This window comes from Piliocolobus tephrosceles, chromosome 4 (assembly GCF_002776525.5).
Source record: "Piliocolobus tephrosceles isolate RC106 chromosome 4, ASM277652v3, whole genome shotgun sequence".
Taxonomy (NCBI): domain Eukaryota; kingdom Metazoa; phylum Chordata; class Mammalia; order Primates; family Cercopithecidae; genus Piliocolobus; species Piliocolobus tephrosceles.
Genome location: NC_045437.1, coordinates 49,435,169 through 49,495,984, shown reverse-complemented (window position 1 = coordinate 49,495,984; position 60,816 = coordinate 49,435,169). Strand labels below are relative to the sequence as shown.

The following is a 60,816-nucleotide window of genomic DNA, read 5'->3' as shown; positions in this document are numbered from 1 at the left end:
CCATGTCTGGCTAATTTTTTTTTGTATTTTTAGTAGAGATGAGGTTTCTCCATGTTGCCTAGGCTGGTCTTGAACTCCTGACCTCAGGTGATCTGCCCACCTCAGCCTCCCAAAGTGCTGGGATTAGAGGTGTCAGCCACTGTGCCCAGCCTATAATTTTTGATAGATGATTTTGAATTATTTTCCGGAGATAAAATTTTAAATGTTTCCATTATATCACTGATTTATTTCTGCAAATTGAATAAATTCTTAATTTTCTGCATGCTGCACATAATACAAAAGGTATTTTCATAGTTTTTGGATTTATACCAAATGAAAAGGACTCTCGAGCACCTTTAACTGGTTTTTCTGTGTTAAATTTTTAACAATTTGTTCTTGGAAGTCAGTGTACTTAATTCATGAAGGCAAGTTTGTCAGTATTTTCACAAAACAAAACTATTCAGCTGAATCCAGAAAGTGAAATAGCAAGAATTTGCATTGTAAAATTGTGTTATAAAATTGGACTTTGAAATTTTAAAAATAAGAAAAATTTTCACGTGTATTTATATTAAATACCATTTTAGGAAACCAGGATCAGAGTGTTTTTGTTGGTGTTGGCATTAACTAGCTGGATGTAAATTTGGAAAGCCACTCAGAAAGTTTTCTAGTCTAGAAAGTCAGAGGTTTAGATTAGATTTCCGCCCTCCCTTCCATTTCTGACCTGTGGTTCTTGTCTGGAATTCTGCTTTGTTATAAACTATTGTTCTAAGGAGTTCGTTGTGATAGCACATAGTTCATTTTGTGAAGATTCCCTGTATATAAAGTGATACCCTACATGTGTGACTTTGTATTAAAAGTATATAGGATCATATTTTATTTTGAAAATTTTAAATACAGAAAAGTATAAAAGATAAGTACCATCCACCCAGAAATAACATGTGTTAATGTTTTGTCATATGTGCTTCATAGTTTTTGAAATAAAGTGAAGTCAACTAGTATTTATAGTAAATAAGTTATATACACATAAGTACATATATGATATTTAATCCTCACAATGATCTTTTGATATGTGACCATTTCTTATTCTTGTTTTATAGAGAAGGAACTAATGATACGATAGATTAACTGGCCATTGTCACACTAGCAAGTGGCAAAACAAGGGATTAGGATCTTGGTCTCTTGGACTGTTAGATTCTATACTTCCATCCTATGTTGACTTTGTTAATGGATTGGATAATGTGAGATCACTCTGATGTAAATAAAGTATTCTATATTAATTTTGAGTGTATTTTAAGTACTTGTAACATAAATGCTTCCTGTGAAATATCTGTAAAGACCTGAATGGGTACATATGTGTAAAGAAGAATCAGGGCAGAAGAGTGCTTTTATCATGGCTCCAGGGACCTTACCTTCAGTTGGTGTTGTGAGAATTCCTCACACAAGGACATTCTCCTTGCTTCAGCATCAGGATGGAAGTGTTTCCCATCTGGACTTTTTCAAAGACTCAGCTGAAGGAATACAGAATTCATAATTTCCTGGCAGCTTATGATTCTGCTACACTACACCATGCCATCTCGTGTGTGAAAGGACAAAAATGATGGAGGACTACGTCATCCCTCATGCATTTCTTATTGTCTATATTTATTCTAATGGGAAGAAGTGAGCAAAAACACCTCAATAATTTGGGTAGTTTTTAGAAAACGTTGTGTTTGTAAATTAGAATAGTGCCACTTTGGCATTATGAGAAAGAAGCATGGATACATAACTAGGTTTGTGTATGACTACAACAAAATGCAGAATGGTGTCTCCAAAAGGTTTCCAGTTGCTGCCACAAGACCTGCTTGGTGTTGCCTACATATGCTGTTCTTTTTGCTTTGCCCTTCTGCAGTTACTTGCTGTGGGACCTTGGAGAAATTAACTTAGCCTCTCTCTACTTCAGTTTTTTGTATCTGTAAAATATATTTGTAATAATCTCATAGTTAAGAAGGTAGTGAATGTGTGACTCAGTCCTTGTCTAAAAGTAAATATGCCTAGCTACTCCTATCTTTCAAAGCCAGAAGGTAAAACTTTACCAAGTTTTCTAAAAGCAAACTGTGGGGTTTTTTTTTTGTTTTGAGACGGAGTCTCTCTCTGTTGCCCAGGCTGGAGTGCAGTGGCGCGATCTCGGCTCACTGCAAGCTCCGCCTCCCTGGTTCACGCCATTCTCCTGCCTCAGCCTCCCGAGTAGTGGGGACTATAGGCGTCTGCCACCACGATTGGCGCTTTTTTTTTTTTTTTTTGTATTTTTTAGTAGAGATGGGGTTTCACCATGTTAGCCAGGATGGTCTCGATCTCCTGACCTCGTGATCCAACCCGCCTCGGCCTCCCAAAGTGCTGGGATTACAGGCCTGAGCCACCGCACTGGGCTGCAAATTGTGAATTCTGCTGCAGAATTCTTTTGAATTCTAGGCAGAGAATGCAGGATTGGCATTCTAAATATTTGTACATGATAAACAAATGCTTCTTTAGGTTAGAGCAAATAGTTACATATCAAGATCAAGATTGTTTGATACTATTGTCAATTACAGAGGTTTTAGATGAGGCTTTCTGGAATGATTCAGTTTCCCTGTAAGGGAATCAGCCCTCCCAGTCTTTCAAGTTGCATGCTTTTTATATCTGTTTGATTCCATTAGCTGAGCTGATCGTGAATGTCCTAACCCTGTTGATTGTGTCTGGCCACTCATGAGCAAAGAGCAGATTTATTCCATTCTTTATAGTTGTCTTTTAGTTTTACAAGTTGAAAAAACATCTGAGTAGGTTGGATAATTTATTCTACCACTTGTACATGATTAGAATATGTCAGTCACAATCACGCCAAGAGATTATGGATTTATGCATATTTTGTTTTGCTTTAGTACCATTCCTAGTTGAATCTTAACATCCATGTCTAAAATCTATACAGAGCAAATATTACAGTTAGGAAAACTGTTTTAGTCTCCTCTCTGCAAATATGCTTTACATTTATTGGGGAATCCTCTATCCTTTTCCTGGTTTTCCTTAAAGTCTTCCCAGGCTGATGGATAACAAACATATGCAAGAAACTTGGGGCTTGGGATTCCTCTAGACTGTTTGTCCTAGAGGAATGCATCCCATCTTGCAAATAGGATGGTCAGTTAAGATGGAAGGAAGCAGAAGTGTGGATAGGAAGGAAGGGCACAAACGGAAAAGTGTGGAGTTTGGGTGTGAGTCCTTTAATGAGGTCAAAGGTGGGAGGGAGGCAAGCATGGAAGCTTCCTGGCACTGTGATACTAATTTCCCCTCCTCTCCCTTTTAAAATCGTGTTCATGCAAAGCCAACACAAATAACTAAATAAAATCTTGTCTCCTGGGAGGAAATAAGACTGATTACAGAGCTGCCACTTAAGTCCTGTAGGGTTGGTGGAGACAACCCCATTTTACACATTAGTTCATAGAGTTGGTGTGACTTGCTTGAGGTCACCCAGCCACTATGTCAGAACCTGATTTTAAATCCAGGGCTGTTCTTCCCACTGCTATGCAAGATACCTTCTGTTTATATTTTTGAGGGAGACAACAGAGGTGGGAAGAATTTTTAACAATAAAGGCAACGGAGGGGATGAATATGCTGATGGAGAAGGAAAGAGGCCCCAGCTTCTGCAGTTGCTTTCTGTTATTCCTAATCCTCTTCTCATCTGGGGGTGCACTGCCTCTCCATTTCTCAAGTATGGGAAATGCCAATAATTCTACTTGTGTTAATTGGCAGTCAGACAACTTGTCCAAAATTGAATTGCTCTTACCCACCCCACCAACATTTCAATAATTGCGACCCCAACCTTTCAGTTGCTCAGCTAAAGACTTTGGAGGTATCCTTGATTCTTTTCTCATTAACACACATCCAGTGTATCACTAAGATTTAGAATTGAGTCACTTCTCACCAGCTGCTGGTCCAAGCCATCACAATCCCCCCAAAGTTCTTAACAATGCTCACAACCTCTCCTCCCCACCTTACCTTTCTGATTGCAGCTGCTATCACTCATCCCCTGCTCACTCCTGCAGTCGTCAAAGACCCCAATGCACTTCTAACTTGGGGCCTTTGCACTTGCAGCTGTCTTTGAAGAGCTTTTCCCCTAGGTATCAGGAGGGTTAACACCCTTCCTCATTCAGGTCATGGCTTAACTGTCTTCTCAGCAAGGACTCCTCTGGCCACCCTATTTTATGTTTTTGAGACGGAGTCTCTGTCACCCAGGCTGGAGTGCAAGGTGCGACCTTGGCTCGCTGCAACCTCTGCCTCCTGGATTCAAGCGATTCTCCTGCCTCAGCCTCCCGAGTAGCTGGGATCACAGGCGCTTGCCAGCACGCCCGGCTAAATTTTTTTGTATTTTTAGTAGAGACGGAATTCACCATGTTGGCCAGGCTGGTCTCAAACTCCTGCCCTCCGGTGATCCATCCCCGCTCGACCTCCCAAATCACCATGCCTGGGATTACAGGCGTGAACCATCGCACCCGGTCTAGCCACCCTATTTTAAACTGCCAACTTTTCCCCTTCAATGCTTAGTTTTTCTCCACAGCACTATCACCATTTCATATAGTATATGTTTTTCTTCATACTTACTCCCTTGGAGAAAAAAAACTCCACAAGAGTAAGGATTTTTGTCAGTTTTTCACTGCTATTTCCTCAGTACTTAGACATGCATCAGGCTCAAAGTAGATGCTCAGTTTGCTGAATGAACAGCAAGAGCAACGGAGGAGTCCTGAAATACACAGCAAGAAGCAAGGATAACCCTGGCCTTACTTCCGTAGCCAGGGTCCTTCATCCCAACTTTTTAGAGGTAGAAAAACAAGATCGAGCTCCTCAGAACCCAGGTCGACAGCTGCAGATCCTTCGACCTTCCGAGAGCGAATGGCGATCACTGTTTCCCGGTTCTCTGCGAAGTCCAGCTGGAAGACAGTCCCTTTCCGCGCCCCAACTCAGCGGCGGGCATGCCCTGCACCAGAGCGCCCCGCTCCGGCAGCGGCCGCCTGCACCATCCGGAACGTTTCGGCGTGGCCGCAGCTCGAGGCGGAATGACTTCCGGGGCGCCCCTAAAGCAGCGGGGCGGAGTTTCCGGCTGAGAGTCCTAGCCGGGCCGGTGAGTTCGCGGATGGGAGTCTGTGAGGCGCAGAGGTGGGGCAGGCCGCTTGGCTAGGTAGGCGGCTGGGAGGGTTTTCGTGGCGGGGAACGGAGGCCGAACTGCCCTGCCTGTGCTCATAGGGAAGGAGGATGTGAAGGAGCTTGTGAAGGCAGAGGAAGGTAACTTTCGTGTGGTGGGGAGCCGCAGAGTAGGGAGGGAGGCTGCAGGCCGTCCCTCCCTAAGTAAAAGCGCGACTTTTAGAAATGATGGTTCAGGGTTCGAGTTTGTGACCCGCTTGAGAAAGTGACCAACCTCGGAGCCTGAATCCCATACCTGAAAAACAAGGACAGTAATCAGCCTTGCCAGTTTCACATAGCTTGGTAGGGTAAGGTGTGAAGAAAAGCTTCTTAAATTGGGATGTTTGGTGCTCTCATTTGTTTCCAGATAGCATTCCGAGCTCATGTAACGGGAATCACACCAGTAGACTTATGCTGAGAAATGTGGATTGTTTGGGGTTGGATTCCAGGAAACAGGTCACTTAATTTTTTTTTTTCCCCCGAGACGGAGTCTCGCTCTGTCGCCAGCCTGGAGTGCAGCGGTGCGATCTAGGCTTACTGCAACCTCCACCTCCTGGGTTCAAGCGATTCTCCTGCCTCAGCCTACCGAGTAGCTGGAACTACAGGCGCGCGCCACCACGCCCAGCTAATTTTTGTATTTTCAGTACAGGCGGGGTTTCACCATGTTGGCCAGGATGGTCTCGATCTCTTGACCTCGTGATCCTCCCGCCTCTGCCTCCCAAAGTGCTGGGATTACAGGTGTGAGCCACCCGCCCGGCCTCACTGATATTTTTAAGAAGAAAATGGACTGTTGGGAAATGATAGGCCATTGGAGATCTTTACAAAGTCCATCTTCAAGATGCATGAGTCCTTTAAACAGCATGCATGTTTACAGTCAGACTTCCCATTGAACGTCTGCAGTTTTAGGGACCTTAATACCTCCTGTCCAGTCTCTGATTTCCCATTGCAGGCAGCTCTAATTAAGAAGTCCTTTTAGCCGGGCGTGGTGACTCAGGCCTCTAGTCCCAACACTTTGGAGGGCCGAGGTGGGAGGACCAGTTGTAGTTAGGAATTCGAGACCAGGCCTGGCCATCAGGCTGGTGAAACCCCGTCTCTACTAAAAAAAAGTTAGCTGTGGTGGTGTGCGCCTTAATCTGAGCTATGCCGGAGACAGAAGAGGCAGTGGAATCGCTTGAACCCTGAGGTGGAAGTTGCAGTGAGCTGAGATCGTGTCACTACACTCCAAGCTTAGGCGACAGAGCAAGACTGTCTCAGAAAAAAAAAAAGAAAGAAAGAAAATAAAGAAGTCCTTTGATACGATCATCCAAAAGTCTCTCAGTTGCTATTTATTTTTATATTTACAATATATATTATATATTTATAATTATTTATTTTGAGACAGGGTCTCACTCTGTCACCCAGTCTGGAGTACAGTAGTGAACATGACACACTGTAGCCTTGACTTGCCTGGGCTCAAGCCATCCTCCCACTTTAGCTTCCCAAGTAGCTGGGACTCAAGTACTCGCCACTTCGCCCAGCTAATTTTGTGATGTTTTGTAGAGACGAGGTTATTGCCCAGGCTGATCTGAGCTCCTGAACTCAAGCGATCCTTTTGCCGTGGCCCCCCAAAGTGCTGGGATTACAGGTTTGAGCCACTGTGCCCTGCCAAGAATTTGAGTTTAAAAACATTGAGAACGTTATGTGAGTTTTTCATTTTTGAAGTTCGCAATACGTAACAGAAAACAGGGAAAAGCAAAATGTTCAGTTTAGGCTGGGTGCGGTGACTCACGCCTGTAATCCCAGCACTTTCAGAGGTCGAGGTAAGTGGATCACCTGAGGTCAGGAGTTCGAGACCAGCCTGGCCACCATGGCGAAACCCCATTTCTACTAGAAACACAAAAATTAGCCAGGTGTGGTGGTAGGCTCTTATAATCCCAGCTACTTGGGAGGCTGAGGCAGGAGGATCACTTGAACCCGGAGGCAGAGGTTGCAGTGAGCCGAGATAGCGCCATTGCACTCCAGCCTGTGTGGTGAGTGAAACTGTCTCAAAACAAAAAACAAAGAAACAAAAATGTTCCATTTATGGGCAGATCACTTGAGGTCAGGAGTTCGAGATCAGCCTGACAAGTCAGGCGAAACCCTGGCTCTACAAAAATACAAAACATGGCGAAACCCTGACTGTACTAAAAATACAAAAATTAGCTGGGCATGGTGACATGCACCTGCAATCCCAGCTACTCGGGAGGCTGAGGCAGGAGAATCACTTGAACCCGGGAGGCGGAGGTTGCAGTGAGCCAGGAGGTGGTGGAATGGAGAGGGAGATTGCATTGGGGAGGGTGGAGGTATGATGAGGATATTTATTTATGAATGAATGAATGAATGACAGAGTCTTGCTCTTTCGCCTAGGCTGGAGTGCAGTGGCACGACCTGGGCTCACTGCAGTGTCTACCTCCTAGGTTCAAGCGATTCTCGTACCTCAGCCTCCCGAGTAGCTAGGATTATAGGTGTGTACCACCATGCCCTGCTAATTTTTGTATTTCTAGTAGAGATGGGGTTTCACTATGTTGGCCAGCCTGGTCTCGAACTCCTGACCTCAAATGATCTGCTGGCCTCGGCCTCCCAACGTGCTGGGATTACAAGCGTGAGCCACCGTGCCTGTTTCTCTCTCTCTCTCTTTCCTTTCTTTTCTTTCTTTTTGAGGCAGGGTCTCACTCTGTTGCCCAGGCTGGAATGCAGTGACATGATCTTGGCTCACTGCAGCCTCTGTGCCTCCTGGGTTCAAGCAGTCCTGTCTCAGCCTCCCCAGTAGCTGGGATTACAGGTGCCTGCCCCCACCAACCTCCTAGCTAATTTTTGAATTCCTGACCTCAAGTGATCACCTGCCTCAGTCTCCCAAAGTGTTGGAATTACAGGTATGAGCCAGCATACCCGGCCTGGTTTTGTTTTTGTTTTTGTTTTTTGTGACTCACTGCAACTTCTGCCCTCCAGGTTCAAGCAATTCTCCTGCCTCAGCCTCCCTAGTAGCTGGGATTACAGGTACCCGCCACCATGCCCAACTAATTTATGTATTTTTAGTAGAGATGGGTATCGCCATGTTGGCCTGGCTGGTCTTGAACTCCTGACCTCAGATGATCCGCACCTTGGCCTCTCAAAGTGCAGGGATTACAGGGATGGAGCCACCGCACCTGGGCCTGGCCTGTGTTTGTTTGTTGTTTTGTTTTGTTTTCAACTTTTATTTTCAGGGAGTACGTGTGCATGTTTGTTACATGGATAAATTGCTTGTTGTTGAGGTTTGGTGTACAAATGATCCCGTCTCCCTGGTAGTAAACATAGTACTTAATAGGCAGTTTTTCAACCCTCACTCTCTCCCATTCTTCCTCGTCTAGTAGTCTCCAATGTCTGTTCTCATCGTTATGTCCATGTGTACTCAGTGTTTTGCTCCCACTCGTAAATGAGAACATGCTGTATTTGGTTTTCTGTTCCTGTTTTTTTTTTAGGCCAGAGTGCAGTGGCACGATCTCGGCTCACTGCAGCCTCTCTGCCTTCCAGGTTCAAGCGATTCTCCTGCCTTAGCCTCCCAAGTAGATAGGACTACAGGTGCTCGCCACCACGCCTGGCTAATTTTTTTGTATTTTTAGTAGAGACAGGGTTTCACCATGTTGGCCAGGCTGATTTCGAACTCCTGACCTCAGGTGATCCACTTGCCTTGGCCTCCCAAGTGCCAGGATTACAGGCGTGAGCCACTGCATTGGGACTCTGTTCCTGTTAATTCAATGAGGATAATGGCCTCCAGCTGTATCCATGTTGCTGCAAAAGACAGGATTTCATTGTGGGTTTTTTTTGTTGTTTTTTGGCTGCTAGTATTCCATGATATATTATGTACCACGTTTTCTTTATCCAGTGCACCACTGATGAGCATCTAAGTTGATTCAGTGTCTTTGCTATTTTAGATAGTGCTGTGATTAACATGAGTGCATGTGTACTTTTGGTAGAATGATTTTATTTTCCTTTGGGTATATACCCAGTATTGGGATTGTTGGGTCGACATACATGTGTCCAATAAATATATGAAAAAATGTTCAACATCACTGATCATTAGAGAAATGCAAACCAAAACCACAATGTAAATCAAAACCACAGAACCATCTCACCACCAGTCAGAATGGATATTATTAAAAAGTCAAAAAATAACAGATGCTGGCGAGGCTGTGGAGAAAAGGGAATGCTTATCCACTGTTGGTGGGAAGGTAGGTTAGTTCAGCCGCTGTGGAAAGCAGTTTGCAGATGTCTGAAAGAACTATGTTTCATTTTGTGTCCTTTTTTTTGAATTATGAGCCATAGCATTTACCCATTTAAAAATAATAAATGTGATTTAAAAACTTTTGATTATGAGAAAATTCAGACACACACAAAGAGAGATAGTACACTGAATCACATGTCACTCAGCTGTAATAGTTTACACCCATACTGACTCCTCACAATTTTACAGTCATGTGTCATGTGACACATCTATAAAGCATCTATAAAGCAATTTTGTCATGTGACATCTATAAAGCATTTTTGTTCTTTTACAAATCGTAAAAAGATGCTTATTTTTATTAGTGCCAAGTTTGTGTATCAATGTTCATATTATTTCTTGAAAATGAGAAATGGAGTTCTATGAAGACTTTTAATGACAATTATTAAGTAAAATACAAAGAATAAGATGACCTGGCATTCGATTTTTTTCACTTTGTATATGTGTCTAATTTTCAAATTGAATTGGATGCATTTTGTAACAAACACCTTTAGATAACTTACATTCTAATGGTTTTTACAGATTATTGAATAATAACATACGGTTTTGAAAAAAATGGATGAAGAACCTGAAAGAACTAAACGATGGGAAGGAGGCTATGAAAGAACATGGTAAGGAGAGCATTATTGCCCTGTCTTTTCTTTTAGACATTGTCTTTTTTGTTTTTTTTACAACTTTCTTAAAGTATATTTTACATTGTTAAAATTCATTCATTTCCAGTGTACAATTCAGTGATTTTTTATTAATACTTTACTGAGCTGTGCAGCCATTATCATAAACCAGTTTTAGAACATTGTAACCACTCCAGTAAGATCCTTCATGTCCATTTACAATTAATTTAATCTTGATTTAATTCCACCTGTAGGCAATCATTAGTCTACTTTTTGTCTCTAAATTTTAACCTTTTCTGGACATTTCACAAAAATGTGATCATATACAATCATGTGCCGCATAATGATGTTTTGGTCAAAGACAGACTGCATATATGACAGTGGTCCCATAATATTATAATACTGTATTTTTACTATACCTTTTCTATGTATGTTTAGATATACAAATACTGACCATTGTGTTACAGTTGTCTTTAATATATTCAGTATAGTAACATGCTGTACAGGTTCGTAACCTAGGCGTGTGGTAGGCTATACCATCTAGGTTTGTGTAAGTATTCCCTGTGATATTCACACAATAATGAAATCACCTAACAATGCATTTCTCAGAATGTATCCCTGTCAGTAAGCAATGCATGACTTATTATAGCATGGTGGTCTGCTGTGGCTGGCTTTCACTTATTTTCAAGACTCATCCATGTTGCAGCGTGTATTGATACTTCATTCCTTTTTTATTGCTGAATAGTATTCCCATCTATGGTTATGCCACATTGTTGTTTATCCATTCACTAGTCTGTGGATATTTAGGTTCTTTACGGTGTTTGGCTGTTAGGTAAATGCAGCCATGAACACTCATATGCAAATCTTTGTGTGGACATATATTTTCATTTCATTTGGGCTAGTAATCATTTTAGCTTGTCTTTTCAAACAAATAATTATGACTTATAGGGAGATTCTTAAAGAAGATGAATCTGGATCACTTAAAGCTACAATAGAAGACATTCTATTCAAGGCAAAGAGAAAAAGGTATGTAACCTTCCTACGTATGTTAAAAAGGTAAAATATATTCATTTTAAGCCTTTCTGTCTATAAACACTCCTCAGTACTTCACTTCAGCTGTGTTTCAGGGAAACTGACCTATTGTCTTCTGACTGTGGGGAAAGAACTAGCCACCTACCCTTGCCTCAGCAGGAAATGGTCTTTAGAGACTATCTACAATACCTGTAATTATGTGTATTGTATTCCATAAGTTAATTATTTACTCCACTAAAAATGCACATTATGACATTCTTAATCAGAATTAGAAAAAAAAAGGTCAATTGGAAAGTTGTATTTTTTGTGTGTGTTGGGGGGGATAGTACATTGAATTCCATTAAAATGTTTGTATAATTTTAACAGAGTATTTGAGCACCATGGACAAGTTCGACTTGGAATGGTATGTCATTATTTTTTACTAGTACAGAACTAGTTTAGGTTAGAGAAATATTCTGACTTGCTAGAAGAAACAATAGTGAAATAACAAAGTTTTTAAAAGAATACATTAAAAATATGTGCATAGAATATGTAATTATTAAATACTATTTTTACTAATCAAAAGGGCACTTGAGGCTGGGCACAGTGGCTCATGCCTATAATCCCAGCACTTTGGGAGGCCAAGGCAGGAGGATTGCTTGAGCCCAGGAGTTTGAGACCAACATGGGCAACAGAGTGAGACCCATTTTCTACAAAACAAAACAAGTACTTGAAATTGGCCCTTTCTTTTTTCTGGTAGATGCGCCACCTTTATGTGGTAGTAGATGGATCAAGAACAATGGAAGACCAAGATTTAAAGCCTAATAGACTGACGTGTACTTTAAAGGTAAGATTTAAATTTATGCTAAATCATTTAAATTTATACCAAAATCACTTAAATTTCTACTAAAAAAGTGGGGAAGAACACTGGATTCTAAAGGATATTTTTAAAGAATGCAATATTTTTTATTTTTTGCCTTGTATTTTTAGTTAGTACTAATGATAGCTAAGTAGAAGTACTGCCAGGTCATTTAGGGAAATTTTAAACCAACATAGCTAATTATTTGTGTTTTTAATTTCTATCCTCCCACCCCACTTCAGGATCTTGGTTTGTCAGTTATCCCTTTATTGAATCTTCATTCTCCTTTGCCTTACTTGAATCTGTCTCCTCAGATTACAAATACGTTCATATGATTCCTAATTTATCAAAACCTATTAATTCTGCTCATTCTCCCATCTCTCTTCATTGGATCTTTTCCTCGTTGAAATTTTTTCTGATACATCCAAATGGTTCCATCTTTTAAAACCTAGCTCAAACCTATCTCATTACCCACCATTTAAAATTAAGGTTTTTGCTGTTTAATATTTTTATTACTTAAAATTTTTTGAAAATCTGTAAGTTTAAAAGTCATGAGAAGTGATGCTTGACACAGGGTTCATAAACATCAGTTGGACATGTTCTTTATGATTGTTATTTTGCCTTTATCTAGTGTGTCTTTTTTTATTTAAACAGTTGTTGGAATACTTTGTAGAGGAATATTTTGATCAAAATCCTATTAGTCAGGTACGTATATAAATGATAGAATTCAGAATTAGATTCCTGTTTTGCTTCCAAATGTAATTTATTTTTTAAAATTGGACATGTATTTTGTGAATTACCCAAATTGTTTAACCAGTTTCCAGTATACTTAAAAATGAAAAGCATAATAACTCTAAAAGTTAAACAGTGTACGGTGAACTCATAGCTAAATTTATTTACCAAAAGCACCATGAGAAAAAGTTTCTCACCTGTTGCTTCTTTCTTTTGTAATTACTTGTTTATTTTAGCTATGCAAATTATTTTTTTTCTGCCCCAATATGATCTACAGGAATAGTTATATATATTCTTAATGGGAGGAAATAACTTGTTAGATTAATAATAATTTTTGTTTTTATTTCAAGATAGGAATAATTGTGACTAAGAGTAAAAGAGCTGAAAAATTGACTGAACTCTCAGGTATGCATAAAATTACCTTTACATGACTCAAGGACTTTGCTTTATTTACCCAACCTCTTAGCCCTGTTTGTATGTCTGCTTAATAAGTAACGTGAAGGGTTCCTCTGTCTTCTCTAGGGGAAACAATTTAATAACATTTCCCCCACCATTATATTCTTAGGATACAAGGTTAACTATTCTAAATTGAGTTCTTCATAGTGGTAAATAATAATTACATTGAATATAAATGTTTTTATTTAAAATCTATGTGTGCTTATCCTGAAATTTTTTTTTCTTTCTTTTTTTTTTTTTTTTGGAGACGGAGTCTTGCTCTGTCGCCAGGCTGGAGTGCAGTAGCGTGATTTCGGCTCACTGCAAAGTCCGCCTCACGGGTTCAAGCGATTCCCTGCCTCAGCCTCCTGAGTAGCTGGAACTACAGGTGCCCACCACCACGCCCTGCTAATTTTTTGTATTTTAATAGATATGGGGTTTCACCATGTTGGCCAGGATGGTCTCGATCTCTTGACCTTGTGATCAGCCTGCCTTGGCCTCTCAAAGCACTGGGATTACAGGCTTGAGCCACCGCGCCCAGCCTTATCCTGAAAATATTAAAATACAGTTATTGTAATCGTTTATAAAATCCAGTTAATCTTAAATTCTTAAAAAGTTAAGCATCTAATTTAAAAGGGAAAAAGTATAAAAATTAAACTGTAGCTATTGCTACTGTATCAATTTTTCTGCTTCCATGACATACCTAACTGAATTTTAGTTGCAAAACGTAGTAATGGCATTTTTTAATTTGCTTTGGTATATATGCTGTTACAAATTTGCATCACTGATTCTATTTTATTTTCTGTGAAATACACTGTCCCTTAAATCTGGTTCTCAACCTTTTATCCTTGACAACACACATAAGGGAAATGACATACTTTCTTCATTAGTAGTTTTTCATTAAATGCAGTGAGGAGTGAAATGTACGTTGGCTTGAAGTGATCCAAGAAACTCAGTTGTGAGTAACCAAAAGAATGTCACGCCAGCTTAGGTGCAGAAGGAACATTTTTGGCTATGTTCAAAGGTGGGCCAATTCCATATATAGTTGCTGCGTATGTTGGGGTCCTGGCTTTGTCTGGCTTCATTCTCGGATAGATTTTCTGGAAGTTGAAAAGATGTCTCTTAATTGTCCCAGTCTACATTGTACCCGTAGCCTATAGCTTCAGCACACATCTAGGGAGAACTCTGATTGGCCTGACTTGACGATTTGCCCATCCATGAACAAAGTGGCCAGTGAATGAAGTATTTTGTTTGTATGCTTCGATTGCCTGCCGATGCCCAGAGCAGGATAGAAGTAGGGTCAGCACCACATGAACTAAGCAGGATTATTATGTAGTGGAAGAAGATGGTTCCTCCAAGGTAGGGCTATAGGGTCAATACTTTCCTCTCACTTTACCCACCCCAAATTACCAGCAATTTTCTTTCTTTCTTTTTCTTTCTCTCTCTCTCTTTCTTTCTGTCTTTCCTTTCTGTTTTTCGTCTGTCTTTCTGTCTTTCTTAGAAGGAGTCTCTCACTCTGTGGCCCAGGCTGGAGTGCAGTGGCGCTATCTTGGCTCACTGCAACCTCCACCTCCCAGATTCAGGTGATCCTCCTGCCTCCCCTTCCCGAGTAGCTGGGATTACAGGTGTGTGCTGCCATGCCTGGCTAATTTTTTTTATTTTTAGTAGAGATAGAATTTCACCATGCTGGCCAGGCTGATCTCAAACTCCTGACCTCAGGTAATCCACCCACCTCAGCCTCCCAAAGTGCTGGGATTACAAGTGTGAGCCACTATGCCCAGCCCTAGCAGTTTTCTATGGATGTTAGTGAAGTCATATACGTAAAGATGAAAAATACTCTGGAGATTCTGACAGGCCTCTTGAAGCTACCTTTTTTCCTCCAATCAGACCACTGCTGTAAACCACACTGACACTATTATGGTATGCTTTTTTCCTATACCCATAACACAGTGGGAGATTAAAAATAATTTTGTAGGGTAGGAAGAGAAGTGGATAGAGAGCCAGGAGATCTAGGTTTGGGTGCTGCTGGTCCTGCAGTTAAGTAGGCATATGTCTTTGGGCAAATCATTTCACTTGTTTAGATTTAGATTAATTTTCTCACTTATGAAGTGAGGGATTTGGACTGCTTAGTGAGGTAGTTTTCATCTCTAAAATTTATGAATCTAAAATACTTGCAATAAATATTAAATATTACAAATAGTTAATATTTTAAAACTTACTCAGATGAATAAAAACTCAAGGGAGCTCCCAAGTTGATGAATAGACAAAGAAGACATGATTCACACAGAAAAAAACCCCAGAAATTAAATAAGGGAAACTAGTAATCCAAAAAAACTCCACCCAATTCCATAACATTTTATTTTTTAATATATTTTAAATGAGCAAAATTAAGTTTCAAAAGCAATATGTTGCTTGTGGAACCACAGAGAAACTGTTATTTATAGTGCTGATAGTCTTATAAATTAGTTCAGTATTTTTTAGAATGGCATAAAAATTGTTCCCTGAAATTATATTTAGGAATTGTTATGGAAGGAGAATGATCACTCTACAAAAATACTCTTTGTAACATTATGTGTAATAGTGACAGATTAAAAATTAAACATTTAAAAGTATACTTTGATGGATTATATTTTATGATAAAATCAATGATTTATAGATACATAGATTATTGTATTTAATGATACATAGATTATTGATTGATACGAAGACAGTGCTGAAATGGAACATGTTTACGGAATACTGTATTTCATTGAAACTCAGATTCCATCAATTACAATATACTTTTATAAGCCATTGAGAAGGAAAAGTCGTAGTAGTTAAACTTTGACACAATATCAAATGATATATGGGTTGGCTATACTAGCTTCTTGGTAATTTGACATGTCTGTCACTTTGGGGGCTGGGCGTGGCGGCTTACACCTGTACTCCTAGCACTTTGAGAGGCTGAGACCGGAGGATTGCTTGAATCCAGGAATTCAGGACTAGCCCGGACAACATGGTGAAACCCTGTCTCTACCAAAAATATAAAAAAAAATTTAGCCGAGTGTGGTGCCGGGCACCTGTAGTCCCAGCTACTTGGGAGGTTGAGGTGGGAGGATGGTTTGAGCCTGGGAGGTGGAGGTTGCAGTGAGCCAAGATTGCCCCATTGCACTCCAGCCTGGGCAACAGAGCCAGATCCTGTCTATAAAAAATTTTTATATTAAAAAGAAAAAAAAGGATTTGGCAACTTCTCCCCCCTTCATTTGAATCGCTTGGCATAAGATAGACAATCTTTTCAGATGCTATTTGGTAAGAGAAGATAACACAGCTTTGTCTATTTATGGGAATATTCCTTTCTTAGGTCGTGTAAAGCTCTTGATTTCTTCCCTCAAGAAAAATACGGGATTGCATGCATTCTTCCATCAATATTTGCTTCATTAATAATAAATTTATGCCTCATTGCTGTGTTCCACACCTTTCTACATAAATATATAGCCTTTTGTATTAACAACCTTTCTAAAAACATTTTATTGTTTGTTTTTTGAGATGGAGTTTCGCTGTTGTTGCCCAGGCTGGAGTGCAGTGGTGTGATCTCAGCTCACTGCAACCTCCACCTTCTGGGTTCAAGCGATTCTTGTGCCTCAGCCTCCCTAGTGGCTGGGATTACAGGTGTGTGCCACCACACCCAGCTAATTTTTGCATTTTTAGTACAGATGGGGTTTACACCATGTTGGCCAGGTGCGTCTTGAACTCCTGACCTCAGGTTATCTGCCTGCCATGGCCTCCCAAAGTGCTGGGGTTACAGACGTGAGCCACCGTGCCCGGCCTTAAAAACATTTTAAATGGCAGTTAAACTCACCATGAAGAGGACAATGTACATAATGCAATTGAAGCAACAACATGTGAAGACCTATTTGTAGGTTCACATATGAGCAGGCAAAGACTATGTTACAAGTGCTGCTGGCTACCAGTGATTATTAAACACATGCTGATTCCAGAGATGTTAAAATGTGAAAATGTATTGTTCTTAAAAATGATGAAATGTGGAAATATTAAGAGTAAAAAAATGCACCCTAGGTTAGTATTATTTTCAAATATGTATGCTAATCTATAAGGAGATTATTTGTATTCTGTTTTTCAGTATGAAGTGAGACTATTTACAAAATATTTCAGATAAAATTCCAACAGAAATGCAAATTGAAAGGATTCTGTTCTTTAACATCACAGAAATGTAAATTTTGAGAGAAAGAAACTTTTTTAATATATAGGATTTTATTTAAAGATCTTATTTCTGTTTTAGGAAACCCAAGAAAACATATAACGTCTTTGAAGAAAGCTGTGGATATGACCTGTCATGGAGAGCCATCTCTTTATAATTCCCTAAGCATGGCTATGCAAACTCTAAAGTTAGTATTATACATTATGTATAATTGAATTAGAAGTTTTTTACATGAGTTAAGTTGAAATGATGTGTTAATATGGGGCCCATAAACACAGCTATAACAAAATTGTTAAGTACGAAAAGTATGTAATGTCATTTATGATGTTTAGTGTGATGTTGGTTAGTAATTTTTATTTTACATTTTAGTAGGATGTTGTTAAAGGTTTTATAAAAATATAATTTAAAACTGTTGGCAATATCAATAGTACAAAAGAAATATGTTGGTAAAAAATATTTTATTAAAATGAAATTTAATGTAGTATAATAATTGTAAGTTGGTTGTACCTTTATAACATTTATTAATTTATTTTGAAAATAATGGCCAAAACCACAATTCCTTTTGCACCAACCTCATATATCTGTAAATTAATAGATATGGCAAGTTCAGCTATGTGGAATAGAGCCAAGACCCGAAAGGAAATACTTAGTATAGTTAAAGTTTATATGTGTATATATATATATATATATATATATATATATATATATATATATGTTTTTTTTTTTTTTTTTTTCTCGAGACAGAGTTTTGCTCTGTCACCTAGGCTGGAGTGCAGTGGCATGATCTCAGCTCACTACAACCTCCGCCTTCTGGGTTCAAGTGATTCTTGTGCCTCAGCCTCCCTAGTAGCTGGGATTACAGGTGTGTGCAACAGTGCCCAGCCAATTTTTGTATTTTTAGTACAGATGGGGTTTCACCATGTTAGCCAAGCTGGTCTTGAACTCCTGGCCTCAAGCGATCCGCTCACCTCAGCCTCCCTAAAGCTTACATATTTTATCTCTGGATAGTCTGTCCTGGCTCAGACTTTATAACTTTACATAATAGATATTTTTCTAGTTTTGAAGTGGATGAGAAGGAGATAACACATGTAACAGAGGTAAGTACAGTAGTAAGGTCTACCAGTGAGAGCTGAGAAGATAACAATGAAAATATAAGCAGGAAAGCTATAACTAACTGATAAAATTGCTGCAGAAAACATAGAAATGTCTATTTAGTATAGGTGAAAACTGGTCACCACAACTTAAAACTCTACAAGCTATCATTTTAATTAAATGGTTTACAAGATTAATGTTCGTGATTATTATGACTGAATTACTATGAGGTTAAATTACAGTAATCCCCCCTTATCTGCAGTTTCACTTTCCAGTTTTAGTTACTCTTGGTCTGAAAAATGTTAAATTGAAAATTTCAGTAATAAATAATTCATAAGATGTAAGTTGTATGCCATTCTGGGTAGCGTGATGAAATCCTACACCTTCCTTCTCTGTCCTGCCCAGGACGTGAATCATCCCTTGGTCCTGTAGATCCACACAGTATATGCTGCACACCCATGTAATGGCCTGAGTCATCAGATTAACTGTTGTTATTGACTGTCAAAACTATTGCAGTGTTTGTGTCATTTTACTTAATAATGACCCCAAAGTGCAGGAGTAGTGATGCCAGCACATTGTTATAATTGTTCTATTATTAGTTATTATTGTTAATCTCTTACTGTGCCTAATTTTTATACATTAAACTTGATCATAGGTGTGTATGTACAGGCACACCTCATTTTGTTGCACTTTTATTACACTTTTCAGATAACTTTTTTTTTTTTAACAAACTGGCAGTTTATGGCAACTCTGTGTTGAGCAAGTCTGTTGGTGCCATTTTTTTTAACAGCATGTGCTCACTTCATGCCTCTATATCACACTTGATAGTTCTTGCAATATTTCAAGCTTTGTAAATTATTGTTATATCTGTTATGGTGATCTGTGATCAGTCATCTTTGATGTTACTATTGTAATTATTTTAGGGCACCACAAACTGGGCCCATATAAGACAACAGACTTAATTGATAAGCGTTATGTGTGTTCTGACTGCTCCACCAACTGGCTGTTTTCCAGTCCGTCTCCCTCTGTTCGGGGCCCCCCATCTCCTAAGACAAAAAAATACTCAAATTACACCAATCATAACCCTTCAGTGGCCTCTGATTGTTCAAGAGAAAGGGGGAGTCGCATGTCTCACTTTAAATCAAAAGCTAGAAGTCATTGAGCTTAGTGAGGAAGGTATGTCAAAATGCAAGACAGGCTGAAAGCTAGGTCTCTTGTGCTAAACACTTAGTCAAATTGTGAATGTAAAGGTAAAGTTCTTGAAGGAAATTAAAAGTGCTTGGCTGGGCATGGTGGCTCTTACCTGTAACTGCAATACTTTGGGAGGCTGAGATGGGAGGATTACCTGAGGCCATGAGTTTGAGGCCAGCCCTGGTAACATAGCAAGACCCCCATCTCTACCAAAAAAAAAAAAATAGCCAGGCGCAGTGGCAAGCACCTGTAGTCCCTAACTTCTCAGGAGGCTGAGCCCAGTAGTTTAAGGCTGCAGTGAGCTATGATTGTGCTACTGCACTCCAGCTTGTATGATAGAGCAAGATCCTGTCTCAAAAAAAGAAACACATAATGGAAATTCAAAGTGCTGCTTCAGTGGACACATGAATGATAAGAAAGTGAAACAGCTTTATTGCTGATATGGAGAAAGTTTTAATGGTCTGGATAGAAGATTAAAGTAGCCACAACAGTCCTTTAAGTCAAATTCTAATCCAGAGCACGGCTCTAATTCTCTTCAATTCTATGAAGGCTGAGAGCAGTGAGGAAGCTGCGGAAGAAAAGTGTGACGCTAACAGAGCTGAGCTCATGAGGTTAATGAAAGAAGCTATCTCCAAAACAAAAGTGCAAGAGGGGCCAGGCACAGTGGCTCAGGCCTGTAATTCCAGCACTTTGGGAGGCCGAGGCGGGTGGATCATGAGGTCAGGAGTTCGAGACCAGTCTGGCCAACATAGTGAAACCCTGTCTCTACTAAAAATACAAAAAATTAGCCAGACGTGGTGTGCACCTATAATCCCAGCTACTCGGGAGGCTGAGGCAGGAGAATTGCATGAACCCAGGAGGCGGAGGTTGCAGTGAGCCGAGATCGTGCCATTGCACTTTAGCGCAGGCGATACTGTGAGACTGTCTCAAAAATAAAAAAGAAAAAAAAAAGTGCAAGAGGAAGCAGCAAGTTATCCAGAAGATCTAGCTAAAATAATTGATGAAGCTGACTACACTAAATATCAAATTTTCTTTTTCTTTTCTTTTGTTGTTGGTTTGTTTTTGAGACAGGGTCTTGCTCTGTCACCCAGGCTAGAGTGCAGTGGTGCAGTCATGGATCACTGCAGCCTCAAACTCCCAGGCTCAAGCTATTCTCCCAGCCCCCCAAGTAGGAGGGACTACAGGCATGTGCCACCACACCCAGCTAAGTTTTGTATTTTTTGTTGTTGTTGTTGTTTTTGTAGAGGTAGGGTTTCGCCACATTTCCCAGGCTGGTCTTGAACTCCTGGGCTCAAGCAGTCATCCTGCCTCTGCCTCCCAAAGTGCTGGGATTACAAGCGTGAGCCACTGCACCTGGCCTCATATTTTCAATGTAGATGAAACAGCCCTCTGTTGGAAGAAGATGCCATCTAGGATTTTCATAGCTAGAAGAAGTGAATGCTTCGTTTCAGAGCTTCATGGGATAGGCTTCCTCTCTTGTTAGGGGCTAATACAGCTGGTGACTTGATGTTGGCACCAATGTTTGTTACCATTCTGAAAATCCTAGAGTCCTTAAGAATTATGCTAAATCTATTCAGTCTGTGCTCTGCAAATGGAATAACAAAGTCCGGATGACAGCACATCTGTTTACAGCATGGCTTACTGAATATTTGAAGCCCATTGTTGAGATCTATCTCAGAAAAAAGATTTATTTCAAAATATTACTGCTCACTGACAATGCACCTAGTCACCCAAGAGCTCTAATTGAGATGTACAAGGAGATTAATGTTATTTTCATGTCTACTAACATAACACTTATTCTGCAACCCTTGGATAAAGGAATACTTTGAACTTTCACATCTAGATTATTTAAGAAATACATATCATAAGGCTGTGACTGCCATAGATGGATCTGGGCAAAGTACACTGAAAACCTTCTGGAAAGAATTCACCATTCTAAATGCCATTCATGGAAGGAGTTCAAAATGTCCACACTGGCTGGGTGTGGTGGCTCATGCCTGTAATCCCAGCACACTGGGAGGCCAAGGCGGGTGGGTCACTTGAGGTCAGGAATTCAAGACTAGTCTGGCCAACATGGTAAAACCCTGTCTTCACTAAAAATACAAAATGTATCTGGACATGGTGGTGCATGCCTGTAATCCCAGCTACTTGGGAGGCTAAGGCAGGAGAATTGTTTGAACCCGGGAGGTGAAGGTTGCAGTGAGCCAAGATTGCACTACTGCACTCCAGCCTGGGTGACAGAGCAAGAATCAGTCTCAAAAAAAAAAAAAGAATACCCCATGAACTTAGTTGATAAAGCATCAGTGGGGTTTCAAAGGAATGACTCCCATTTTGAAAGAGGTAATACTGTGAATAAAATGCTATGAATCAGCATTTGCATCCCTTTCATAAAAGGAAGGGTTGATCCATGTAGCAAACTACTTTGTCTTATTTTAAGAAATTGCCATAGCCAACTCACCCTTCAGAAAGCACCACTCTGATCAGTCAGCGGCCATCAACATCAAGGCAAGACTCTCCATCAACAAAAAGATATTATTCACTGACAGCTCAGTTGATTTTTAGCAATAAAGTATTTTTCATTAAGATGTGTACTTTTTTTTAGATACAATGCTGTTGCACACTTATTAGACTACAGCATAGTGTAAACAGAACTTTTTTTTTTTTTTTTGAGATGGAATCTCATTCTGTCACCCAGGCTGGAGTGCAATGGCACAATCTCGGCTCACTGTAAGCTCCGCCTTCCGGGTTCACACCATTCTCCTGCCTCAGCCTCCCGAGCAGCTGGGACTACAGGCGCCCACCACCACGCCCGGCTAATGTTTTTGTATTTTTAGTGTAGACGGGGTTTCACCATGTTAACCAGGATGGTCTCGATCTCCTGACCTCGTGATCCACCTGCTTCGGCCTCCCAAAGTGCTGGGATTACAGGTGTGAGCCACCACCCCCGGTCGTAACCAGAACTTTTATATACACTAGGAAACCTGAAAGTTCATGTGACTTGCTGTATTGCAAGTATTTATTGTGATATTTGCTTTATTGCTGTGGTCTGGAACCAACCCTGCAGTATCTCCAAGGTATGCCTGTATTGGGAAAAACATGGTATAGTCAGCCCTCCGAATCCTCGGTTCTGCTTCTGTGAATTCAATCAACCACACATCGAAAATACTTGGAAAAAAATTGTACCTGTACTGAACAAATAGACATTTTTTCTTGTCATTATCCCCTAAAAGAGGATAACAATTATTTACATAGTATACATTGTATTAGGTATTATCAATAATCTAGAGATGTCTTAAAACATGTGGGAGGATGTGTACAGGTTATATGCAAATGCTATGCTATATTGTATCTGGGACTTGAGCGTCTGCAGATTTTGGTATCCATAGCAGGTCCTGAAATCAATCCCCCAAGGATACCGAAGGATGACTGTATATATAGGGTTCAGTACTATCCTTGATTTCAGTTATCCATTGGGGGTCTTGGAATGTATCCTCTGCAGATAAGAGGGGACTACTATATAGTCTTCTAGAAAAAAGTGTGTGTTACTATTTTGAAGCCACCTCTATATACTTTAAAGCTGATCCATATGATATTGCCACATTTTAAAGTTTATCTATATATTATTGTATTTCTTAGTGTATACTTTAGACTTTGTATGAAACAAGCCACTGGAATGTAAGCTTCATGATGTTGGGAACATTGTCAGTCTTGTTTATCACTCTATCCCCAGAACTTGAGAGTACTCAGTATGTATTAAATGAATCAATTAACAATTTTTTGAAATGCGTAGTTCATCTTAGAAAAATTTACATTAAAGTGTTTAAAATATACTCACAACCTTTCCTTGCATTATCGAAACAAATGAGGTATTCTGTAGTCTAAATGTGTAGTCCTATGTTTACTATTCTTTTTGGGTAAATTTTTTGGTAGTGTAATTTATTGTACCTAATTGAAGTGTATTTTATCTTTCTTTTAAGACACATGCCTGGACATACAAGTCGAGAAGTACTAATCATCTTTAGCAGCCTTACAACTTGTGATCCATCTAATATTTATGATCTAATCAAGGTACACCAAAAAATCAAAACCCAAGTTACAACTCTAAAGAGAATTCTGTAGCAAATTTGTTTATATATATATATATTTGTGTGTATAATTCATCTTTGTGGTAGATGTAGTGAATTTATCACTAGTTTTCAGAGCATTCTTTATTTTTCAAATACATTAATTCTTAAATGTTTTTCTTCTTTCCTAAAACTATCTATCTACTTGGATTTTATGAAGACCCTAAAGGCAGCTAAAATTAGAGTATCTGTTATTGGATTGTCTGCAGAGGTTCGCGTTTGCACTGTACTTGCTCGTGAAACTGGTGGTATATATATAATTTCTTTAATATTTGCTCATAATTACTGTGTAGGAAATAATTTATTAATTAAATTAGGATGTTTTAATCTGTTCTGAGGTACTAAAAGTAGTCTAAAATATGGGCAGTCATCTTAAATATATCATTGATTCTGTAAGAAATCATCTCAAAATGCAAAGGGTTTTCAGTACTTATGTCAGTATTTAGAGGAAGTATTATAACTCTTGGAAAGCTGGAAATTTTACTGTATGTAATTCTTTATAAAGATTTTATAACTTGTCTTTAATTAAATTCTAATTACAGGCCAGACATGATGGCTCTGCCTGTAATTCCAACATTTTGGTAGGCCAAGGCAGGAGAATCACTGGAAGCCAGAAGTTTGAGATTAGGCTGATTAACATAGTGAGACCTGTCTCTATTTATATGTTAAAATAGTAATAATAGTAATAATAATCAATTGTAATTACAGTTATTCCTAGAGAAGATGGTTTAGATATGTTATTTAAATAAGGTTTTAAAAGTGATAATTTAGCTGAAATCATTATTTTGAAAATGTACATTTTCAGATGATAAAACTTTTACAGAATTACATAGAATGTATACTTCGTTATGTCTATGAAGCTGTTTTTTTTTTTTCCTTTTCATCTTGTTAGGCACATACCATGTTATTTTAGATGAAAGCCATTACAAAGAGTTGCTCACACATCATGTTAGTCCTCCTCCTGCTAGCTCAAGTTCTGAATGCTCCCTTATTCGTATGGGTAAGTGTTTTTATGTTTTTAAAAAATATATATCTAGGCTCTCTGTTTTTATTTGCAGAAGTTGTTTTAATATTTAAGAATTTTTAAAGAAAAAATATGCTTGTTGAAGCAATTTTGGAAAGTACAGAGAAGTAAAAAAAAAAAAAAAAAAAAGTTAAAACTACCAGTAGTCCTGTCACCCAGAAAATACCGTTGGCTTTCTTTATTTTTAAGGCTAGAAAGGTAAAAACTGTGTTTATAGAAAAATACTTATATTAAGCTGGACGTGGTGGCTCACACCTGTAATCTCAGCACTTTGGGAGGTCAAGGTGGGCGGATCACGAGGTCAGGAGATCAAGACCATCCTGGCTAACATGGTGAAACCCCATCTATACTAAAAATACCAAAAATTAGCCGGATGTGGTGGCGGGTGCCTGTAGTCCCAGCTACTCGGGAGGCTGAGGCAGGAGAATGGCATGAACCCAGGAGGCAGAGCTGGCAATGAGCCGAGATTGCGCCACTGCACTCTAGCCTGGGCGACAGAGCAAGACTCCGTCTCAAAAAAAAAAAAAAAAGAAAAAAAGAAAAATACTTATATTAAGAAATTTTTTAAATAAGCTACAAAAGCCAGGCGTGGTGGCTCATGCCTGTAATCCCAGCACTTTAGGAGGCCGAGGCTAGCAGATCACCTGAGGTCAGGAGTTTGAGACCACCCTAGCCAATATGGCGAAACCCTGTCTCTACTAAAAATTTAAAAAAATGGCTGGGCATAGTGGCAGACGTCTGTAATCCCAGCTACTCAGGAGGTTGAGGCAGGAGAATCACTTGAACTCAGGAGGCGGAGGTTGCCATGAGCTGAGATTGCGCCACTGCACTCCAGTCTGGGTGGCAGAGCAAGACTGTCTTAAAAAAAATAAAAATGAAATAAGCTACAGAATTCTCTGTACTGTATGATCAAAGCTGTGTAATACAAACTGCAAAGACAAAGCTTGCAGGGAAGTACACCAAATTGCTCAAAGGAGGGGAAATTATTGGTTTTTGATCACTTTTTCTTTCTTTCTTTTTTTTTTTTTTTTGAGACAGAGTCTCACTCTATTGCCTAGGCTAAAGTGCAGTGGCACGATCTCAACTCGCTGCAACTTCTGCTTCCTGGGTTCAAGCAATTATCCTGCCTCAGCTTCCCGAGTAGCTGGGATTATAGGCGGGCACCACCACACCCAGCTAATTTTTGTATTTTTAGTAGAGACGGGGTTTCAGCATGTTGGCCAGGCTTGTCTTGAACTCCTGACCTCGTGATCCGCCCGCCTCAGCCTCCCAAAGTGCTGGAATTCCAGGCGTGAGCCACTGCACCCGGGCTTGGATCACTTTTTTAAAATGTTATTATTTTTTTCTATTTTACAAAAATGTTACAATGAAGATTTATTATATTTATATTGAAAAAAGGTATAACTTTTAAATGGAAAAAGAATCTCCTTATTTAATATATATATTTTTAAATGTTAATGAAGTAGGATGCTTTTCTACTTTTGGCCTTTTGTATTACTAGTCGACCTCTCTTTTCCACGGTCTTCTCATGTGTTTAATGGTGTTAGTAACTACCTTATTCTGTGTTGCAAGGATTGAGTTGATACAGATGATGCATTTAGAATAATGCTTGATGTAAACATTCAATACATTTTAGATCTTATTTAGCTAATCTTTTTGATTTACTGATATATATTCTTATTCCATTTTAAGGTTTTTTAAATTTGTAATTTGTTTGTTAGAGTCTTTTAGGAATATTAACCTTTTCTTAGTCACCTGATGCAAATATTTTTCGTGTTGGTTATTTGCCTTTACTTTTATTTATTTGTTTTGATATGTAGATACATTTAAATTTTTTATGTAATATCTCTTTTTAAAAATGGTTTCTGCTTTTCCTGAACATGTTTTCAGAATTTAAAATTATATATGGAAAACAAATTACATGAAAGATTTGAGCATTTCAAAATTTTAAACATAAAAGTATAAACTTAGATAAAATGAAGGTGTACTATATCTTTAGTTGTATCAGAAATGATGTAAAAATTACAACCTCTTTAAAAAGTAGTGTTGATCATTATTAAGTTAGAAAATATATAGCTGGGCATGGTGGCGGATGCCTGTAATCCCAGCCACTTGGGAGGCTGAGGTGGGAGAATCACTTGAACCCGAGTGGTGGAGGATACAGTGAGCCAAGATAACGCCACTGCACCCCAGCCTGGGTGACAGAGCAAGACTCCATCTCGAAAAAAAAAAAAAAAAGAAAAGAAAAAGAAAAATATATATATGAACTTCAGAATCTGAGGTCATATATATAGACAGATCTTTCCCCCGTTTCCTCTACTTTTTCTTGTAGCTTGGAATTCGTTTCATCATGCTATAATAAGCTTATCTGAAAGGTGGTAAAGTGATATTTTGTGCAACTTCATTGGCTTTTTGATAAGAACATCTTTAGGTTCTTAGTCCTAGAATTCTGCTGTTTGCTTGGAAAAAGAAAGTAATACATTTTCTTCTATGAAGGATTTCCTCAGCACACCATTGCTTCTTTATCTGACCAGGATGCAAAACCCTCTTTCAGCATGGCGTAAGTAAAGACCTTGAAAATATCAGTGATAATGTTTTTACATTTTTAATTCCTTCTTTTAAGTTATAAATTCAAAAGATAGGCAATGAAGAGTATGTCTGTATACTTGTATGGCGAGATCTTCAGGATATATTACTAAGTAAAATAGTAAGTTTGAGAGAATTTTGTAGTATGCTACTGATCACCTAAGAAGAAAGTAGAGATGTAAGTGGATATATTTGCTTGTTTATGTTAATAATAAAAACAGTAGTATGGAAATAATAAAAACTTAAAAGGGGTGGAAGGGGAAGTTTTTTTTTTTTTTATGTTTATCTCAATGAGTGCGTAGGGAAAAGCAAAGGGATAGACCCTAGACTTTTCTGAATGCATCACTTAATGATAGGGATCCGTTCTGAGAAATGCGTCATTAGGTGATACCATCGTTGTGCAAACATCACAGAGTGCACTTACACAAACCTAGATAGTGTAGCCTACTAACATCACAGTTATATGGTATAGCCTATTTCTCCTAGGCTGCACACCTATACAGCATATTGTGTACTGAATAATGTAGGCAGTTGTAATGTAACACTTAGTGTTTGTGTAACTAAACACAGAAAAGGTGCAACTGAAGTGTGGTATTATCTTATGGGACCACTGTCATGTATGTGGTCCATCACTGACCAAAATGTTACATAGAATATTACTGTACCATGTTTTAACTTCAGAGCTTTGTATTTTACATAATTATAAAACAAAATTAAATTTAAGAGAGTAATTCTTAAAAATCACAAGATTTCTGCCTCCAGCCAAAAAGGTGTAATAGGGACTAGATTTACCCTCTTGTCAAAAAAAGTAGCAAAGTATATAAAACAGTGGTTTTCAGACATTGGACAGCAAGCCTTGTGATAATGATCCCTGAAAAAAAGGAAACAAATGAGATGGGCCCTAAGAGCACTCCAGCTTACTGCCTGGATGGAATTTCCAGGCTGCAGACAGAGGCTGGAGATGTTGTTGAGTTGAAGAAACAAAGTTCATCTTTCAAGGAGGCTGAGATGGTGATAATTTTGCAGGTCAGAGTACTGGAGAGGAAAGAGCTGCACAGAGAGAACTCTCTGGGGAGCTGCAGAGACTCTGGGGAGCTGCTCATGAGTCAGCAGCTGAGTGTTGATCAGCACTTTCGTGTGAGGAGACCACTGGAAGTCAGGGAAAGAATCACTGGAAAGCAGCAGACAGAGCAATTCCCAGAGCTCACACAGGGAACATTCATGTTCTCACTAGTCTGTATGGAAATACCTCTTAACATGACAGGCATTGAATAGAGTCCACAGTAATGGGATCAAATTAATTCTATCACAAGAACTGGAACCAGAGGCAAAAAAAAAAAAAAAAAAAGAGAGAGAGAAAAATCTAGACTAACAGCTGTTCTGGACCAGCCTAACAAAGCTTAAAAGCAAGTTTTGAAGAGATTAAACTATTTCCAAGTTAATGAAGTATATTCTAGAACAAACTCTTAAATATTTAAGGGAATACAAAAAAAAAAGAAAAAGAAAAAATCCAGCACCCAAAACAAAGCAAAATTCACAATGTCTGGCAAAGCAAAATTCACAGTCCCTGGCAGAAATTACCAAGGATGCAAAGGAAAATATGACCTATAAAACGGAGAAAAATCACAGAATGGAAACATACCCAGAAATAACCCAGTTGGTAGAATTTATAGACAAAGGGTTGGGTGCAGTAGCTCTTGCCTGTAATCCTAGCACTTTGGGAGGCTCAGGTGGGTGGATCACTTGAGCCTAGGAGTTCAAGATCAGTATAGCCAACATGGTGAAACCCATCTCTACTAAAAACACAAAAATTAGCCAGGCCTGGTGGCGCACGCCTGTAATCCCAGCTACTCAGGAGGCTGAGGTACAAGATACACTTGAACCCAGGAGCTAGAGATAGCAGTGAGCTGAGATCGTGCCATTGCACTCCAGCCTGGGTGACAGGCTAAAAAAAAAAAAAAAAAAAGAATTAGTAGACAAAGATGTTAGGACAACAATTATAGTATAAATGTACTCTGTATGTTCAGGATATTACAGAACATGAGAATGGTAAGAAGAGATATGGAAGGTATAAAAAAGACCCAAATCAAACTTCTAGTGATGAAGAAGAATACAGTGTTTTAGATGAAAACTATATTGGCTGGGATTAACAGCAGATTAGACACTACAGAAGAAATAAATTAGTAAATTCAAAGATAGTAATAGAAACTTTAAAATAAAAATGAAGGGCTGGGTGTAGTGGCTCACATCTGTAATCCCAGCACTTTGGGAGGCCGAGGCAGGCAGATCACTTGAGACCAGGAGTTTGACACCAGCCTGGCCAACATGATGAAACCCCATCTCTACTAAAAATACAAAAATTAGCTGGGCGTGGTAGCACGTGCCTGTAATCCCAGCTGCTCAGGAAGCCAAGCACGAGAATTGCTTGGACCTGGGCGGCGGAGGCGGTGAGTTGAGATTGCGCCACTGTACTCCAGCTTGGGCAATAGAGTGAGACTCTGTCTCAAAAAAAAAAAAAAAAAAAAAAACTGAAGAGAGGGCAAAAAATGAATGTAGCATAATTGAGCTATAAGACATACAGATTTAAAAATAGACTTTCAGCCCAGGCACAGTGGCTCACACCTATTATCCCAGCACTTTGGGAAGCTGAGGCAGGTGGATCATTTGAGGCTAGGAGTTCAAGACCAGCAACATAGTGAGACCCCCATCTCTACAAAAAGTTATAAATTTTTTAAAAATATAGACTAATTTTGTTTTTTTTTTTTTTTTGAAATAGAGTTTCACTCTTGTCACCCAGGCTGGAGTGCAGTGGTTCTATCTCAGCTCACTGCAACCTCTGCTTCCTGGGTTCAAGCAATTCTGCTTCAGTCTCCCAAGTAGCTGGGATTACAGATGCCCAGCTAATTTTTGTATTTTTTAGTAGAGACGAGGCTTCACCATGTTGGCCAGGCTGGTCTTGAACTCCTGACCTCAGGCGATCCACCCGCCTTGGCCTCCCAAAATGCTGGGATTACAGGTGTGAGCCACTGCACCCGGCCAAAAATACAGCCTTTTAAATAGATTTTTAAATAGTGTCAAGATTTTAAGGTCAAGATAATGTGCTTTCCTGCTCTAACTTTTCAGATTCTTATATATTACCTTTTTTTTCCCTCTACAGGCATTTGGATGGCAATACTGAGCCGGGGTTAACATTAGGAGGCTATTTCTGCCCACAGTGTCGGGCAAAGTACTGTGAGCTACCTGTTGAATGTAAAATCTGTGGTAAGAAACCAACTATTCATTATTCAGTAAATGTTGAATGACTTCTTACCTGTATTGCTGCTAAAATTAATGTAAATGTTAAGTTATTCCTATGTTTCTGGAATTAATCTGTGCAAAGAAAAATAGATTACTTTTTAAATTGAGTGCCTAGTACTTCACTTCCAGATATAAATGTAGCATTCTAGTTTTCTGATCCTCTTTCTGAAAAAAGTATATTCTTTAAAGGCAGTGCAGTAGATCTAGTAGACATTTTTCCATCTCTTACCTTTATAAAGTAAATATATACAAGAATGAAGAATTAAACTAATAGAATTGTCTAATTTTATTTCATTTATAAGTAAGCAAATAGACCAAGACAGGTTGGTTACATACTTAGTGATAGAACTAAGATTCCATCCTACAATCTTCTGTTATAGCCACAGGTAAAATGAATAACTGCCATCCTAAAAGAAACGGAAAATATTCTGCCAAAGTTACATCTTTTGTCTTTTCAGCTGTTGTCTTCATGAGGTTTGGACTGCTCAACATGTCTCTCTGCTTAATGTGTTAGGTCTTACTTTGGTGTCTGCTCCCCACTTGGCACGGTCTTACCATCATTTGTTTCCTTTGGATGCTTTTCAAGAAATTCCCCTAGAAGAATATAATGGAGAAAGGTATATCAGTTTGGATTAATTTATATCTGTTATAAGTGGTAAGCTAATGTTTGAATAGATTGTTGCTACCTTAAAAAATAATCCTATTGGCTTGGACAAGAGTACTTCTAATATGGACGATGAGATGAAGAATGTCGTGGTTATGATTGAAATGACTCATTGTTAAATAGATCTGAATCTCCAGAAACCAAATAATTTCACTAAACCCACGTATGTATAAATAAGGGTAATGATTGTACTACTAAATCAGTTTTCCAGAAGGAAAAGAAAAAAAACCCTGACTGGTAGTATTCACAGATTTCCTGGTTTGAATACTCCCACTATGGCCAATTTTTAGCTACCAATGAACAACCAGTTCTCAAAATCCTTTAATACATATTTAACAATATATCCTCTTGAGCCAGTACAATCCAGTCCTAGCATACTACTGAAAATAAGAGGCTCATTCAGCACTTTGGGAGGCTAAGGTGGGAGGATCACTTGAGGCCAGGAGTTGAAGACTAGCCTGGGCAACATAGTGAGACACCATCTCTTAAAAAAGAAAAAAGCTGGGCATGGTGGCTCGTGCCTGTAATCCCAGCACTTTTGGAGGCCAAGGCAGGCAGATCACCTGAGGTCAGGGGTTCAACACCAGCCTGTTCGACCCCACCTCTACTAAAAATACAAAATTTAGCCCAGTGGTGGCGCATGCCTGTAATCCCAGCTACTCGGGAGGCTGAGGCAGGAGAATTGCTTGAACTCGAAAGGCGGAGGTTATGGTGAGCTGAGATCGCGCCGTTGCACTCCAGCCTGGGCAACAAGAGCGAAACTTTGTCTCAAATATAAAATAAAATAAAATAAAAATCTGGCATAACATAATTTACCTAAAATCTTTAAGTATTTTTAAGAATGGTATTTGTGTGAAATACAACAAATAAAGTCTGAAATAGAGGTAGTCAATCTTTTATCGAATAGTTTTCAGAAAATACAGATTTACTACTTTTAAGAACATCCAGGATCGCTTGGGCATGGTGGCTCATGCCTGTAATCCCAGCACTTTGGGAGACCGAGGCAGTTGGATCACCTGAGGTCAGCGGTTCGAGACCAGCGTGGTCAACATGGTGAAACACCGTCTCTACTAAAAATACAAATATTACCCGAGTGTGGTTGGAGGTTCCTGTAACCCTCAGCTACTCAGGAGGCTGAGGCAGGAGAATCGCTTGAACCTGGGAGGCAGAGGTTGCAGTGAGCCAAGATCACACCATTGCACTCCAGCTAGGCGACAAGAGCGAAACTCCATTAAAAAAAAAAAAAGAGGCCAGGCACGGTGGCTCAAGCCTGTAATCCCAGCACTTTGGGAGGCCGAGACGGGCGGATCACGAGGTCAGGAGATCGAGACCATCCTGGCTAACACGGTGAAACCCCGTCTCTACCGAAAAATACAAAAAAACTAGCCGGGCGAGGTGGTGGGCGCCTATAGTCCCAGCTACTCAGGAGGCTGAGGCAGGAGAATGGCTTGAACCCGGGAGGCGGAGCTTGCAGTGAGCTGAGATCCGGCCACTGCACTCCAGCCCAGGGGACAGAGCAAGACTTCGTCTCAAAAAAAAAAAAAAAAAGAACATCCAGGATTTAGGAATCACATTAAACGCTTACTGGCTAGCAGAAGACAATTATGTATCCATCTTTTTTTTTTTTTTGAGACGGAGCCTTTCTCTGTCGCCCAGGCTGGGGTGCAGTGGCCGGATCTCAGCTCCCTGCAAGCTCTGCCTCCCGGGTTCACGCCATTCTCCTGCCTCAGCCTCCCGAGTAGCTGGGACTACAGGCGCCCGCCACTTCACCCGGCTAGTTTTTTAAATGTATTTTTTAGTAGAGAGGGGGTTTTACCGTGTTAGGCAGGATGGTCTTGATCTCCTGACCTCGTGATACGCCTGTCTCGGCCTCCCAAAGTGCTGGGATTACAGGCTTGAGCCACTGCGCCCGGCTTATGTATCCATCTTGCTTTTCACACTTAAATCATTTGGAAGTCATTTAACGTCACCATATCTAGATGAGTGTTGTTTTTGAAATTGTTGCATATTTCAGGGATAATTATGGTTTATATAACCAATTGCTTCCTGTTGGATATAAGATTTTTTTTTTTTTTTGCTATTAACAAATAATGCTTATATCTATATTTTTGAACATTTGTACAAGTATAAATGCATGGTAAATTCCTAGAGGTAAAATTACTGAGTCAAGAGTTTTACATGTTTTGTGAATTTTGATAGATATTATAAAGTTGTTCTTCAAAGAAGTTTCATTTATTGTTTTCCCACATTTAGCCAACATTAGGTATTATGAAACTTTTTTATATTGGCTAAAACTGACAGACAAAAAAAAAAAAAGTCTCATTGTTTTAGCTTGGTATTTATTTGCTTATGGTTGAGGTTAAATGTAGTAGAAAGGAAAAACCCAGTACTATAGAAGATGGAGTTGAAGAAATGTTCCAGAAAGTACAATAAAAGGAGTAAAATAAAGAAGTTGAAATAGGAGAGTAAAGATAAGAATACTGGGGATTCATCCAGAAGGTCCAGTATGACAATAATATAAGAAAAAAAAAAGTAGGATAGAAAATCATCAAAGACATAATTCAAAGAAATTTTCTGTTGAAGGACAGAACTTTATAGATTGAAAGGGTCTATTGGCTGGGAAGGGTGGCTCATAGCTCTAATGCTTGTACTTTGGGAGACCGAGATGGGGATCACTTGAGGCCAGGAGTTCCAGGCCAGCCTGGGTCACATAGCAAGACCTCATCTCTACAACAAAGATAAAAGAAAGGGACTGCCAAGTGCCTGACAGTATTGAAGGAAGACAGACTCCATAATTGTGAAATTTCAGAATACACAATAAATCCTTAACCCTAAACATTTCCAGAGAGGAAAAACTAGGTCACATACAAAGGATCTGGAACTAAACTTGTTTGGCTTCTCATTAGCAACACTGGATGCAGAGAGGGAGCAGTCACCTTCAAAGTTTGTAGTGAAAATTCCCTTAGATACCCAGCCAAGCTATCAGTTAAGTGAAGGTAGAATAACAACATTTTCAGACTTGTAAGGTCTCAAAAAGTTATTTTTCCGGGGAAGGTCTGGAAGAGGTAGGTGATTCAAAGGAACAGAGAAAGAGAAAGAGAATGTGTCTAGTAATATGTATCGAATTCAAAACAGGCTGAAGAACGGCCTAGCATGATGGTAAAAAGAAATTCCAGAATGATACCTGTGTGTCACATATGGGGAACAGTCCAGTTTGGAGACAGTCAGAATGCTCCAGGAAAGATATCACCAAGGGGATGAAAACTGCAGAACTCCTGATGTATTTAAATATATTGAGAGGACAGTTATACTATTCCAGAGAAGACTGGGCCTGAATTAGTGTCAGTTACATAGGAAACTAACCTTGGGAATAGCAACACAGTATTTCCAGGAAAAAAAAAAGGTTTTAAATAGGGGAAAACTTACGGCTTAGCTGAGAATATTTGTATAGGCATAGTAAACTAAACATTGATTATTGTTCTATCCAAAAGGTAGACTTAACTATGTAGAAAGAATTGAGAATGACGTTAGTTACATATTTATACATTACTGGGTTCAAGATGGTTGAAAGAGAATTAAATTCTCTTCTTTCATAGTTGGAGGTTCATAGCCAGTAACTGTGAAGAATCACAAAGTAGCACTTACTAGAATAACTGACTATCAAACAAAAGTTTGAAAGTGCTTCTGTCTGGGCATGGGGGCTCATGACTGTAATCCTAACACTTTGGGAAGCCAAGATGGGAGGATTGCTTGAGCCCAGGCATTCGAGACCGGCCTGGGCAATATAGCGAGACTCTGTCTAAATAAAAACTTAGCCAGGCGTAGAGATGCATGCCTGTAGTCCCAGCTGCTCAGGAGGCTGAGGCAGAAGGATCACTTGAGCTCAGGAGGTTGAGGCTGCAGTAAGCCATGATAGCACGTCTGCACTCCAGCCTTTGAGACAAAGCAAGACCCTTGACTTGAAAAAAAAGAAAAATAAAGCATGCTCACATTTAACCTTAATGAAAATAAAAACTACATTTTGGGCTGTCAGATGACCTTGTATATACTGTGGAATTTTTTTTAATTTATGGTATTCTTTTTTTTTTTTTTTGAGACGGAGTTTCGCTCCTGTCACTCAGTATGGAGTGCAATGACACCATCTCGGCTCACTGCAACCTCCGCTTCCTGGGTTTAAGCGATTCTCCTGCCTCAACCTCCCGAGTAGCTGGGATTACAGGCACCCACCCTCACGCCCCGCTAATTTTTGTATTTTTAGTGGAGACGGGGTTTCGCCATGTTGGCCAGGCTGGTCTCAAACTCCTGACCTCAGGTGATCCACCCGCCTTGGCCTCCCAAAGTGCTGGGATTACAGGCATGAGCCACCATGCCTGGCCTTTTGGTATTCTTAACTCTTTTTCCTGAAAGTCATGTGAAGACAAGTACATATTAATTAAAGGATTCTAGTTATTGAGATTTTGCTGAACTATTTTAATGAGTGAATTTTAAGAAAAAACTGATTGTTAAACTTTTTTTTCAGATTTTGTTATGGATGTCAGGGGGAATTGAAAGACCAACATGTAAGTTCATTGGCTTTCTAAATATTAAGTAATGTACAAGAAATACTGAAATAAATGGTACTATAAGTTTTCAACAGGTTGTTAAAGACCAGGCTCATATCAGTTTATTTCTTGTAAAGATAATTACAATAGGTGGAGGTAAAATGGGAACAAAATAGTTTAAATAGTAGTTTTGTTATTCTGCATTATAATTTTTGCTATACAGATACTTTGTAATTCATCTCTTATTTTTTGAGACTGAGTCTGGCTCTGTCACCCAGGCTGGAGTGCAGTGGCATGATCTCGACTCACTGCAAGCTCCACTTCCTGGTTCATGCCGTTCTCCTGCCTCAGCCTCCCGAGTTGCTGGGACTACAGGTGCCCGCCACCTCGCCCAGCTAATTTTTTTGTGTTTTTAGTAGAGACGGGGTTTCACCGTGTTAGCCAGTATGGTCTCAATCTCCTGACCTCGTGATCCGTCCACCTTGGCCTCCCAAAGTGCTGGGATTACAGGCATGAGCCACCATGCCCGGCTGTAATTCATCTTTTTAAAAAATTTTTGTATTAAAAGTTTTTAAATATTTTTCTTCTTTTTTAAAATTCTTTGATTGTTTTGTCTACTTTGGTACACCCTTGTAAAACATGTAATTTGTCTTTATCTTTCAAGCTAATCTGCATTTAATCTGAAAGTATTTAAAATATTTTCTTCATATTATACTTTAAGCTGTGTGATAACACATTGAAGTTGTTTAAGGTGGCCACAGATAATAGGTGATTCTTCCATTATGCCAATGAGAAAATATTTTTTCAATTTTGAAGAGGGCCAACTTTAATATATAAACTTGTATAGATGTAAATAATATGGATCACTGTCTAGCTTTAATTTTTAATTTAGTTACATGTTCCTATTTAAAACTATATAAATTATATAAAATAATAATTATAAGTATTGCTATTCCACTGTCACAATTTATAAAGTAATTTTATTAAATTGTATATACCTCTTTGACATCAGTAGCTTCCTCTTTCCTGGAACTACTTTTTGAGTCATTTGACAGGTTTTTGGTTTTATTTTCTGGGACAAACTCTTGCTCTGTCACCCAGGTTGTAGTGCATTGATGCAATCTTGGCTCATTGCAACCTCTGCCTCCCAAGTTCAAGTGATTCTTGTGCCTCAGCCTCCCAAGTAGCTGGGATTATAGGCATGTGCCACCATGCCCAGCCAATTTTTGTATTTTTAGTAGAGACTGGGTTTCATCATGTTGACCAGCTGGTCTTGAACTTGTGGGCTCAAGCAGTCTGCCCGCCTTGGCCTCCCAGAGTGTTGGGATTACAGGTGTGAGCCACCACACCCGGCCTCTTGTGAGTTTTTAAGAATAGGTCATTGTCTGTGTTGTTTGAGATTTATTTATTCATTCATTTTGTTTTTATTTTTTTATCCAAAGCCACATACTTCTGAGATTTAGTGATCTTTGAATCTGTGTATGAAGCTGCCCTGGAAATTTTATCCCAAGGCACAAGTACTCATATATGTAATGCTGAAAGAACAAATGTAGTTTTTTCCTTTTTATTTGTCTTATCTGGGTCATTTGACATATTTTTTTGAAAGGTTTACTTGAAAAGGAAATACAATGTTTGCAATTGTGAGGTCATTCCCTAAGAATAATTAAATCTATGTTAAATTTTTATGCTTCTCTTTTTAATTGAATCAATCAGGTGGTCTTGCTAAGCATTCAAAAGTAGCGCTGGTTTGAAGCTCATGTCTTTCCCAAACCTTAGAATGAAATAATTGAGAGTGAACTATAATAGAATAGACTTTAAAGGCTCGAAAACAAAGTCATTCCCTCATTTCTAAGGGATAGTTTGGGGTAAAAAATTAATTGCCTTAGATTTGAGAATATAGAGTACATTGGAAGTACTAAAGTAGGTAGTGGGAAAAAACTGGTAGAGACACAAAAGAGCAAAGCACACCTTGAATGTCATCAAGCTGTGCTGTAATTAACTTTTGGAAACTAGTTTATCACTTTTCTCCTTTTCACTACAGGTTTATGTTTGTGCTGTGTGCCAAAATGTTTTCTGTGTGGACTGTGATGTTTTTGTTCATGATTCTCTACACTGTTGCCCTGGCTGTATTCATAAGATTCCAGCTCCTTCAGGTGTTTGATTCCAGCATGTACTATATACATTGTATGTGTTAAAAAGAAATTTGCAACTGTGAATAAAATGACTTATTTAGAAGAAGCTTCATTTAAAACATGAAAGGATAATCTGACTTAAGAAACTTTTTGCTAAGAAAAGGTAATATTTTATTAACTTTTAAATTTGTGTTCTGTCACAGAAATACCTGAAATTCAGTAGTACTTCATTCAGTTAATTTTGTTTTCTATTATTTTGAGTTATACTGTTTTCAAAGTCATTATGCAGTATGTATAAATTATTTATAATAATTAAATTGATGTGATAATTTTATTTATGTTTTTATAATTAAATACAGAATATGATTTATGTTAATTCATTAATTTAGTGTAAGAAGAAAGTTAAGTCTAAATGTGAATTCAGTGTAAGATGAAAATTTATCAATAGTTATGAAATTAGGCTGGGCACCGTGGCTCAGGCCTGTAATCCCAACACTTTGGGAGGCCAAAGTGGGCAGATCACCTGAGGTCCGGAGTTCTAGACCAGCCTGGCCAACATGGTGAAACCCTGTCACTACTAAAAACACACAAAAAAATTGCCGGGCATGGTGGTTCATGCCTGTAGTCTCAGCTACTTGGGCGGCTGAGGCAGGAGAATTGCTTGAACCCGGGAGGCAGAGGTTGCAGTGAGCTGAGATGGTGCCACTGCACTCCACCCTAAAGTGAGACTCCGTCTCAAAAAAAAAAAAACAAGTTATGAAATTAATATATATGAAATGATGTACTGCTACATCCACCAGAGAGGTCTTTTTAGGTTTAACCAAACATTTGGGATATGTTCATCAAGTTAGTACATCTGAAATTATTTGTGGCTATGACCAACAGAAGTCACTTTAGATTAAACATTCAAATCACAAGACTGCCATGGCCATGGTGTGCTTACTCAAAAGGATACTAAACAGAAACAACAGCCTGCCAGCACAGCATCAAGCAGTCCTCATTAGCAGTGGAAGTCTTTGTAGCAGTCCACTATTACAGTTTAGTTGCAAGGAGATAAGATCCTCCACAGGCATCAAGGAACCAATATCTCTTAACAATTCCATAAACACAGCTTCCAGGGTATCCACAAGGGATGTGTCAATTTCAAGAGTCACCACACTCAGGAAAGCCTAAAGCTTGAAGTCTCCATTAGATTATTTATAGTGCATCCCAATCCAGATACCGTAACAATTACAAGTTATTTTTACTATAAGGAAAGTTGCCTAAAATCATAGTTGATACTAACCATGGTTAACAGAGCTCTAAAAGTTTGACAGAAAGTGAGATTCAAATCCTTTCACTCTCATTTGCTAAACCTTTTGCTTTACTCTGGGTCATCAGAGAAATTTAGGTGAGAATGTATGATGAAGTCTGTGTTTTAGGTTCAATGCAGATATATCATTATAGGCAGAACTCTTTTCTGGTTATACCCAGTTAAGAGTAAATCAGGCTTTCATAGCAAAGGTATGTCTATTTTATGTATATAAACTTCAGGTACTCTAGATTGAGTTTCACTGTGAAATTTGTGACTTTTTTTTTTTTTTTTTTTTTTTTTTAGATGGAGTCTTGCTTCATCACTTAGGCTGGAGTGCAACGGTGTGATCTTGGCTCACTGCAACCTCCATCTCCCGGGCTCAAGCAATTCTCCTGTCTCAGCCTCCTGAGTAGCTGGGACTACAGACGCCTGCCACCATGCCTGGCTAATTTTTGTATTTTTAGTAAAGAGACGGGGTTTCACTTTGTTGATCAGGATGGTCTCCAACTCCTGACCTCAGGTCATCCACCCACCTCGGCCACTGTGCCCAGTGGAAATTTATGATTTTATAACTAAGAATTTTTAGTTAAGAACATTATCAGTAAAGACAATGTAGTCCTACCCTGGAGAGTCTATTCAATAGATCTTCAGGGGAGCCCAGGAATATGCATCTTTAGTAAGTGTGTGTGCACATGCACACACATACACACACACACACACACACAATGTGATTGGAGTAACAGCAGTTTCTCACAGGAGTCATACTCCATGAGCCTAGACCCAGTGGTTCTTTATGTGGACACAAATTTCAGCTATAGGTTACCTAGTAACTGCTGTTTTCTTCCATCTGCTCTGTCAACAAAGGTATCAGTGGCTTGCAGGAGATGCCTTTAATACTCTCAGCGCATTCCATCTCCCCCTATCTGGTTTAGAAGGAAGGCCTTCATTAATTACCTATTGAAAAGTTACTAGAACTCTCTATTAGAGACTCACCCTCTTGACCTGATAAAAAGGGATATCCATGTCTCTGTTAACAGCTTTATCTCTTCTTACAGTTTTGGGTATTTGATAAGGTTAAGACAAAATTTTAGTTATGGTTAAGGAGGAGTTCTTTTTTCACAATTACAGAGAAAATTTTGGTTTGTTGAATATTGCAGAAATAGAAATGGTAACATAAGACAATTCTGGCCTTTAATTGTTTTCTTGAAACTCTACAGTATGCTACAATAGTGAAGGAAACTATTAACATGAGACATCCTTCTGAATAGGATATATTTCTGAGTTCCACTATTCAGTTACAAAACTCCTTAATGCTTAAAATTCATTATGAAAATTAGATTTATTTTAAATACTTTCAAGTGTATACATTTTTATTTCATAATTTTTATTCTGTCTTTGAACTAAAGCATTTAGTTCATTTATATTTACTGTGTACATTTTATATTTAATAAGCAAATATATTTATTTATTAAAAGATTACCACTGATATATTTGGGTTTAAATTTATTATCTTTGTGTTATTGGTTCCAACAATTCCATCTTTCCTTTTTTTCTTAGTTTTTTTAACTGCATATTTGGCACTATCTTTTCCTTCCTGCCTTCTTTTTGATTACTTACTTTCTACCATTCTGTGTTTTTCCTCACTAGTTTGAAAATTGTGTACTTTGTTTTTATTCTTTCAGTGGTTACCCTAGAAATTACAACAAACAAAAATTACATCAACAAGAAATTGCAGCATGAAGAATTTCTTTCTTTTTGTCTTTTTTTGAGACAGAGCTGGAGTGCAGTGGCGCAATCTCGGCTCACTGCAAGTTCTGCCCCCCAGGTTCACGCCATTCTCCTGCCTTAGCCTCCCAAGTAGCTAGGACTACAGGCGCCCGTCACCATGCCCGGCTAATTTTTTGTGTTTTTAGTGGAGACGGGTTTCACTGTGTTAGCCAGGATGGTCTTGATCTCCTGACCTCGTGATCCACCTGCCTTGGCCTCCCAAAGTGCTGGGATTACAGGCGTGAGCCACCACGCCTGGCCAACAACAATTTCTTAACTTAAGTCCCCTAGAAAGTACAACCTGAGGCAAAGATGAAAGTGTTGTTACTTTATTAGGAAGGGGCAGATCTAGGGGGGTGAGAGTGTGGAAGAAAAGGGAAAGCAAGGCAAGGAAAAACGTGATGCATTGCATTATTGCAGTGGCTGGACTTCATGACAAGCTGTGACGAGATACAGGAGCCTCCCAGCAAGTGTGTTCACTTAGAGTGTGGGGCTTCTCCAGAAGGTTTATAAGGAGAAACTGCCCCTCCTAGCAGTCCATTGAAGGGAGGAAGGAGAAGTGACTTACTTTTCTTAAGTTCTTCTATTTTCCGTTGATCCTAGTTTGCTCACAGGGCTGTGTCATCTCATCCTTTGGTAACTGCTCAGGAAGCCAGATCTCGTGCTCAGTGGTGTGGCATTGCATCCGCCTCTAGAAGGATTTCTCAATACTTTATAACTTCCTCATGTTTGTGGTCATATCTGTGTTCAGCTGTATCTCTAGAATGGCTGGCAAATTCATAGCATGAAATGATGTCATGAGTGGTGACAAAGAAAGGGTGCAGTCAGCCCTTGGGGAGTGGGTTAGTGGAATCCCAGTCTGGAGGCCATTAGTGGGTGGCAGAGTTTAGGAGAAAAGGTAAGAAGTTTCAGTGCTTGGGCCCTGTAGTAAGGAGAAAAACAGTACAGGAGGTTGTCACGTTTCTGAGAAGTAGTCTTAGAGTGCCCTAGTACCCGCTTTGGATCCAGTTCTGTAAGGGGCAGAGGATTCATTATTTCCAGGTAATCTAAGTCTGTTCTGGGGAGAAGTATTACAAGATGGACTGGGAACTCAGCTGGGATCCTGAAGGGATTTAAGTTATTGATTTCACCTGACTGAATTGCTATTTGTGTCACACCTCAGGACCCTGGAAACGACACAGTTTGCCCATTCATTCATTTATTAATTCACTCAACAAACTTGTACATCTGCCGTAAGTCTGACACAATCCTAGTTATCAGGGATGTAGATACTCAAAAGAAGATGTAAACCTAACCTCATGCATCTGTGAATCTCCCCATCTGAAAAGACACAGCCTTGTAAAGAAGCTTGTGTGAAAGTGCTAACGACATGCCAAGTATTATGGGGATGCAGGAGAGGCGTGGTAAAGTGGGTTGGGAGGCAGCTCAGATGTCTAAAGGGGTCAGGCAGACAATGCAGATAAGTGAAAGGGGGCCAGTTGATGCACAGTGGGGACATCTGGAAAGCACCCATCCCATCTAAAGGAGGCAGCCTCTGAGAGGCTGGGGATCAGGGATAGAAGGGAGATGTACTTTTCACTGTAGATCCTTTTGTATCTTTTAAATTTTGTTACTTAATTCAAAAAAATGTAAAAACAAAGATTTTAAAGTGAGGTAACCGTTATTTGGCTCCAGCTTATTTTTTTATTCTGGGAATGATACTTAAACTAAAAACTGGAATTTTGTTTTTTTTTTTTTTTTTTTTTTTTTTTTTTTTGAGACAAAGCCTTGCTCTGTTCCCCAGGCTGGAGTGCCTTGGTGCAATCATGGCTCACTGCAGTCTCGACCTTCCAGACTCAAGTGATGGTCCCACTTCAGACTCCCTAGTAGCTGAGACCACGGGTGTGTGCCACTGTGCCTGGCTAATTTTTAAAAAGTTTCTTTTTGTAGAGACAGTGTCTTCCTATGTTGCCCAGGCTGGTGTTGAACTCCTGAGCTCAATTAATCTGCATGCCTCAGTCTTCCAAAGTGTTGGTATCACAAGCTTGAGCCACTGTGCCCAGCTGTAAAAACTGGATTTTTAAAGTGAATTCTCCCAAGTTTGAAATGTTGGCATCTAATTTAGAAAAACACAGAGGCTAAATATCTTCAGGCCACCAGTTTACAAACTTTGGCTTGGCCTGTGTCTTTTCTATCACTTATCATCAGGGCAGATATTCTTATAAGTTTCAGGTGTTATACTTTGCTGGGATATACTCCTCTTAGGGGATTATTTATTTATTTTTTGTTTTTGTGACAGAGTCTTGCTCTGTCAACCAGGCTGGAGTGCAGTGGCACAATCTTGGCTCACTGCAACCTCTGCCTCCTGGGTTCAAGTGATTCTCCTGCTTCAGCCTGCTGAGTAGCTGGAACTACAAGCGTGCACCACCATGCCTGGCTAATTTTTGTATTTTTAGTACTGACAGGGTTTCACCATGTTGGCCAGGCTGGTCTTGGAACTCCTGACCTCAAGTGATCCACCCACCTGGACCTTCCAACATGCTGGGATTACAGGCATGAGCCACCGTGGCCAGCCTTAGGGGATAATTTAGTTTAGGTTTTTTGTGTTTCTGTTTTAAATTTAAATTTTTATTTTTTTGAGGCAGTGTCACTCTGTCTCTCAGGCTAGAGTGCAATGGCATAATCAACTCACTTGAATTCCTGGGCGCAAGTGATCCTCCCAATTCAGCTTCTCCAGTAGCTAGGACTACAGGCGTGCACCACTATGCCTGGCTGATTTTTTTTTTTTAAGAGATGGACTCTTGTCGTGCTGTCCAGGCTCGTCTCAACTCCAGGCCTCAAACGATCCTGTCTCCTAGGCCTCCCAAAGTGCTGGGATTACAGACTACAGACGTTAGCCACTGTGCCCAGCCTAGTTCAAGTTTTAAGCATTAAGAATTGACTCTTTGGAGGACTAGGGATCTTTTAAGGATCTCTATAGTCAGTGACTCTAAATGTAGTGTTTGGACCAGTAAGTAGCATTAGCATCACCCAAAAAGTCATTAGAAATGCAAATTCTTGGCCGGGGGCGGTGCCTCACGCCTGTAATCCCAGCACTTTGGGAGGCTGAGGTGGACAGATCACGAGGTCAGGAGTTTGAGACCAGCCTGACTAACATGGTGAAACTTCATCTCTACTAAAAATACAAAAATTAGCCGGGCGTGGTGGAGGGCACCTGTAATCCCAGCTACTCAGGAGGCTGAGGCAGGAGAATCACTTGAACCCGGGAGGAGGAGGTTGCAGTGAGCTGAGATCGCACCACTGCACTGCAGCCTGGGCAACAGAGTGAGACTCCATCTCAAAAAAAAAAAAAAAAAAATGCAAATTCTTGAGCCCCATCACAGGCCTGTTGAATCAGAAACTCTGAGGATGGGTCTGGCAGTCTTTGCTGTAACAAATCCTCCAGGTGGTCACAACGAATGTTGAAGTGTGAGAGTTACTGCCCGTAATCCCATTACAGAGGTACGTAGGTAACTTAAAAACAGGTCCTGATAAACGAATTCTACTAAACTTAAAAAACAAATTCAGGTAACTTTATTAAAAAAAAAACAAATCTCAAACATGGAATTATTTTTTCACTTTTTTTTTTTTTTTGGAGACAGAGTCTTGCTCTGTCGCCCAGGCTGGAGGGCAGTGGCGCGACCTCGGCTCACTGCAATTTCCATCTCCCAGGTTCACGCCATTCTCCTGCCTCAGCCTCCCAAGTAGCTGGGACTACAGGCGCTCGCCACCATGCCCAGCTAATTTTTTTTGTATTTTTAGTAGAGACGGAGTTTCACCATGTTAGCCAGGATGGTCTCAATCTCCTGACCTCGATATCCACCCGCCTCGGCCTCCGAAAGTGCTGGGATTACAGGCGTGAGCCACTGTGCCCGGCCTTTTTCACTTCTCTTCATGCTCTGTAAACATTAGTGAATTTATATATGTACTTAGAATTTTTAAAAATCAATTTTATTGAGTTATAATTAACATACAGTAAAAATACTCCCATTTTGAGTAATTCCATGCCTTTTGACAAGTGTTCTGTACCCATGCCACGACCACCACAATCGAGAGAGAACATCGTCATCATTCCAGAAGGGCTCCTTTGCGGTCAGTATTCCTGAGGAGCTCCAGCTGCCGGTGACATTGGTCTGTTTTCTGTCACTGTAGATGAGATTTGTCTGTTATATACAATTTTTAACAATTAAATATGTATGGCTTCTTTTGCTTAGTATGATGTTTTTGAGCTTATTCATTTGTTGCATATATCAATACGTTGCTTCTTTTTACCACCTGTATTTCATTTATGGATACTTTGTTTATCCATGTATTTATCCCCAGTGGACACTGGGCTGTTTCTGATTTTTTGGTTATTATTATGAATAAAGTTGCTATGAACATTATTGTATAAATCTTTGTGTGTTCATGTGTTTTCATTTTTCTTGGGTAAATATGTAGGAATAGGCCGGGTGCAGTGGCTCACGCCTGTAATCCCAGTACTTTGGGAGGCCAAGGCGGGCAGATCACAAGGTCAGGAGATCAAGACCATCCTGGCCAACATGGTGAAACCCTGTCTCTACTAAAATACAAAAAAAATTACCTGGGTGTGGTGTTGTGCACCTGTAGTCCCAGCTACTCGGGAGGCTGAGGCAGGATAATCACTTGAACCCAGGAGGTGGAGATTGCGGTGAGTCAAGATCATGCCAGTGCACCCCAGCCTGGCAATAGAGCAAGACTCCGTCTCAAAAAAAAAAAAAAAAAATTCTAGTCTGTATGGCAGCATAACATCAGGTAAAAGTACAGACTAGCCAGATCACCTGGTTAACCTTAACCTCTATGTGCTTGAGTTTCCTTATCTGTAATATGGAGATACAGCAATAGCTGATTTGGACTGTTAAAGGAATTAAGTGGACACATGTAAAGTGCTTAGAATTGTCCCTGGCAAGTAGTAGGCTGCAATATTGTGATATAATAAATATATATATTTGATCTTCATCCGGTTCCTGGCATGGATCTCCAGAAATCCTTGTAATTTCCTGGGTGACAGGGGTGATAGAAACATCTTTTATTAGAATACTTGGTGTTGGTTCCTGACACAAGAGCTTCTAAGACCTTTGGAATCTCCAAATGATAAGAGTGTATGATAATAAGCTAATTGGTGGCTGGGATCCTTTAGACAACTTCAGGATGGCGGCTATGCCCTGAAAGACTAAGGCATGATTAGAGGTCTGGGACTTGCAGCCCCACCCCTTGACCTCCAGAGAGGGTAAAAGGGCTGGAGATTGACTAACCACCAAAGGCCAGTGATTTAACCAATCATGCTTAAGTGATGGCACCTCCATTAAAAAATAAACCGCAGGTTTGGAGAGCTTTTGGTTTGGTTAACCCTAACCACATACCAAGAAGGCGATGCATCTCAAACTGCAAGAAGACAAAAGGTCCTGTGTTCACCTGGGACCTTTCTGGACCTTGCCCTGTGTACCTCTTCCACTGCCTGTTCATCTGTATCCTTTATAATAAATCAGTAAACATAAGTAAAGTTTCTGAGTTCTGTGAGCCATCGTAAGAAATGATCAAAACTGGGATTTTCCTTTCGGAAGCCCCTCTCTCTCGCAAGGGAGAGCGCTGTTCTCCTTTTTCTTTTGCTTGTTAAACCTCCGCTCCTAAACCCACTCCTCATGTATATCCGTGTCCTTAACCTTCTTGGTGCGAGACGACGAACCCCGGGTACTGACCCCAGACAACAATGCCACTTCATATTGGGGACTTCGTCTGGGATTCCAAGGTGCATTCATTGGAAAGGTGAGTAGAGGAGCGGACCTCAACTCTGTCCTTTGATTTCGAGGCTCTTGGCCTCCATTTTAGAATCAGACCAAACCAAATACTGGGCCCCCTTCTGCTTCTGTGAATGGGAAAACTGCCTTCAACAATTAGCCATTTAAAAATGATGAGCGTGCCTGCCAGCCTTACAAGTCTTGGGGGACAGGCTTGCTGGGGAGGACATGGAGAACCCCCAAGTACCCACGGGCTGCTGGGCATATTGGCCATGTTTGAACCAGCTTCCTTTCACGGAGGACCAAGCCGTCGTGTGGGGCTGGAAGAGGTCCTGGAGCAACTGAGGATTTCTGGCTGGGGCTACCTCCTGGTGCCATCCAAAGGCTTCTGGACTCACCCCAGCCTCCGGCCACTCTAAGGGGTGTCGGCAACAGGACCTCCAACTTTCCTATCATCATTCCCTCATTTCCTGTCCACCACCACCGTGCCTCCTATCCTCTCTCTGTATGCAGTGCTGCGGGAGTTTTACAGTTCAGGGAAGTAATCTTGTTAGGCAAGAACAAGGAATGCTGTAGTAACCGGGGATATAGCACAGGGGCGCGCTGTTGTGATTTTCTAGGAACAGAGGGTCTCCTGCCCCACCACAGTGAGCATCACTCTCTGCCCTTGCTCTGGAAAGCACATGGCATGTCAAGGTCACTCTGCCCTTTGTCATAGTAAGATTGGGGTGGGGTGACCAACCTTCCCCTCGCGCTATGTAAACGTCACACCCGGTCAAACCAACCTGTGGGCTGTAGGCAAATCAGACACCGCCTCCTCAGGCCTGCCTATAACATCTGGTGCAGTCCACCGCGGGCCGGATTTTCCTTTCGGAAGCCCCTCAGGAGGGAGCGATCTGTTCTCACTGTTCTTTCTTTTGCCTGTTAAACCTCTGCTCCTAAACTCCCCCAACGCCCAAGAAGGAAATTACTGAACCTGAGGAGGTTGCAGATGCCCATGATTTGTAGTGAACTCGGACAGAAGTGTGGGTACCCTGGGTTCCTAATAGTTGTGGCTGGCATCCGAAGTAGGGGCAGTCTTGGGGGCTGAGCCCCTAACCCATGGGGTCTGCACTAACTCTGGTTACTTAGCATCAGAATTGAGTAAAATTGTAGGACACTCAGCTGCTGTCTGCGGAGAATTGGTTGGTGGAAAACTCATATATTTGATGTCAGAAATGTGAGTAGAGAAATGGTTTTTCCTTTATAGACTCTATGTAAATTTTAATTCGTGTTTTTTGTAATACACAATATTACTGATTCTTAAAAGTATAAACCCAGGAAAATTAAGAAAATAGGAATGTCAAGTCCAACAGAGCTTAAAGGTAAAATAAAATAAAACCGAAATGAGACCAGTAGCACAATATTTTAACACATTCTTGGAAAGTAGAAACTAAACGGACTAGTCGTCATGAAGGAAGCAGCCCGAGGAAACCGCTTCCTGAGTATGGAGTCTCCTATGAGAGACCATCTGCCCTATGGAGAAGCTTGGAGTAACTGTGGACATGATGCCAGGTAGGAAGGAGGGCTGGAGTGACACGAAGGGCTGAAAATTGAGGGACTAATTGGAAGCCCGTGCATGGGACAGTCAGCTCCCTCTACCCCATGATCAGAATATTTGACACACAAGTGTTTACCCTGGGGCAAAAAATTAAAGAAGTCTTCCCTGCTGCCCCCAAAATTGAACACATTGCTTTCTCTTAGCTGACCTAGAGAACCAGTGTGGACACAGTTGACACTATGAAAATAACAGAAAAGAAAGAGCTGTGGGAAATTATAATTGCTGAAATTTTAAACTACGATTGGAGAGCTGGAATATAAAGGAGAGGACAGCTGGGTGTGGTGGCTCACATCTGTAATCCCAGCATTTTGGGAGGCTGAGGCCGGCAGACCACTTGAGCCCAGGAGTGCGAGACCAGCCTGGGCAACGTGGTGAGTCCCCCATCTCTACACGAAATAAAACAAAAAATTAGCTGGGCATGGTAGCACACGTCTGTAGTCCCAGCAACTTGGGAGGCTGAGGTGGGAGGATCACTTGAGACCAGGAGGTGGTGGCTGCAGTGAGCTGTGATTGTGCCATTGCACTCCAGCCTGGATGACAGAGCAAGACCCTTAGAAAGTAGGAAAATAATATATGGAAAAAAAAGTGATCAATTAATTTCTCACCTGAATAGTGGGAATACCACAAGGAGTAAAAAGAGAGTAACAGACAGTAGGAAGTTATCAAATAAATAATAGAAGGTAATTTCCCAGGCTTGATGGGAGACCCAAGAGTTCAGATTGAAAAGGCCCACTGAATACCCAGCCCAATGAATGTAGAGAGATCTACACGTAGGAGAAAAGATCCTAAAAGCTACCAGAAAGATAGAAACTGTTACTATAACAGAAATAAGACACTAGCACCTTAACTGTTAACCAATCTCATCAAACTAGAATAAAGGCCGGGTGTGGTGGTTCATGCCTATAATCCTAGCACTTTGGGAGGTCGAGATGGGAGGATCGCTTCAGTCTGGGAGCTTGAGGCTGCAGTGAGCTGGGATCGTGCCACTGCACTCCAGCCTGAGTGACAGAGTGAGACACTGTTTCAAAAACAACAGAAACAAAAAAACTAGAATAAAATACTTCTGGTGTGAGACTCTGTAGGTTTCATTACTCCCCTTGGGTCCTGATTGAATCCTGTTGACTCAAGACCTTAGAGCATTTATTGGTAACATCTGTGACTGCGCAATTTGTTTTGCCTTTCAGTTCCTTAAATATTTTCTCACTGCCTCCTATTAAAGGAGGAACAGAGCATTTGTATTTCAGCCTCATACTTTCCTTCCACTGGCCAGCATTCTCCTCCATTAGACTAGAACTGTGGATAAACCTCAGGTAAGTAAATTACCATCTCTGGCAAAGGTGATTTTCTTCTACACCTAAACCTATGGCCCCTTCTTTGTCTTGCTATTGTTTCTCTCTTTGGAGGCAGGATGGTATGGAGGAAAGAGGACAGACACTGGAGTCACACAGACTTGGATTTAAATCCTAGCTCCATGGCACAGTTACCTCAGTGGCATGACTACAGTGGCTGAGAAGCACTGTAGTCAAAGAATATTAGACCTGGAAAGGGCCTTGGAAATTACTTCTCCTCCCCCAGAAACAGCCTCTAGACTGGCATGATTGACTACCAAACTTTGTTGTGTCAGACAGGATCGATGTCTGCTGGTCTGCTGCAACCCTGTACTCATTCATCTCTGGGGAGGCCTGAAGCCTTGGTGCTGTTCCTTGGCGAAACCTAAATGAAATGTACTAGTCAGTGATTAATAGAGTCCTGTGCTGGGGTGGGAGACAGATCAGGGAGCAGCCTGTTTCTTGTTTCTTTCTTTCTTTTTGGAGATGAAATCTCATTGGCTTTGAACTTCTGGGCTCAAGTGATCCTCTCACTTCAGCCTCCCAAGTAGCTGGGATTACAGGTGCATGCCACTGCCCCAGCTTGACTATACCAGCTTGTTGCTGGTTTTGAGCCCTGGTATGCAAGCCAGTGTTGGCTACCTGATCAGAGGAGTATAAAAGAGCTTCCGATGAGGTTACGCTTCTCCTCAGACCCAGGTGTCTTGCAGGTATCTAGCTGGTTTATTACTTAAAGATGAAGCACATTTTCCACATCCTTTGTGTCTGCAAAAGAACCCTAGGAACTGGGCCTGGTGTTTCACTTGCCTTTTGGTTTGTTGGAGGTTTTGTTTGTTTGTTTGTTTGTTTTTTAATCTAGCCTTTACCTTTATTAAAGCCTTACGTGAGGATACTATGCAGAGTTTTCTGAGTCTTTTCAATTATCCAAACCTGTGTAATTGATGACGAGGGTACTGTGAATAGGATCATTAAATTTTTTTTTTGGTTGTTTTTGAGACAGGGTCTTACTCTGTCACCCAAGTTGAGTGCAGTGTCTCGATCATGGCTATATAGCCTCAACCTCCTGGGTTCAAGAGATCCTCGCACCTCAGCCTCCCGAGTAGCTGGGTCTACAGGCACACATCATCACAGCTGCCTCACTTTAAGAAAAAATTTTTTTTTGTAGAGATGGAATCTCACCATGTTGCCTGGGCTGGTCTCAAACTCCTGGGCTCAAGTGATTTGCCTGCCTCGGCCTCCTAAAGTGATGGGATTACAGGTGTGAGTGGCTTCACCTGGCCCCAGGTTTTTATTTTGTTTTGTTTTTCGAGACAGGGTCTCACACTGTTGCCCAGGCTGTAGTGCAGTGGCACTGAAGCCTGAAACCTCTGCCCCCTGGGTTCAGACAATTCTTATGCCTCAGCCACCCGAGTAGCTGGGATTACAGGCATTGCACCACCACACCCGGCTAATTTGTTTGCATTTTTAGTAGAGATGGGGTTTCGCCATGTTGGCCCGGCTGGTCTTGAACTCCTGAACTCAAGTGATCCGCCCGTCCCAGCCTCCCAAAGTGCTGGGATTACAGGTGTGAGCCACTGCACCTGACCCCCCAGTTTTTTACTTTATAATTTAAATGATAGCTAAGGCTTTGGGAGAAAGATGAAAAGTGGGGAAGATTTAGAGCCACCGGTGCCAGGCTGGTTGCTGGGGAATCCCTGTTTGAATTTGCTGAAGTGCTACAACTCTCAATGGGAAGAAAGGGATGGCAATGGAACTTGAATGTGGTTGATGCAGAGCAAGAGGAAATAGTTAAATTGATTTAAAAAGAAATCCAGACACAGAGGAAGTCAGCCAAGAATCCAGTTCCCTAGCTGGTTAGGTTGCTTTGGCAAAAATGAAAGTAACTAAAAAAGAGCCCTGCATTGCCAAATCCAAATTCCTTCTGTAAAGGGAAGGAACATGATGCCAAAGGGGAGTTGGGCAGATATTTCTTCTGATGGTAATGTGACCCTCATCTGGTAGATAATCACCAAGGAAACTACAGTGGGAGGGCATCAAGAGACAACTGAAACAGGGAACTACACAAGAGTTAAGTTTCCTGTGGACTGACAGGGCTTCCTGCAGAACCACTGCTGGACATGATATACATGAATGACAAAGGAGCTCTTTTACTTGTATTAGGTACTGTCAAATGTACCTTCAAATGAATGTACAGGTACACAAGGTGTGCTTGGTCTTCATTAGCTGAATTCGTTGAAGATCTTCAATTAGCTGCAGCTTTTGCTGGAATGTGGTTAGCTGGGCAAATTCCAAATCGGTTGAGCTGGACAAAGGTGGGAGTACATAAAACATATCTTGTAAAGGGGAACTGCCCAATTACACCCATAATTATTAGATGCAATACTCCCTAGAGGTGACTGAAACATTGAGAATGCGAGCAAGCACATTGGGACTGGTTCTATGATGAAACTGAGGTATCCCTTAATTTTATCTTTTTGACTTAAGTGATGATTGATGCTGTGATAAGAGGGCCTCCACCTTTGTGGAGTTTTTGTGTGACCCTACTACTGGGGAAGCAGGATGAAGTGAGAGGCTGTTGAAGACTTACTAGCTCCTTTGCTCCAAATTGTGCTGAATGATGAACAGATTAATATCATTCAAAAGAAACGAGGCCAGGTGTCGTGGCTCACACCTGTAATCCCAGCACTTTGAGAGGCTGAGGCAGGAGGATCGCTTCAGCCTAGGAATCTGAGGCTGCAGTGAGCTAGAATCATGCCACTGCACTTGTACTACAGCCTTGGCAACAGAGTGAGCCCTTGTCTCTTGAAAAGAAAGGAAAGGGCTGGCATGGTGGCTCCTGCCTGTAATTCCAGCACTTTGGGAGGCCAAGGTGGGCAGATCACCTGAGGTCAGGAGTTTGAGACCAGCCTGGCCAACATGGTGAAACTCTGTCTCTACTAAAGATAAAAAAATTAGCCAGGCATGGTGGCACATGTCTGTAATCCCAGCTACTCAGGAGGCTGAGGCAGGAGAATTGCTTGCACCTGGAAAGCGGAGGTTGCAGTGAGTCAAAATTGCGCCACTGCACTCTAGCCTGGGCGACAGAGTGAGACTCTGTCTCACTCTGTCGCCCAGGCTGGTTTCAAATTCCTGGGCTCAAGCAATCCTCCCGCGTTCGCCTCCCAAAGTGCTGGGATTACAGGTGTGAGCCACTGTGCCCTGCCAAGATTTTTAATGTATCCTAGTCTTGATGAATTAAACAAATAAACCTTTAGGATGATGCAAAAGCAGAATCTACAGTCACTTTAGAGCAGTGTGATGTAAAGAAAAGGGTGGCAGAGTTTCTCGGTGCTATGGGACCTAAGGACATTTACATTGGTGTGGATAAAATGCCTGGAGTGGTGAAAAACTTTGTTGTCATCATTGGACCGTGGTGCATAATGTATTGTTATACCTGCTAATAGAAAATTAAAGGGCAATTAACTTAATTAGTTTAATATGACAATGCAACTGTAAGTTTAAGAGTGGAAAATGGGCCAAGTGTGGTGGCTCATGCCTGTAATCCCAGCACTTTAGGAGGTTGGGGTGGGAGGATCACTTGAGCCCAGGGGTTTGAGAGCAGCCTGGGCAATATAGGGAGAGCCCCCCCGAACACCCTGCACACCCCGTCTCTATAAAAAATGGTGGTGTGCTCCTGTAGTACCAGCTACTTGGGAAGCTGAGGTGGGAGGATTGCTTCAGCCTATGAGGTTGAGGCTGCAATGGATGGTGATCAAGCCATTGCACTCCAGCCTAGGTGACAGAGTGCGACCCTGTCTCAAGAAAAAAAAAAGTGAAAAATGTCCATACAAAAGCTTGTACACTAATGTTTACACCAGTATTTATAATAGCCAAAAAGTGGCTGGGCATGGTGGCTAAAGCCTGTAATCCTAGCACTTTGGGAGGCCGAGACAGGCGGATCACGAGGTCAGGAGATCGAGACCATCCTGGCTAACCCGGTGAAACCCCGTCTCTACTGAAAAAAATACAAAAAACTAGCCAGGCGAGGTGGCAGGCGCCTGTAGTCCCAGCTACTCGGGAGGCTGAGGCAGGAGAATGGCGCAAACCCGGGAGGCAGAGCTTGCAGTGAGCCCAGATCGCACCACTGCACTCCAGCCTGGGCGACAGAGCGAGACTCCGTCTCAAAAAAAAAAAATAATAGCCAAAAAGTGTAAACAATCCACATATCCACTGGGTTGAGGAATAAAATATGGTATATATAATAATAAAATGTGGTATATCCACATAATGAAATATCATTTGACAATGAAAAGGAATATGAAGTACTAAAACAATACAACATGCATGAATTTGGCTTCCTTTTTTTGTTGTTCTTTTTATTTTATTTTTTAAGCACCTCTACCAACATGAACATTTTGCTAAGTGAAGGCAACCAGATACAAAGGACCACTTATTGTTTGATTCAATCTATATGAAATGTCCCCAGTAGGCAAATCTATAGAGACAGGAAGTAACATAGTAGTTGCCTAGGGGTAGGAGGGTAATGGGGGAAATGGAAAGCAACTGCTAATGGGCACAGCGTTTCTTTCTGGGGGGATGAAAATGTTCTAAAATTGATTGTGGTGATGGTTCTGCTTGTTTACGAATACGCTGAAATCTATTGAACTGTACACTGTATTTAGTTTTCTTAGAGACAGAGCCTCACTCTGTTTCCCAGATTTGAGCATAGTAGTGCCATCATAGCTCTCCACAGTTTCATACTCCTAGGCTCAAGAGATCCTTCCACCTCAGCCTCCCGAGTAGTTAGGACTACAGGAACATGCCACCATGCCCAGCTAAGTTTTCATTTTCTTTAAAAAAAATTTTTTTAGAGACAGGGTCTAGCTTTGTTGCCCAGGCTGATCTCACCTCCTGGCCTCAGGCAGTCCTCCCACCTTGGCCTCCAAAGCAGTGGGGTTATAGGTGTGCATCACCACACCCTGAGTTGTTCATTTTATTTTTTATTTATTTATTTTTTTGAGACGGAGTCTCGCTCTGTCGCCCCGGCTGGAGTGCAGTGGCCGAATCTCGGCTCACTGCAAGCTCCACCTCCCGGGTTTACGCCATTCTCCTGCCTCAGCCTCCCGAGTAGCTGGGACTACAGGCGCCCGCCACCTCGCCCGGCTAATTTTTTGTATTTTTAGTAGAGACGGGGTTTCACCGTGTTAGCCAGGATGGTCTCGATCTCCTGACCTCGTGATCCTCCCGTCTCGGCCTCCCAAAGTGCTAGGATTACAGGCTTGAGCCACCGCGCCCGGCCGAGTTGTTCATTTTATTTATTTTTATTTATTTATTTATTTATTTTTATTTTTATTTTTTTGAGACGGAGTCTCGCTCTGTCACCCAGGCTGGAGTGCTGTGGCCGGATCTCGGCTCACTGCAAGCTCCGCCTCCCGGGTTCATGCCATTCTCCTGCCTCAGCCTCCTGGGTAGCTGGGACTACAGGCGCCGCCACCTCGCCCGGCTAGTTTTTTGTATTTTTTAGTAGAGACGGGGTTTCACCGTGTTAGCCAGGATGGTCTCGATCTCCTGACCTCGTGATCCGCCCATCTCGGCCTCCCAAAGTGCTGGGATTACAGGCTTGAGCCACCGCGCCCGGCCGAGTTGTTCATTTTAAATGGGTGAATTTTATGATGTGTGAATTACATTTCTTTCTTTTTTTTTGAGGTGGAGTTTCACTCTTGTCACCTAGGCTGGAGTTCAGTGGTGTGATCTTGGCTCACCACAACCTCCGCCTCCTGGGTTCAAGCAATTCTCCTGCCTCGGCCTCCTGAATAGCTGAGATTATAGGCATGCACCACCATGCCCAGCTTTTTCTTTTTCTTTTTTTTTTGTATTGTTAGTAGAGATGGGGTTTCACCATGTTGGCCAGGCTAGTCTTAAACTCCTGGCCTCAGCCTCCAAAATGCTGGGATTATAGGCGTGAGCCACCATGGCTGGCCCTGAGTAGCTGGGACTACAAGCATGCGCCACCACTCCTGGCTAATTTTTTTGTTTGTTTCTTTGTATTTTTAGTAGAGACGGGGTTTCGCCATGTTGGCCGGGCTGGTCTCAAACATCTGACTTCAGGTGATCCACCCACCTCGCCCTCCTAAAGTGCTGAGATTACAAGCATGAGGCACTACTCCCAGTGAATTATATTTCAATATAATTCAATGATGCAATATAATTGCATAATTGTTATCGTTTCTCCCTGATGTATTATTGGAATGGATATGACATCTGAATGGGGATGCCTTTGAGGAAAGAGATTTCAAAAAATGAACAGTGAGTGGCATAATCGTGGCTTACTGTAACCTTGAACTCTTGGGCTCAAGTGATCCTCCTGCCTCCGCTCCCCGAGTAGCTGGAACTACAGGCATGTGCCACCACATCTGGCTAATTTTTGAAATTTTTTGTAGAGACAAGGTCTCACTAAGTTGCCTAAACTGGCCTCAAACTCCTAGCCACAAACAATCCTCACACCTTGGCCTCCCAAAATGCTGGGATTACAGGTGTGAGCCACCACACCGGGCCACTTACTTTCTTTTTGATTCCTATTTCAGAAGAAAATCATAACCAATTTGCATTTGTGTGAAAAGGCCACCAATGTACATTTAAGGTTCTCCCACAGGACATTTAAATTCTCTTGCTTATTGCTACAACCTAATGAGGAACAACTTAGATTTGATTTCACTGGAAAATACTGTATCTTTTTTTTTCTGCGATGGAGTCTTACTCTGTTGCCCAGACTGGAGTGCAATGGCAAGATATCGGCTCACTGCAACCTCCACCTGCCGGGTTCAAGTGATTCTCTCGCCTCAGCCTCCCGACTAGCTGGGATTACAGGCACCCACCATCATGCCCAGCTAATTTTTTATATTTTTGTAGAGGCAGGGTTTCACCATGTTGGCCAGGCTGGTCTTGAACTCCTGACCTCAGGTGATCTGCCCACCTCGGCCTCCCAAAGTGCTGGGATTACGGGCATGAGCCACTACACCTGGCTAACACTATGTCTTATTATATTGATGATATAATGTTAATCTCTCAATTCAAATATCCAGCTAAGACTGAATTGGAAGGGCTTGTTAATCATGTAACCACCAGGGAGGGGCTGATTACCTGGCTAAAATGCAAGGCTTAGTATAAATGGTAAAATTCTTAGAAATTACTTGGGCTAGGCTGGGTGTGGTGGCTCATGCCTGTAATCCCAGTGTGGGAGCCGAAGTGCCACTGCACTTCAGCCTGGGCGACAAGGACAAGAGTGGGAGGCCAAGGCAGGCGGATCACTTGAGGTCAGGAGTTGGAGACCAGCCTGGCCAACATGGCGAAACCCCGTCTCTACTAAAAATACAGAAATTAGCCGGGTTTAGTGGCACGCGTCTGAAATCCCAGCTACTCAGGAGGCTGAGGCAGGAGAATTGCTTGAACCCGGGAGGCAGAGGTTGCAGTGAGTCAAGATCTCGCCACTGCACTCCAGCCTGGGTGACAGAGTGAGACTCTGTCTCAAAAAAAAAAAAAAAGAAAAAAGAAAGAAAGAAATTACTTGGGCTAAAGCCACTAGAAACATTCCCAAACATCCAAAATTAGGTTGCTAGTTACAAGACAGAGGAAAAAGGCACAAAAATTGGTTCAATTTCTTGGTTCCTGGAGAAATCACATACCACGTTTGGGAATTTTATCAACCCTTGTTCTCAAAGTTAAGACAGAATGGGGAGCTAATTTATATGGAGCTTTGAAAAATGAACAAATGGCAGACTCTTTGGGAACTTCGAAGAGATTCCTTTGGGGCCATAGCACCTCAGTGTTCAAATGATGTTAGCAGTGTCAGCAACCGACTCACGCTCATGGAGCTTCTTACCAAAGCCTGTGACTGCCCCTCAGGGATGGTCATGGGGATCTGGGACTAGAAAGTTACCTGAGGCTTCTGGCAGGTATATGTCTTTTGAAAAACAGTCATTGGCCTGTTACTGGGCTTTAATGGACTGCTTGTATAATGGAAGGACATAAAATTATTTTGAGATCTGAAAACCCAGGACAGAGAACATTCTGGGGGAGAACCAGGGCCCTGACAATATGAAGGACTTCATTTCACCATTCTCCAGAGCAATTTGGTGACATATATAAAAATCTTAAAAAATATACATATGATTTGACTCAAATTATCTTGGAACTTTGTCGTGAGGAAAAAATAATGACTGGAAAAACATTTTTTTGTTATAGGATACTCAATTATCCTATAACATTTGTTTATACAGAGAAAAATGGCAACAGCCTGAATGTCTTAAATGAGGAGATTCATGAAGCCATTAAGGAGTAACTTGTAGATACGTATTTATTAATGTGATGTTATATATACACACACACACACACACACACACAGAGAGAATATATTTATAGAGAGAGGTTACATATATATACATATATATAAAGAGACACATGTAGACAGATGAGATCTTGCTATGTTGCCCAGGCTGGTCAAACTCCTGGCCTTAAGCAGTCCTCCCACCTTGGCCTCCCAAAGCACTGGGATTACAGGCATGAGCTGTCTCCCCTGGCTATGATTTTTAGTTAAGAGGAAAATAGTTCATAAAATAAAACCTTTGACACCCATAACCATAATTATAGTGGGACATCTGCAGCTTTGGCACAGAGCACTGGGACTTCAAACTGAACACAAAATAATGATTTTTAAAAACTGAGTAATTTGATCAAATCATTGCTACCAGGCTATCCAATTTTGTATATGTTTTTCTTTCATGTAAATGGTAAGTATATGCTCGTGTTACCACGTTGTGTCCACAGCTAATGTCTGGAAAGCTTCGTGAATGGAGGCAGATCGGTGTCTGTCCTGTTGGTTGCTAGATCCCCAGTGCCTCGCACAGTACCTGCTATATAGGAAGTGCTTAGTAAATAGTTGTTGATTAAGTAGACGAATACTGATGTTTCATAATTTTCCCAACAATTTCTCTTTTGCGTTGAAATTCCAGGCATTCCTTTAATTCCTGGTTTCTTCAGAAATAGTGGGAAATGCTCTTCTAAGAAAAATCTTACTCGAAGGGATCAACCTGCTTTATTTCCCTTTTCAGAAAATGGCCACCCAGCAGGAAGCCTCTGATGAGAGGATCTCCCAGTTTGATTATGATTTTCTGCCAGAGCTGTCTGCTCTTCTGGGCATAGATGCAGTTCAGTTGGCAAAGGAAATGGAAGAAGATCAGCAGAAAGTGCAGGCAAAAATGCAGAAAGGCTACAACTCTCAAATGCGCAGTGAAGCAAAAAGGTTAAAGACTTTTGTGACCTATGAACCGTACAGCTCATGGACACCGCAGGAGATGGCGGCCGCTGGGTTTTACTTCACTGGGGTAAAAGCTGGGGTTCAGTGCTTCTGCTGTAGCCTCATCCTCTTTGGTACCAGCCTCAGGAGACTCCCCATAGAAGACCACAAGAAGTTTCATCCAGACTGTGGGTTCCTTCTGAACAAGGATGTTGGTAACATTGCCAAGTACGACATAAGGGTGAAGAATCTGAGGAGCAGGCTGAGAGGAGGTAAAATGAGGTACCAAGAAGAGGAGGCTAGACTTGGATCCTTCAGGAATTGGCCATTTTATGCCCAAGGGATATCCCCACGTGTGCTCTCAGAGGCTGGTTTTGTCTTTACAGGTACCTTGAAATTATTCTCTGAAGTGTTTCTCTGGCGTTTTACGTTTAGGTTTCATTTTTCAATTGCTTTTGCAATATTTGGCTAAACTTTCTTCCCTGGTTAAATGTGTTATATTAGGTATAACGTCTAGTTTATTAAAATTCAACGTCAATATTTTTATTTTTGCTCATTTTATATTTAGTACAGCCTGTGTTAATTTGCCAAATATACATAAAATAAGAAAGTTACTTCTCCTTAAACTTGGACCTTAGAAAATACTGGCTGTATTCTTAAGGCCCTGAAAAGATTAAATAACTCATGTGGTCATCCTGTTATCAGTCTCCTTACCCATCCTCCTTCTACGGCTCTTACATGATCTTTCTATAATTCTTCTCATCGCTGCAGTATTGGAGGGTTTTGTTTGTTTGTCCTAGCCCTGCCCTAGGGCTTATGATACGTAAATGAGAATTCTAACAATAACAACGATCATTTACTGAGTACTGTACCTACTTTATGCTAGGCATAGAGTGAGTACTAATTCTTATCCAATGAATTTACCCCTTTCTCTCCCATTTCACAGCTGAGTTCATGGAGGCTCAGAGAGTTTAAGAAACATGCCTATGTTTCTACCGAAATGTTATGGCAAAGCTAAAACATAGGTTTTCTTTTCTTTTTTTTTTTTTTGAGACGGAGTCTCGCTCTGTCGCCTGGGCTGGAGTGCAGTGGCCGGATCTCAGCTCACTGCAAGCTCCGCCTCCCGGGTTTACGCCATTCTCCTGCCTCAGCCTCCGAGTAGCTGGGACTACAGGCGCCCGCCACCTCGCCCCGCTAGTTTTTCGTATTTTTTAGTAGAGACGGGGTTTCACCATGTTAGCCAGGATGGTCTCGATCTCCCGACCTCGTGATCCGCCCGTCTCGGCCTCCCAAAGTGCTGGGATTACAGGCTTGAGCCACCGTGCCTGGCCAAAACATAGGTTTTCTAATTGCATGTTACTTCAGCTGGTCCTGGTGTTAGTCGGCTTCCCTATCACTTTGACCCTGAGAGCTCAAAGAGCAACATACCAGCTCTGGGAGCAGCTGGGGAAGGATATTGAGTTACACAGCTTAGGGTTCTGTACCTAGAGCGCAGCCGTGGTGGAGGGGCCCATTTTGGGTGGTGGGACTGTGGATGGAGACTCAGGCCAATAAGATCGGGAGTGCACAGGCACGCTGGAGCATGTCTTGCTCCTGCACAAAACAATCAACTCTGTGTACATACCCTCTGGTGCCACTGCCAGGCGATCTAAATATTTTCCTTCATATATAGGTAAATAGGACACAGTACAGTGTTTTTCCTGTGGTGGATGCTTAGGAAATTGGGAAGAAGGAGATGATCCTTGGAAGGAACATGCCAAATGGTTCCCCAAGTAAGTAGATAATTTTTGCTTAAATTTTTCTCTTCTCTTCTCTTCTCTTCTCTTCTCTTCTCTTCTCTTCTCTT

General features: G+C 40.9%; 2 protein-coding genes across 9 annotated transcripts in view; both read left to right on the top strand.

The window, feature by feature from the left end:
• The first annotated feature begins 5,034 nt into the window (after positions 1-5,034).
• Positions 5,035-38,308, top strand: LOC111539902 (general transcription factor IIH subunit 2). Of its 8 annotated transcripts, XM_023207931.1 has the most exons (17): positions 5,111-5,265; positions 8,131-8,178; positions 9,962-10,050; positions 10,999-11,076; positions 11,449-11,485; positions 11,822-11,908; positions 12,575-12,625; positions 13,003-13,057; positions 17,367-17,472; positions 23,546-23,636; positions 23,853-23,940; positions 24,585-24,692; positions 27,213-27,276; positions 30,460-30,563; positions 31,114-31,216; positions 35,783-35,822; positions 37,846-38,304. In XM_023207931.1, exons 3-17 carry the CDS (start codon positions 9,995-9,997, stop codon positions 37,963-37,965), a joined length of 1,188 nt encoding a protein of 395 aa, XP_023063699.1. In that variant the 5' UTR covers positions 5,111-5,265; positions 8,131-8,178; positions 9,962-9,994; the 3' UTR covers positions 37,966-38,304. The 8 variants fall into 8 exon arrangements, with proteins under 8 accessions (XP_023063697.1, XP_023063696.1, XP_023063703.1 ...); XM_023207929.2 differs by lacking the exons at positions 5,111-5,265; positions 8,131-8,178 and adding an exon at positions 5,035-5,104 and having other exon boundaries at positions 37,846-38,308; XM_023207928.1 differs by lacking the exon at positions 8,131-8,178 and having other exon boundaries at positions 5,070-5,265; positions 37,846-38,308.
• Positions 38,309-49,555: 11,247 nt separating this feature from the next.
• Positions 49,556-60,816, top strand: part of NAIP (NLR family apoptosis inhibitory protein) — a 48,757-nt gene continuing 37,496 nt past the window's right edge. The window contains 3 exon segments of the mRNA XM_023207936.2: positions 49,556-49,681; positions 58,786-59,356; positions 60,643-60,742. The gene's annotated coding sequence lies outside the window, so the exon portion shown is untranslated.

Coding starts and splice junctions, on each gene's coding strand:
- LOC111539902 (XM_023207929.2), top strand. CDS start 9,995: ATGGATGAAGAACCTGAAAGAACTAAACGATGGGAAGGAGGCTATGAA. Junction 10,051..10,998: donor GGAGGCTATGAAAGAACATG/GTAAGGAGAGCA, acceptor TATGACTTATAG/GGAGATTCTTAAAGAAGATG. Junction 11,077..11,448: donor TTCAAGGCAAAGAGAAAAAG/GTATGTAACCTT, acceptor TAATTTTAACAG/AGTATTTGAGCACCATGGAC.